The 72089-nt window shown below is 45.1% G+C and overlaps 1 protein-coding gene and 1 non-coding gene across 4 annotated transcripts; one reads left to right on the plus strand and one right to left on the minus strand.

Moving 5' to 3' along the window:
- Positions 1-22046: 22046 nt before the first annotated feature.
- Positions 22047-44006, minus strand: RPLP0 (ribosomal protein lateral stalk subunit P0). 3 transcript variants are annotated; one of them, XM_069619735.1, is made up of 8 exons: positions 43895-44006; positions 40530-40637; positions 27262-27437; positions 26058-26145; positions 25782-25928; positions 25245-25430; positions 22893-23033; positions 22047-22251 (listed from the first exon to the last, which is right to left on the minus strand). In XM_069619735.1, exons 2-8 carry the CDS (start codon positions 40581-40583, stop codon positions 22099-22101), a joined length of 945 nt encoding a protein of 314 aa, XP_069475836.1. In that variant the 5' UTR covers positions 40584-40637; positions 43895-44006; the 3' UTR covers positions 22047-22098. The 3 variants fall into 3 exon arrangements, with proteins under 3 accessions (XP_069475836.1, XP_069475837.1, XP_069475838.1); XM_069619736.1 differs by having other exon boundaries at positions 43839-43913; XM_069619737.1 differs by lacking the exon at positions 43895-44006 and adding an exon at positions 41517-41620.
- An 839-nt stretch (positions 44007-44845) lies between these two features.
- Positions 44846-44985, plus strand: LOC138496262 (U4 spliceosomal RNA). Its single transcript, XR_011277790.1, has one exon. It is a non-coding gene; the product is annotated as a U4 spliceosomal RNA (small nuclear RNA).
- Positions 44986-72089: the final 27104 nt, after the last annotated feature.

Genomic DNA, 72089 nt, shown 5'->3' on the forward strand with positions numbered 1-72089 from the left:
GAATACTGTTGGCAGAATAGCAAAACAATGAGCTCCTCCAAAATGTTTTTTTATAGAATGGCAGAACCAAAGGTCTTTTTCATAGGACACTTTTCTCAGGTTGGCAAAACAAATGTCTCTTTCATAGAACACTTTTTAATAAAGATCATGCTTCTCCTTTGCACAATTGCTCCTTTCCTGGTATACTTCCCTGCCAGGCATTTATCATCTTCTTTAACTGCAAAATCCTTCAACTCCTGGGTTAAGCTCCTTCCAGAAATATCTCCTTTTTCACTCATATAGATCCCATGGTATACACTCCTGCCAGGTATCACTTTCCAAAAAGATCAATACCTGATTTTCTCATCAGGTCTTTCTGCAATCTTCCTTCCACTTTAGATATCACACAATCATACTTCTCAATAACTCAACTTGTTAACTTCAGTGATTACTTGTACCAATTTACCCCATGCAGACATTTCACATATGAGGGTTTGTTCAAAATCTGTCTGTCAACCATCCTTTAATCTCTCTTGGCTCTTGGCAATGCTTGTCATAGTTTTCCCCCAACTGACATCTCATGTCAGGAGAACTGCACAACTCTTGCCTTCTTATTTCTCTTAAGAGTGTCGCTTGATATATGGCAATGTGGTTTCCAGGTTTCCGCCAACTGACATCCCATGTCAGGACAATTGCACCATGTTTGCTTCTTTATTTTACTCCCAAAGTCTTTTGGTTTATGGCAATGTGGTTTCTAGCTTTTCCCCAACAGACATCTCATGTCAGGAGAATTGTACCATATTTGCCTCTATATTTCACTCCCAAAGTATTTTAGCTTAGGGCAATTGTGAGAAACTTGAAGGTGCTCTCACATCTACTCCCCAGGGATCTTTTGTTCAGGTGGCCAGGGAAGGGCCATCACTTTTGGATCCCGACCCTGCGGGTGGACAAGCAAGGGAGGATCACCTGGCTGGAGGGTCCTTAGGGATTGGAGAGAGGGTACCTGAAGGCGAGACATGGTATCCTCCTCTTCACTAACACTGAACTACCCAACCCCCCCCCCATAGTATTTATGGGATATAGTCAGTCCTTTCCCGTTTTCCCCTGTACACTCCCACCAAGTACTGAGAAGAGGAAGAGGCAACTAATGCACACTTCCTATGGCAAACGCCCCTCTGGTACTGGGATGAAAAAGAGTGGCCTGGATCTTCTAGTAATGAAGATGAGGCATGTCACACTAACAGGCTTAAACACGGACAGGCAATTGAGTCTAACCCCTTTCACCAGCAGCCTGTTAATAATGGTAATGATTATAAAAGGTGGAGCCTCAAAGTGAACACCAGCCATGAGAGAGGAGAGAGACTGCTAGAAAGCAGACATACCGGCATGGATTTCCAGAGACCTGCCAGAGGGACTTTGCAGGACCGGGAACCCTCTCATTTGAAGGCGGGCAACAGGCACTGCCATGTAGCAGGAGAGAGAGAAGAGCTGTCTGCACCCAAGCCCAGGTGAAGCTGGAGCTACTGAAGACACTGTGGACGCGGACTGCGTGTGGAGACGGAGCAGAGGGGCTGGGTCCGATGTGCCTGGTAATCTGACGGGTGCTTTCCTGCTCGGGGAGAGCCGCTCAGAGGAGGTGCAAAAGCCGGTAAGTGTCAGAAGACCCTGAGGTGACCGGAGCACTGCGAATGAACATTGAAACAAGTAACGATCCCTGCATTTGAGCAAATGCTACCCATATTGAATACTTAACTGAAAGAAAGCCGCTAATTAAGCAAATGCTACCCTTATTGATTACCAAACTGAAAGAAAGCCGCTAATTGAGCAAACCCAAGTAAATGCTACCCTTATTGTTTACCGAACTGAAAGAAAGCCGCTAATTGAGCAAACCCAAGTAAATGCTACCCATATTGAATACCGAACTGAAAGGAAATTGCCATTTAAGTGATCACCAGAAAATGCTACCTATAATGAATGCCAACTGAAAGAAAGCTGCAAATTGAGTGACCTATGATATGCTGAATGAACACTTTAATAGACATGTCACCAGCATTACTAAAAAAAAAAGAGCAGTGTGTACAGAATTAAAGGCATATGAAGGATTGAAGAGTTGGGGTGAGCATTATATGTATAAAGGCAAGAAAGGTTGTCAATTAGAACTGCAAGCACGTGAAAGAGTCATGAGTATATTACAAGCCAAGAACTGGTATCAAAGGGTATTACAAGCAATACAAATGTGGAAAGTTAAAGTCCAATGCAGAATAGTCTACAAGGAGCCCAGCAGCTTTAGGGAGACGTATGGTTTGTGTGACCTGTGATGGGTGGGCTGTGACGTCCGACAACTGCACCTAGACCAGGAAACCCTTAACGGTGAATAAGCTGTAACGAACTGTGAAACAATTGATGAAGCAAACCTGAAGGAGGGTCAAACATACCCAGTGTTTTCTTTTTGAACTTTGAGCAAGTGAAACCAACGTCAATGTTATGTGAAAGTCTTGGGGAAGGAGAACCTGAGAGACAAACAACCGAAGATTGCTATCTTGGGGAAGGGAGCCCTATGACTTGTGTTTTGTGTGAACTGTGCTACGTTTGAACTTCGGGAAGTAGTAGCCCCAAACCTTTATTTTGTGTAAATGGTGTTACATTTGAACATGGAAAAGGTAATTTCAGAACTTGACCAAACACTATTTGACTTGAACCTTTATTGGAACTGTGTTGAACTTGAAACAGGGAACCCAAGAAAAACACAAGCTGAAAGTAGCTCAGTCTTTACTTTTGAACACTTATATTTTGTTGAGACGATTCCCACAATGTTTTTTATAGTTGTGAGGACAAGCATAGGTTTTGACACCAACAGACTTTCATTTTTGACTTAGACAAAGACTTCCCTTAAGTTTCTTTAGTCAGGGAAAATCCTATTATAATCTAGGGCAAGTTAGGCATTACACCATCCTGAACATTAATAATTAGAGTAGATTAGACCAGGTTTCCTCACTTCCTCCAAATTTTGTTCTGTTTGTCTTGTTTCGTTTTTTGTGCGCTTTGAGGTCCATGGGCGAGTAGCGCGTTATAAAAATTAAAAATAAATGTTTTGTTTAGAATTACACTTCTGTTGTCTGCATCATCTCTCTTGATACCATGCCTGTCTCACAGAATGTGGTTTCCAACTTCCCCCAACTGACCTCATGCCAGGAGAATTGTACCATATTTGCCTTACCGTTATAACTTTTCTCTCAGGCTGATTCACTGGTAAACCGTGCCGCTACTGCAAGCGTCCTTCCTGGGGCAGCCTTCCCCCTCGGTGCAAAGGGTCCGTTCAGTTCTCGCATCAACATCGACTGCCTTCTTTGCCAGAACTGGCACAGCTGTGCAGGGCCTCTCTCTTTCACCCCACTGCTCATCATTCTCCCTCGCCTCACTTGATCTTCTCTCCGGCTCAGAATGCTGCTGCCCTGCTGTAGGCAGCAGCTCAACGCTCTCCTCGCAGCTCTTGTTCTGGGAGCTACCTTTGTCACTGGTCTCACTTCCCGTACTGCATACACTGCAGCTTCACTTCCTTTCCTTAATCACACAGCTGCAGATAACCTTCAGGTTTAAATGTCCTGTGCAGCTGATTCCACCTTGAACAACTAGAACGCACTTCTTACTTAATGTCACATTTCCTCCCCATTGACTCCGTGGGGTGAAATCGAATGCCCCAAACCAATGGAACTGAAGGGCCATGTGAAAAAAGGCCTACCTGGCATTACCCAAAGGAAAAGCAGCATTTTAATTTGCAGAGGGAGAAGAAATTCAAAGGTCCCTTTCACATGAAAAACGGGATTTTTAAACACTGACACCAAAACGGCTTTGCATATGTGTTTGCAAGTTAAGGCAAGATATGAGAAAAATGTTCCCCTGCCAACAAAGATGGGAGGAAAAAGACGGTGTGTGTGTTGACGCAAAATACCAGAAAACATTTAAAAAGAAAATCCCACTTTGTTGCAATGAAAAGTTCCTGTAGGCCCGAGGCAGATTATGTGGATGTCTTTCTGCAGTGGAAATCCTAAGGAAGTTAAAACAAAAATGTAATCCAAGTCCATATTGGAAAAGCACATCACATTACTGTCTGAGAACTAAATGTAGCATTTTCACTGAAACTGACACCCATGAAAAGGTGGTGCACTGTGACAATTGAGACCCACTTTGCAGCAGAAAAACAAACATTAATTAAAAGTGTATTTTGTTAATGACTGGCTGTCATGGCCACTGGACTGGAACCCCAGTCCTCATCCCCTAAGGGGTCTAGCTGGACCCAGTCCTGGCGCCAGGCTCATAAAGTGCGCTCTGCAGACCTTTTTCCCTGGGCACATGCTATTCATTTCATCTCAGCCACTCCCATCTGGGCCCGGCGTGGCCATAGGAATCCAAGAGGCTGCACGTGCAGAAGCATTTGGGTGTGGCAGGGTGGAACCATCTAGCAGAGCAAGGGGGTATGGCCTAGACCAGGCTATTTAAGCCTGCCCCGCCTGCAGGCCTAGGCTTTGCGTTATTCTGCCCAAGCAGCGTAACGCTCATCGCCCGAGAAGCACCTTACCTATGTTACTGTGCAACCCACCCGGCGAAGCATTCATCCTGTTCTTCAACGACCCATCTCGGAGGAACCACTTACCTGCCGTAAGGCAAAACCATCCCGAAGAAGCATCTTACCTGCAGAAACAGCGAAACCATCGCAGAGATGCACATACCTGTTTTTTCTCCATCATAACCAGCCGAATCATCGCTGAAGCGCCTCTTGCCTGCTTGCAGTGACTCCATCCTTGACCAGCCTGAGCGCACTTACCTGACTCTCGACTCGAGCACCAACGTACCGGTCAGCTTCATCGCGGTCAGACTTTTCATCGCCATCAGGTCCGCGCTCTGCAACTCTTCTCAGGACGCCGCCAGACCATCCCTGGTGGATATGGACATTTAAGGTTGCGCGCCATCGCACCTCGTGCTTACCTTAAGATCCCAACTTGTCATCCTCTTGGGGAACACGTCAAAGTCCTGCACCGGCGTAACAGCTCCGCTGGGTCGCCGTCACCTGTAGAAGAGAAAGAGACATTAGAGAACAAACTTAAATCATGTTACATGGAATGAATACTCATATGAACAATAATCAACATGAAAACTCTTACCTTCAAAGTGGTTCGGTCACAGTCGGTCTGGGCCACCACATCAATGGACCAGTGAAGCAACTGGGTCATCAGGAAGCACCCCTGTTGATGAGCAGGACGGAGAGCTCACCCTCACTAAATACCAGGTGAGCCTATATGGGTAAACGCTTACTCACCTAATTTTGGCACGAAAGATCCAGAGGGAGTCACGATACCTCCACCCCCTTCTTATTACCTCTCGTGTTCCCGCAGGGGCAGTATCAGCATCCAGAGCAGTGTACTGGGCAGCAGCAGGGGGCGAGAATCGAACCAGGGGAACAAACCCAGGGAGGGCGCCAACCGTGCCCCAACATTCCCACAGAGACCAGGTGAGCGTAACACTGAAAGAAACAGCTCTGGACTTTCAGCGCAAAAGCAACATAAACTCTGATCAGTAAAACACATGGTGTTTCAAAGAATAAAGGCGGTTAGAAAATTCAGTATGCAAGTTCATTTGAGCCAAGGCAAAATTCACAAATGGCTTCCCCACAGCCAGCCTGGATTGTGCATCCCAATTGTTTACAACTGCAATAAAATGTGTCCGACTTGAAGGGTGTTGGAAAACAAACTTTCTTTAGACTTGCTGGCTCAAAAAGCTTGGCTCTCTGCAGGACAATTGGCCTTGGCTGGTACATGACAGGAATGGGTATCCCTACATATTACCCCCACCAAAAATATCGCCATACATATGGTCGTTTGTCATAAGGTAGTTTGTCTCGCCATAGGTGCTAGTTTTGGGGGGGATAATTTGTGGGAGCAGGGGTTGCAGGGTGTCTCCCGCACATTTAAAAATAATGCAGAGGTTGCGGGGGTGTCCACCACAGGGTCCACGGCTCAATATTGGCACAAAAATATGGTGATATTTTTGTATCGCGATATTTTTGCAGGGACATTAACACATGGAACTCAGGAATGTAGGGGGGAGATGTGAAAATAGGGTCTGCAATCAAGGTGAAACTCAAAGAAATTGAAACTGTTCGGATCCAAATAGTGGTCCCCTCCAGATAAACTGTCCAAATGCCATGTCTGCAGTGGGGATCTCTTTGTTGGCCAGTGCATCCCAGGTATTTACGATCTGCAAACTTCAAACAACAAAAACACTAATAAAAATACTGGCCAAGAGTGACAAATTGCCTGGAGGAAGAGAAACTCAAATTTGCCCATATGTAGATTCCCCCTTAAGTTTAAATGGGCTATCACAAGTGTAGGCCTTTTTCTCAGCAACCAAAGTTGTACTGCCTTGCTATGTGTAATTTTAAAGATAATTACCAGGCGATTTTGTCAAAATAAAAATCATCCACCTGTGACTTGGGGGAATTGTAATGGCCAGCTAAAAGCTGTTCCTGGATGAACATCTCCCAGATTTAAGAGTTGGTGAACTAGTAGGAGGGGTGGGGGGAGTGAAATTAGGTATGTGGAAAATAAACCATGTCCCTAATGATTATGCTTTTTGTAAAAACGGCAGAAAATTACCAAATGGCATTGCAACATGGTGCAGACCCGGCTGTTTTAATAAATTCCCCATGATTAACTGAAGCAGAATATATATATATATATATATATATATATATATATATATATATATATAATGTCAGTTACTAGTACAATTATGACGTTTTGCCACATAACTAGTTTTTGCCAAAAAGTTGACATGAGAACAAATGGGGATTGCAAAAGGGAATTTCCATATGTCTGCTCCAGACCCCTAGACCAATCCTTAGAGAGGGGCTGGATTTGGGAGGAGGGAGACAGATAACTGTCCAATCCTAATTGAGAGAACTCTTGCCGGGTACTGTCCAAGATTGTTATCCTGAGGGTGTCATCACCCTCAGGATAATGGGTGATGACCCACTAGTATATCAATTACCATCAGAGAGGGCTGCTAAAATGTACCATGTGACAGCTGCAAGAAAACACCGGAGGAGATTGGTGAACTTGCATCTGGGTGGAGCTGTCCATTGCTGGGCAGGCCTAAACAAGCTGAGTGGGCCCAATGGTGATGAGTGGGGTACCATTCTTGAGAGTGGGGTGAACAAACCCCTGCACTGTCCTCCAAGAGGTTCCTGAAATACAGCTGGCTTTCCTGGACTTTAAACAGAGGTTTTCAATGGGAGTAGAAAGGAGCCAATTAAAACCAAATGTTGGGGTATCTGCTTGCCTTAAATACTTTCCCTTTATAGTGGGTGGGGAGCAGAACTGGGTAGATCCCCAGTCTTTTTAACTAAATAAATTCATGTAATTAATTCCCCTTGGTGGAACACCACAGGGAGATTTTTGTTAAAATTCAAAATTAACAAAACTCATTACCAGTGTGCGCTGAAAACTATAGTCTAATTTAATTGGTCAATCTTTCTGTTCATCTTCCCCAACACAGGCCTTTAAGTGGAGGGAGGTCTGAATTCCCAAATACTCAAATCATCCCAATTTTTACCATCCAGCTTCCCTAACACAGGACTTTAAGAGGAGTGGGTCTGAAATCCAACATTCCTAAACCATCCCAATTTTTCTGTCTGATTTCCCCCAACACAGAACAAAGTAGTGGGTCTGAAAGTTTTGCCACTGCTAAATCAACCTGTGTTTTACTGCTAGCCTTTAAAGCGCGCAGGAAAACCAAAATTGTAGAGCATTGCAAATGTAAAGTGATGTTATTCAGGGATCAGTGTTGATGATCATCTATTTTGAAACTTGTATAAAGAAACTTTTGTGATTTAAATGTTCCCAACCAAATTGTGTGGGTTATTTATGTAGAGAGAATTGTATAGTGTTGTGCCACAGATAAAGCGGTGTGGACATTTTAGTGCGATTTTCTATTTACCCATCATCCAAACAAAAAGCAATATAGTTCCTGTAAACCAGCCTGGTTCTTGGCTCATTGGTAGCTCAGGGGGAAGGATCTGAGGGGTATGATATGTATCAAAAACAGGGCATAACTGACAAACCATTTATTGTGTGACACCTAGATTGGGGAAGGAAGGAACTCCCTGTGTTGAGGGTGGCCTCTCAATACACTATTACAAATTGGGGCTAATCCAGGATTTGGCTGGCTATTTTTGACTCATGACAAAAGCATTGTGACAGATGTAATTATGCATTAAAGTGGAGGGAAATTCATCTTTGCCTTATTAAAGTGCCGCGAGGACTTGACCCCTGAGTTCCAGGGAGGTGTATAGGTGAAAAATTAAGATTGAGTAAAAAGTGATTTTGATTTGGCACTGTGAGTGATAATTATGCAGTAATAGGGTGATTTTTAGGCAAAGGAAATTCTATAAAAAATTGCAAAACTGCAGTTTTTACAAAATGAATATGATTGAATTAGATGATGCCAGGAGACACTTCCTTACTAAGCTGTTCATTTGTGGTGAGTAAACAGAGGCAGATGAAGGAAGCTGGCAAGCTAAAATGATGCAAGATGTTACATCAAAAGGAATTGACATTTGGTGTATTAAAGAATTTATAGTAGCGCAGGGTAAGCAGCGCACTCACACGGCATCCCGTACTCTGGGCACTTGGTACCTCCAACATGCAAACAATCATCCTGAACAGCATGCCATGGAGATAGGAAAGATAGACCCATTACAACAAAGCATTAATTGTGGCACAATGAAATCAAGGACCACTTTATGTGCTATGGTCAAACATGGTTTACAGTGATATAATTGAAAGCATTTTTTATGACGTATTTTTCTCGAAATGGGGGGTCCCCCCCCCCCCCAACTCCCCTTTTTGTTTTACCCATTTTTTCTTTATTCCCAGACCCCAAAATAAATATATAATTAAAAAAGGAGGAATGCGACTTTTTTTCCGACATTTATTTTTCGACATTTTTGTCTTTCGACCTTTTTTTTCTCGATATTTTGACTGCACACCATCAAACATTTCTAAAGTGTACACAAGCTTTTAGGCACAAGGATTTTGTCAAGTGACCGAGGACACCGAGATAGAATGTCTTGTGATGATCTTAACAGAGACAAGGGCAGAAAAAAACATGCTATAACTGCAACTTGCGAAAAGCAAAATACATAGTCCAAAATGGATGCTTATTCTACTCTAAATGCTTTTTGGAGGCTTTTGTCTGCATTGTGAATTTGAAGTGTTTAAGAACAGACTAAATCAGTGACTTACCCCCTGAAGCGTGCCTGAAATAAACCTTTAATGAGTCTGGCAATTATTGTATAGAATTCCAGAAAGACATTTTGTTATTCCTATTCTTTCTAATTTAAGGTCACTGCTCAAAGTGTTACACTTGTGGAACCCCCTGTTTAAGAAGCCTGAACAAGAAATCCAGCCACTCTAGAAACATGACACACTGGTCCCCAGATGGTGTAAAGGAAGAGCGCCTTGAGGCTGATGTTGGTTGTGAGTCTTATTTGCTGCCTTAGATATGTTACCACAGATTTCTTTTAAAATATCTTATAAACAGTAAATATGATAGTTTGGCTATGAATAAGAGGGAGGTATTTTCCCCTCATGCTACAGCCCATCTACACCACTTGTGTCCGATCACAGTTCCAAATCCTGCAAGTCAGACTCATCCTTTCAGTTCATTGTGGCAGATAAAGCAGATTATACACATAAATTAAAGTATTGACAGCAGTGATTTGAAAAACACCTAGGTACATGCATCTGTGGGTTTTGCCAGTGTGGCGCTGTGGGGAGTGTGTAACATAGGAGTCTATTTAAGAACCAAAGTATTGAAATATAAGTTCTCTGTAGCAGCAGCAGATGGGGCTAATGCCGCACCTGGTTTACCCAGAATACATTGTGAACTAGGGTTCATATTCAGCAAAACCATACAAATCAAACTAACATGACAAAGAATTGCCCAACATTTGAAGAAAAGAAATTTACTTATTGCAGATCTTTGAGTAAAGACAAACCTTTCGTGTGTTGCAGTTTTGCAGAAGACAATGTTTATCTTGCACAGAATGGACAAGCATAAATCAAAATTGTTTGAATGTGAACCGCCTTGGACTCAATCACCAAACCAAGGTCTTCCTGTAGACAATAAAATCAGTAAAAACAAAAGCCACTAGAGAATCGAGTTTACGTAGACAACTGCAAAATGTAACCGATTTAACCCTGCATGGACACAGTAAACTAGGGTAATTTATCTTTTTCTAACCTGTGCAGTGATAAACTGAAAACAAACTACTGTTATCGACTGCTTTATTTCTTTGAGAAATATAATTAGTAAAATGTTCCCATAACGAAGTGCAAAACGCTGTGCTGTTGAGCTTTGCAGATGAGTCTTCCATCTTTCTATAGTGACAAATGATTATGGAAAGTTGTTGAATACTTTGTCTTTGCCTGCTGCATGTATTAACAGTCCCAGTACTAAGCAGGTATACCAATGATTCATCAAGAAACAGCAGGACGGGGTACATTCTTCATATACTTTATTAGTGCAAGAAAAATACACTAATTGTATTCCCATCAGCCCATACGGCTGGTTAATATGTTCAACATTAATCTTCCTGTGTTAGGTGGATCAGCATTAAACCAAAGCACCACCATGGGCTAGCCAAGAATGTTTAAATCCAATCCAGATTTGTATAACGTATTGATGGATCCTCCAATTTTTGCCTATAAAATATAACAATTTGATGAATGGTATGATCTACTACTAGAGCTACTACAAACTCACATTGACATAACACAATTCTAGGAATTGCTGCTCACAGAACCAGCAAACCGGGGTTTCATGGAATAAGGTAAGAAAAACAGTATCAAAAGAGCTACAGTGTAAAAAGAAGTGTTAAAAAAGGTTAAAAGGCATCTGGTGCAAAGAGGTGGGCAGCACAGTGTCTTATGTGGCCTTGCTTCACTTTGGAGGAGCGTTTCCATACAAAAGCAGTTTAGTGCCAAAAGTAGAAAATTAACGTTCCACGAGAAAACGCTGGTTTCCGACAGCCTCACACAGGTTGAATTCAGCTGGATGTAACTACATCGGATATTGTAATAGCACACCAAGAAGTGGAAGTACTGATTTGCACAGCCTTAGGACACTGAAATCAGAGGTCATGGATTCGATGAGAAGATCTTGAATCACCTTACTGTCCAGAACCGAGGCTGTGGGTAATGGTCGGCAGAGTCCGAGGAGCGCACTGCTGCAGAAGACTTCAATCTGTGGTCCTATCAATGCAACACCTTTTGAAGAGGGAGCTGTGATCCTGACAACATCCCCCCAACCCCTGCCACCACTAAATTCATGACAAGACGAAAAACCAGGAAACTCTGCAATCATCCATTCTATTTTGGAAGAAATCCTAATGGACCAATGATTGATAGATACGTGGCGGTATCCCCACAGACAGCCATACAGACCAAGAGGGGTACAGATCTATCCATGTGTGGATGAAGAGCCGCAGGCCATGGTCAGAGACACCTATATGGACAGCCAGAACTAGAGCACGAAGAAGCCATGTTGCTGACTTTGATAGACACCCCACAACATAGCAGCATTAGACATGAAGCACACGTGCCATCCGCACTTTGGGGCACAAACACTTGAATACATGAACACGAGCATACAGATCTACCACCAAATCCTGAACCAGAATTCTTACAACAGCACAATGGCGGTAAATTTCCATGCACATTACTAATGGGTTGGTCATCATGTTCCTGTATCATGTCTACAGTGCACCTTAGTGTAGTCGAGAGCGAGAAGTACTGCAACGGAAATGGTACATTTGGCGCTTTAAGTGATTTGCAGCTTCTTCTGAGGATTTCTTTCCATTGGAGGCGGAATGCCGTTATTACTTCAAAGGGTTGAAAAACCCCATTGCCACATGGCGTGGACAAGTATTGCTTTAAGTGCTCACCATTGCAGCAGTCAGCCACGGTATGCATTGCCGCAAACATTTGGGTGCCACAAGTACTTGAAATGGGTATGTTAGTGAAAAAGTGCTTTTGGGTTAAATACTGAGAACTAAAGCCATCGGTATATTATAATTGAGATTTTAGCAAGTTGGGGAACAATCCTCAATTGACTAAACATCAAGCAAAAAGTGAATAGCCAGCAGCACATTGTGCATGATTATGACCCCTGCAGGAAAACTATCAATTACGCAGTACAATGCAGGCAGATTGCAGCCAGACACTGGGATTTGAATCTTATAAGTAAAAAGGATGCAAGCTGCTGGGAAAAGCAGCAGCAGCTGGCATTATCACAAGTTAACTAAAAGAGCGGGCTACAAGACAACAGGCAGAAGAAAATAACTGCATACTGTTAAAGTGCATGTACATAACACAGAGCGCGAGGCAAACAATGAAGAGGGACGAAGGTAATATAATAATGGGGACACCAACTTGATAACTTATTATTGAACCTATGTTTAAACTTTCAGACAATCTACAAGCACGCCTCATTTACAAATGTGAACACAACATGCAGATGGGTTGGGAAGAAATACTCCCAAGGTAACCGCCAAACTTGGAAACATTTAGTGTGGATCATAGAAAGTGTACATGACTAATGAGGGAAATTACTACATTGCGACCCCAAGGACATCAAAACATTAAAGGAGACATGGAAAAGCTAAGGAAATGTCCACAAACGCTAAGAAAGCGATCGCCACGAAAAAACAGCGTTTTCACGATCCTCGGAATCTCTGGTGGCTACTGCATCGATTGAGGTGGTTTGTCAGGAAACCACCGCCCATTTTGAGATTATCCCAGCTGAGTGTGTTCGTCAAAGGGATGCCAAAACAAACAGGCAACTATATTAGTGTCTTCACTAGGGGAAAAATTGTCACAGACTCATCTGAAAACATTTCTGGCAGAAAGACAAGGAACACTTACTGCAGATGCAATGTAGAGGGAAGAAATGGAATATCAAGTTGATTAGGAGGTATGCTTTGGACTTGGGCGTCATGGGTTTTGAGAGAAAAGAGGCAGCCGTTAATAGGAAGCAGAGTAAACTCTATAACCCAGTAGAGACACTGCCCAATCTGTCGCCGGTGGATAAGGGCACTCTTGCACAAAAAGTCTTGGCTGCAATGAGTAAGGACTGCCACCTTAACCAGATATATTAGTGAATATGATTTAAACGATTTGGATATGGTTGCATGATACTATCCTAAGAGGGCCTTTTAGATGGATTTAGAGTTGTAAATGGATCTCATGGAAAACTAGGGTTTTTAGTTAATGTACACGAAACAGGTTTTAGGACACGTTTTGGCAGCCAATCTATACCTGCCGCAGGAAACCCAGAGGACCGATGCATACTATTTGGATGGTTACCATATTAAACAAAGTGGTGCACAGCAGAATAGATTGGGAAGACCTTCTGGTGGCTTTATAATTGGCATTAAGAGTCAGATACAGTTATTGGAATTCAAGAACATACTCGAAACAGTATATGTAGGCTGTGGTAAAAACCTCTTGCCAGAACATATTGATTTTCCATTTGCTTAATCCCCCAGTTAATTTCACAGATTAAAAATAACAGGTAATTTTAGACCATTGGTTATATGGTAACCCTGAGGGATGTTATATCATAACAGGGGATTTGAATTACCAACGATTTTCTGGGGGGAGAAATCTCCAAGTACACAACTTTTCTATACATTCCCAGCCATATGGTCTTATTCCATTGACAATGTAGAGCTGCCAATAGTGGTAAACCCAAGCTAAGGGACCATAGTGTCCGCTGGCAATATAGAGTTGCACAGCAATTCAATGGGATAATTGAATCGAAGTTTGAGGAAAATATGCCCTCACTATGTTTCCCCCCCATAGTACATTGATCCCACTGTTTTTTCAACTCTGGGGATTCTATGCACTGCAAGGTCTCTGGCAAAAGGCGTATGCTCGGATGGCCTCACCCACACTTGATAGTGCAGTAAGGCTCTGCAAAAAAAGATGTGGTGCAACATAAGGGGCTGAACAAAAATAGCCACTCCTTTTTTGCTGAAAGGCGTGCCCTAAAGACTAAATTTCAAAACTAGATTCGAGGCCAGTTTTTGGAGGTTAATAAATGACGCAGAAATTTGTTTAGGATGCTTGTCAGGGTCCAACCCGGTCAATTTCTGGCAGCTCATTAAGTCAAACGGGATTGACCCGTTCTTGCAGGCGCAATCTATCTCGAAGTCAAGCTGGGACTTCAAAAACTATACAAGGCTGACAAAGAAGGGTGTAGAGCTTACTACAAGGTATAGTGGCAGGGTGCACTCATCTGGGACCTGGATGACTTGATGTTCCTTATTAGCTCTAGTAAGAGCTTGAATGCTCCAGGCACAGGTGGCTTGTCAGTTATGACATTAAAGTCTGACCTGAGACTGGGCAAATATTTCAGCCCGGTTCTCGAATGTGCCGAGTGCAAGATCCCTCAACCCTTGAAATTAGCAACATTGGCGGTGACTTAAAAAGGAGGGGACAGATGCTCACCCCCGAACTACAGGCAGATATCCCTACTGGACACAAGCTGTAAAATATTCTTGAAGCTGATACTATGGGATTTGATTGGGCTTGAAATCTAGGCAAGCTTGACCTCTCCCAATCTGGGTTCAAATAAACGAGTGGGGACGGGTCCAAACAGCTTTCTGGTAAACTTACTAGATGCCCAGGCACGGGACCAAAAGCAGGCTCTATACTTGCCATTCCTGGACGTAAAGCGTAGACTGTAAACCGGGAGCTTTTATGGGCAAAAATATCAAAGCACGGCTGCCAGAGTGCACTAATAGATATCCTTTTATCATTACACAGGGACAAAGATCAGGGTCACACCTGACGCCAATGGGCCCTGTACTGCCTGAATCTCCACAAACAGGAGATTGCGTCAAGTGTGTGTTGTGGCGCCTTTTTCTTTAATTTTTACATAATGGACATGGGCCTTTGCTAGGAAATTGTCTGCACAAATCCCCTCTTAGGTCAGACCAAGATCCAGCACTTAAACTATGCGGACAATGGCAACATTTTTGACAAAACTCTGATAGGACTACAACAGGCATTGGACAAATTAAACCTCTATTTCAAAAGTCTGGATCTCAAACTAAAGGGTGCTAAATCAAAGGTCCTGATCTTAAATGAATTAAAATCCAAATGGAAATCTCATACATGGATGGTCCAGGGGTGTGCTTTGGAAGTAGTAAAGGAGTTTAAATATTTGGGCAGTGTAGTATCAAACAAACGTAAAGCTGAAATCTATATGCAATGTAGAATATCCTTTTTGGCTCCGGCATCTCAGCTGCGACTAACAAATTTGGCTGCTTTTCAACGCTGCCCATGCTGAAATTTTACAGGCAAAAAATCTTGCAATTTTTGGTGTGAAAAACGTGGGAGTTGCCATAGACTGGTCTTCACTAGAGGCTCTTCTCTGGCGAAGGGCCCTGCACCAGCCCAATGCACTTCCCCTGGTAGGATTAAGGCATGAAATAGGTCTGCTTTAATATTGGCTCCTCCATATTCATCTTTGTACATAATATTGGGTCAAGAACTCTCCAAAGCTATTTGTAAACCATTAGTGGCCTGGAAGGTAAATTGAGAGCCGATACCAACAAGGATTGATTCTTCAGCTGCAGAACTCAGTAACCCTGATAAGATGAAATGTAAGCTATATACTAATAAATGGTTAAAAACAGGATGATTCAGATGAATTACCGATGTTTCAATGACCACTTTGAACACAATATAAAAAGCTTTAAAATCCTATCTTCTTACCTGAGAACACACCCGTCCAGGGACTTCCGAATGAAACCCATGAGACTAAGATTTAATTTGTACTTGACAAAGGAGGTCCAAGGTTCACGAAAAAGCCGGGCTCCCAGTTTGAGATTATGCAGTTTCTGTAACAAGGTACAGGAATCATTAAAACGTGTGGAATGCCCCAAGATCGCCCAACTCCAAAATGAGAAGTTAGGTAGATGTATCTACAACCTCAGGGTTATAGCCGAGGACCACTTATGGATCCACATTTTAAATCTGAATGAAACAAGTCTTTATTGCAATTTTTCGAATTATTTGAAACAAATGTCCCTTGACTGTTGAATTAAATTGACATTTTTACCCTGCATGTATAGCAGAATAGATTGGGAAGACCTATTGGCATAAAGAGCCATATAGCTGGTGGAATTCAAGCAATATACAGGCTGTGAATATTTCACTTGAGGCAAAAACCTCTTGCCAGAGGGCATTGGTTTTCAATGTGCATAATCCCCTAGATATTTTCAGAGATAACAGGTAATTTTAGACCATTGCTTGCATGGTAACCCTGAATGTTACGTTATCACAGGGGATTTGAATTGCCAACCATTTTCTGTAGGAGACATCCCTAAGTAATCAACAAAACATTTCTATAAACGCACAGTGCAATTATGCCCCGCGAAGATGAATTTGAGCATAATCCTGCACATTTGTTGTCCTTTATTATGGCATATGACCATGGCCAGCTAATTAACCAGCCAGGAAATGCTCATGTTTTGCCTTATACATGGTTCAATGAAGAAACTCTTGGATTGACTAGGTTAGGATTCTTAAGAGGATGCACAAGTAGATTTGTGAATTTCAGCCAATCCACACTTGTCTTGGGTGATCATGCAGTTTGCTTTCTTGTATATGGATGTAAGGGATCACATTAGATTGGATGGAAAATAAAAAATATTTATTTGGCAGGCAACTGAGGGATTAGGTCTGAACAAAAATTCTTGCTTTTAAGGATTACATTTTAAGCAAATTAATGCAGTTACTAATTTAAAAAAAAGGAATTTGAGGCCGTTGTAGATACAGCCTTAACCTTTGGTAAAATGCAGATGAAAACCTACTATAAAGAATGATTTAAGAATTAACCATGTGGCAATAGTGGGGGGACAAACTAAAGGATGTTAAGGAAATTAAGTCGATCTTTTTAGACACGTATAACTCAACTAAAGATATATAATTGGATCAGAAATTATAAAGGTTCTATAGCGTGGCCCAGTGGCAGATTGTTTAAAGCTCTTCTGAAAGCAAGAAATTTTGGGCTATATTTAAGTGTGATCTGAAAATTCACACTGGCACCAAAGGTCAAACAAACTGGGTATAACCGCTTACTAAGTGCACTCTGATCCTCTAGTGTATGTTGTGGCTTACTGCATGACTGGTGTGATGCGGTTATACCCTTACCCTCATATTGAAGGGGTCATAATGAAATTGAGACCTTCCAGATCACTGGCCCAGACGGCCTTGCAAATGTGAAGATTAAGGACCTTATGAGATGGTCATTAATTTTACATAACTTTTAATATGACCACGGGAAGGGTCCCTATTAGTTGGGCTAAAACTATTCTTATCCCTTTAATTAAAAGAGGATCCTGGAAATCCAGTAACTGTCCCCCACTTGCAATGAGATTCCATTGCAAAGGTCTTTCTAGTCTTGATTAGAATGAATTGAAGGATTAAAAAAATATATACTTTGTAACCAGCAAACTGGATTTAGGAAGGTGGACTTGTGTCAGCTTGTGGACTGTGATCTATCATTAGAAAAACAACCTCTAGGGGGGCTTCACTGTAGATTGCATGTGTGGACGAGAGTGCGCATTCAATATGGTAAATCATCTCGTTTGGAGAAAATGAGCACATGGGGACTTTATCTTGTGCAATACCTTATTAAATCGCTCTAGTCAGATACAAAAGTTCAACTTCAGTGTTAAATCAAGGGCTCCTTCGTACCATTTTTCATACAAACTGGGCTGAAACAAACCTGGTCACCAACTATTCAACTTGTGTTACAGATTTCAAGACCAATTTAACTCCTCCCCCCTCAAGTTGGTTTTCACCCGATAGGTTGATGGACGCAGCTGACCGTCTTATTGGATTTGAATAGGGTTGCAAATGAGTGTTGGCATTACATGGGCATGCTGAAAAACTGATAAGGTATTTGGCAGTTAGTATTATGGACTCGCTTGCAACCAAGGTTATAGCTGAGGTTCGTAGGAAATTTGGAGCAGTCAAAAATTTGTCAGGTAGAGGTGGTCATTCTACCGAAGGCCTCCTACAAATGTATAGAGCCAGTATAACCTGAGTGCCCTTTATGACATGGAAACATACAAAAAACATTGGGTCCCAAAGTGCGGTGCCCAACCATAGGCCTTTCTAATTCTACCCCCATTGAGGCAATTTGCGAATTGGGCCTGTCTTTATTGACTAATAAAATATTTGTGGCCTTTTTTCAAAGATTTTAGAAAAATAAAGTTCTAGGTACTTTTACAAATGTTCATTTTAGCTCCCCGTCTAAAGCCTTAAGCACTTGGTTGCAATCGTTCTACCCCCATTAATTTAGGTTGTGCAACTAGGGAAATCAAGCAAAAGGCACTAATATGGGATAGAAGTTATAACACTTCAAATTTAAGAAAAGTACTTACATAGACTGTCAGAGCTTTGCACTGAATGTCACGTTTAATTTTGTCAAAGTCAACATTTCAAAAGGGAAGATTTTACAGCTTTGTTTGGAACTACCCACATTCGAACAGATGGAAGCTTGGACAAATGAGAGGCGACTGGTATATGTAAAGGGATTTAGATACATGAAAAAGGTTATGAAGGTGCTATGGATGTTAACAGTGATCAAGCATGACATAGGTTTCACATTTTTTTTATATCTGGCAAGAACTGATTAAAATGATTGATCTGTAAACCAGCAGGAAGCATTTTGAGATATATTCCTTTTAGAGATTAGACAAGAGATGACCTAGATTTGATGAATTTTTAAAGTCATGACTACCGACTTATTTGTGGAGAATCTGATAGTCATGTATTTTAATGTAGTTATCCTGACCAGACGGTATTAAGTAATGCAAATAGTTGCAATTTTTGAACTATATAGTATTTTTTCACTTGGATTATATTGTATAGATTATTGTGCATTTTCTTATGCCAGTTATATAGTTTAAAATGTGTGTATGTAACCATGAACACTAAAAGACAATTAACTTGTTGCAGGAGTACAGATTACATCAACTTTTCAAATTCTAAAATATTTCCAACAGCAGCCATTATGATTTGATTTCATTCCAACTTCAAACCGGGCAGGCACATTTTTGTAGCCATAAATCCTGCAGCAAATGTGGCAGGGCAACCCCAAATATTTAAAATAGGTTTTTAGATTGCAGCTCACACAAGTCAGTGTCCAACTTTCTAAAGTAGCATTGTGAAGATTAGCCAACAGCTAGGGCATTGCCTATTGTATAGTATCTTCAGCTCTAGAACCTTGTGCCTAAACTGCAGTTCAGTTAAGGAGAGAAGTGCTCTACAAATGCTTAAAGATAAACGGGATATCGATTAAATTGCCCAAGTGTGCTTTTACCTTTTCAACTTCAGAAACTATCTTTAAACAATGTTACAAGGCACTGATCTAACACTTAGGATAGGCTTTCAATAAGCTTAACATTGATTTTAGAGGGGCAATCTTATCAAGGTTCGAGTAGTTATCTAACATTTGATCCCCCACACAAGCACATGTACTGGGCTATTCTGGGAGGATAGGTCAGGGGCAATGAATTTGTTTTGTAGGCAACCACAGAGCAACAGGTGTGAAACCTGGTCCCATGCCTAAAGACTGTTCTCCAGTATTAAGTGTTATATAAAACATTATTCCAGAAGTCTGGGAGACGATGGTATGGAGACTGTTGAATTCACCTTTGTGGAGGCATGCTGTGCAATTCACTTGTGCAGACCATTTTTCCTCATCAGGGGCAGTGATTGCACACTACTACATTGAACAGTCACAGTAAAAAGACTTAAGATCACTGGTCAATATCAAAACACAAATAAGGCCCATAGAACTAGTAAATCCCTCAATACTGAAGAGCGCCAGTTAGGGGGTTCGTACAGCATCTTTAAGCATAGACATTTACTTCCGTTGACTGTAGTTGTACTAGGTATATGTCTCATTAACTTGCATATTCTGGCATTTTCAGGTAAAGCAATCACAGGTGGGTATGGTCATTGCCACAGATTACCTCATGAAAAATGTACAGACCACAACTAGTCTCAACATACCCTAGACCAAACTTCCTATCAAGGATTTTGTTTCAGCCTCAGCCACTTAGGTGCTGACATTTAACTAAGACAAGACCCTAAAGTCACAAGTTACAGTATTGCAAAACGGATACTAGGATCAGATGTTAAACTGCGACAGATGAGGACTTTTGAACATAGCATGAATGTTTGCCTGTGTGATCTTAGATCCTTCTAGACTCTATTGCACCACTAACAAGCAATTTAATTCAACTCAAATTTAACAAGACTACCATAGTAACTGCATTTTACTGCTTTGTTAGTAAAGATTTCCATTTCTGGGTAATTTTCCCTCCAGTTGTGAACCACCCAACTTTTTGCTTTGATCGGACCATCCTAGCCCGACTTACCAGTGGAGCCCAGCCTTCTGCTGTATCCCGCTGGGCTTTTGCTCATCTTAAGGGGCAATGACATGCCCTTCAGACTTTGTTTCCCTTAGTTTCACTTTGTTGCCATTCCTTGGCAACATTTTAGCAGTGCACAATGTACCCTCCAGTACAGTGCGCTGGGGTCCCCTTTTCATTTTTAAGGCCTTAGACAGCCTCAAAGGATTTTTGGTGAATGTACAAGTGTGTCTAGGACCGAGCTGGTGGCAGCAGTTACTTTTAAGCATTTGACTCTTCAATGGTCCTAACCACATTTGGCCCAGGACAGTGGTCAGTGCTTAAAAAGGCCATTTTGTCCCTTTTCCTTCCCCAGGCCGAGCAGACCTAGGAAATTCCTTATTTGGCCATGCAGACCCCCACGCAAACCCGAAGCTGTAGTCGTGTCACCTGCTGTGTTGACAAGCTGCAGTGGAACTGGCCCGATCCCTTCCCCAGAAGCAGAGAAAACACCCCTGCCCTGCCACAGACTGAGGCCTCAGAGCACAGCCCCTGAAAGCCAGAGGTACGTGTAACTGCTGCACTCAAACCTGCAAGCAAACAGGACATAACTGGCGAAGTCTGGTCCGGACTGCGTTAAAGGTCAGTGAATACTTGCAACACGGTGGCCCCTGGCGCATCTAAAGACTTACGCACGATTGTCCCAAGGGCCACTCACCTTTGTAGGGACAGTCTGAATTACCATCCTATTCCAGATTTCAGGAAATGGCTCTGCACCCTTGTGGAGACCGTCCTTAAATAGTGGAACTCTATTCATAGTACCCCCATTCCTGAGACATTACAGCCCCTTGAAACAACCAGTTTTTGCACAACGCACGATTGAGTTCTGCCATGCTGGATGTACTTTTGAGCACATGACTCCACACTTCGTAGGGATTGGACTGTCTATTAGTTAGGGTTGGGACTCTTGAATTTCCTAAAGTATATTTTCACTGTCTGACCCACTTCTGTTACATGTGGATCTTAACCTGTTGAATATTCCTTTGGTCAATAGCTACTGTATACATGTTCCAGAGTATAGTGTTGTGCTAGTAGTAATATTGCTGTGGTTTTATCTTGTGTTTGACTTAAAAGGCTTTTAATAAATGTATATGTATTTTTGATATATACACCCAATAGTAATTTGTGGTGTTTACGGTGTCCTCATTGTTCACCTTCGATCAACCGCACCCCTCCTGCCAATGCTATCTTGAATGGTCTGGCTTGTCAAGGTTACCCTGTTCCAGGAAACTAGGCTGGCCTGAAACTGCCCAACAGGTTAGAGTTCAGAAATCCATCTTAGCACTTCTTTGGAATCATTCCTTTTTGAATCGGCAACAGTGGGTTTAAGAATTCAAGGATATAGTAAAATAAGGGCAAATGGATAAAAAAACAAGGTACATCATGGACACATTTCCTATATCTCCTAAAGCTTATCCTTCTGGTACCAGGTTGTGTGCATCTATCTTCTACAGTCAAACATCAAAGTTGCAGAGCCAAAAAGATGAAATATCAAAAGCAATTCTAGACAGGCTAAGGTTCGTTTTTTATTTATTTCACTGGTTAGACAACATTCGATACTCTGATTAATCGAAAAGACCAAATCCCATATCGTCGTCTGATTCCTCAGATTCTTCCACTTTCTTCTCCTCCTTAACAGCTGCAGCTGGAGCTGCAGCAACAGCAGCGACAGGAGCAGCAACCACAAAAGCAGAGGGGTCAGCCAAGAAAGCCTTGACCTGGAAGTAAACATGAAGTTTGTTTTTAAAATTCAAAATTGCAATAGTAGCGTGCAAACTAAAAATCTCTGTTAAGCAAAACATCAATGTATTAATTGTGACGCAACTAAAACTGGCGCTAGTCGATAAATTATAAAACGCCCAAAAGTGTTTCCATTTCACAATGCATGTTGAACTCCGTTCTTTGTACAACGAGAGTTTCAAAATGATCTCCCCCGCCCAGTCCCATTTTCCCCCAAACCATTTGAGGATCTTCCTGTAGACCCCGACCTCTGTATCCACTCCACCCCACCCCCCTGCAACTCTCTTCGATTATCTGGTGATACCCACAGTACTCCCACCATTCTTTCCATTCATTCAAAGCAGTTTGCAGCAGCAGACGCCACACAGCTTTGGTGTTCAGTACCACACACATTATGTTCCTAAAGTCCACTGTGCAGCGAAGAAAGCACACTGACATGTTATGTCAGGCAAACAAGCAACATGTTAAAATGATTGGCTTGATGTTAACACTTACAAGCCATAGAAAATCTGGTAACTGTTCCCAATAAAGTCAAACCAAACTACAAATTCCCGTACCTAGTCATTCTGCGAGGTAGCTGCCAAATTATGAACCTAGCCAAAACCTGTACAGAACTTACCTTATCTGCCAGTGGAAAGCTGTAGTTTGTCTCCACAGCTACAGCCAGAACTCTCTTGTACCCATTGATGACTGAATGAGGCACAGAAGCAATGGTGGGATAACCAATCTGCAGGCAGATACTTGCAACATTGCGGACACCCTTTAGGAACAAAAACAAACATTAAAATACATGCAGAGCAGGTACAACGCCATGGTGCACCATGCATAACATTTCTGTGTATAAGCAAACATGATTTTGAAAGCACAATCCTTCATAGCTAATACTGTGATAACGCAATTGCAGCATCAAAGTGATGCAAATAAAATGAATATGGACCAACTTCACTACTCCATAATCTATCACATTAGACAAATTATTCTGCAGAGGATAACGCAAACTCAGATTACAAAAAGGGAGATAATGCAAGAAAGGAGGTTGGCCACGTGACAAAAGATAGGCATTTGACTGAATTCACAGCAAAACTAGCCCAGCTGCACTTAAGGCTTCATATCTTTGTAGCATAAACCGTAAACTGTTTACCCAAGTCACTGCATGCCACTCAAGATCCAGCATGCGTGCTCTTGCTTTTTAAATTAGAAACAATGAATTTGCATCTGTGCAACTTGTTTGAGAGGGTGTGTTGAAAGGACTACAGCTCTTAAGCGCCTACTCAGCCCCTCCACTACTAAAGCCCATCAAGTACACCTCCTTTGCGTCTCTAATGCAGCCAGACAGGCTATTCACTCATGGTGTAAGATGGGACAAAATAGTACAGTGGCACCAAAATATCAAATCAATTTTTTTTTTTAGATATTTAAACAAAAATCAGCACAAACAAGTCCCCACTGGCCTACCCTGTAAAGGAAAACAGTGAGCCAACTATTCTAAAGAGCCACTCTGGGCTTTTAGACAGAGGCACTAAAGCAAAGATTACAGCAGCAAAGTGTCAGTTAACGAAGAGGTCTTCAAAAACGTTGAGCAGGTAGCTTTACATTTCTATGGTCCGTCAAGGAAGACAAGGGCCACGTCAAATACCTCCAAGTTCTCTTCTTTCAGGGCTCAACCGTAAGCTAAGCTTTGACACTGAACCGAGAGTATAATCCAAGCACAGGTCAAGAGGGGAATGACTGCAATGGGTTCTAACTTTTAGCAGAAGCACCTGCTTGCAGATCAGATGCTGGAAGACTGGGTGGCTTTGTGTGCAGAAAATGTCTCAGTGGCTCAACATAGCATCTGGGTACTGACGCTATGATGAGCTTGGAGCGTGAATAATCTGGTAACCAGGCTATAATGTTTACTGCGGGGTCGCTAAAAGACAGCGGGTCTTCGATGCAGAGACTGGAACTTAAGCATCAGGCTAAGCAGATGGAGGCAGTCTAAAGTGGAGGATTGCAGCCGTTTCCTTGCAGCAGCTTGGAGGGTGTATAAGGAACAAACGGGTGCCCTACGAGTGTTGTCTGCAGGAAGTGGGGGGGATAGGATATTTGGGAGACCTAGCAAAATCCAAGATGGAGAACCCTCCGGAATGAAGCTCCCCAAGCTACACTAACTCCGCCCTTTGGTCTGCCGACATCAAGAGGACTCCAATTGGCACCCTGGTGTGAGGCACCCATTATCATGACGAGATGGTCTTTGAAGCACTGGTTCCCAGGGGACATAACAGTGAGGATTCCTCTCCCCTGGTGCAAGGAGTGATCAAAGTGACATCCTCTGATACATGGCCATTTGTTGGTACAATGGGCAAGACAGCCAAACCAAATCAGCTCCAGTCATGAATGAGCCACCAAGCTGAAAATATGACACCCAATGATTGTGGCTGAATAACTAATCTCAGTAGCTACCATGTCAAACAGACACGGCTTATAGGTCTTCAACCACCACCAGGCGGTGTAGGCACAATGTTTTGCATTAGAGGTGCATACAATTAAAAAGCAGCCTCTGTCTGTTGGAACTGTGTGCTTGTAACCCTTGAACCTGCCCTGCTGTCACTGCAGGGCAACTGCTAGGGATGCCATAGTCACAGCAAGGTACAAGCATGCTTGTTATTTGGCATTCAGAATGATTAAAGTATGGTCCGATTAGCAGATCTTACTCAGAAAAATCACCTGCATCATTTTAGTAAAAAGTGGCAGCTATTTAACCCATGCAAATTACATTCTGTCAAAGAGCTTCACACTTACAGCTTCCTCAATTGCACTTTACTGCAACTGTCTGAACTATCCCCCACCAAGCTTTTTGTCCTCATACTGACTATCTCAGACTATTTTAGGAATGCTCTTAAACTCCACTCCCTTCCTACCAACAGGGCAGGGACACCCATGTAAACTAGACCGGCTACTATGATGTCAAATAATTGCTGTGGTCGGGTACCTCCAAAAAGCGGACATGCAAGGCTTCCTCAGTGATGTCTAGCACTTCAGGATTGTAGATGCTGCCATTATCATACACTTGTTGGATGATTAGCCCGAAAGAAAATGGAGAGATGTTCAGCATGTTTAGGAGTGTGGCTTCACTGGCACCCACTTTGTCACCAGTCTTGATGAGCTGTACATCACTCTGCGAGAAAAAAAACACATTTGAACTTTTAGGTGCACATTTGTAATGCAACTTAAAGACATTCAACCTTCAGTTAACCATTACAAGACTCCTATTCAACTCGTTAAAGATCAACTGGGGCATAAAGACAAGGACTTGCGGCATAGCAACCAAGTCTGTGCCACAGCAATGTATCCATTGTGTCACTGCAGCATAGTGTTTGGACAGATTAATTGCTGCTAAGATGTACTTTTATTTACATTGTCTAATCCACTTGAGTGAAATCGAGACAAGTGCCACAAGACCATAATCTTTAGATTGCAGGCAAATGTTCTCCTGCACGTTACCCCAAGACAACCCATCTGCACTCACCAAGATTTCAATGGTTCCTCTGGAGATTTTGGTGGTGATACCCAAAGCCTGGAAGAAAGACGTCTTTTCAGGTCCCAGCCCGGTGTTTTGAGCAGGTACAGTCACTTCACAGGGCGCAGTTGCACCTGCACGAGCTGAAGCAGGCACCTAAAGGGCAGTAGAAAATTCAAGACCATGCAGGTATTTCTACATCCCATTTAATCTCACAGATACCATATAAAAGACCCTTGCATCAACTCCCACACCCGAACCCAAATCCAGCCTGTGCATCTTTACCTTATTGGCCAGCAGCATGTCCCTGATTTCTGTCAGATCTTCCTTGGTGAACACAAAACCAACGTTCCCTCGAATATGATTCAGAAGCCTGCAGATAGGATCAAGACAATGTAAAACATTACCAAATCGAATGCAGCTTAATTACAATCTGATGTGTACATCATTCACAGAGCAGGCCAACATGTCAGCCCTCTTGCTTGAAGCTAACATGCTGACTTGGATGACTGCCAGGGGAAGAAACTCCCCAAGATGTAGCAGTGCGTTTAAGATAATCAGCCCAGCAGCACGTGTTTCATGCCAAGGTTTAACACAGAAAAGGATATATTTGTGTCATGTTAACACCTTAGTACCAATGTCCAAACAGCAGCAAGGGTTACATGAAGGCAAGCATCTGCCTTTGGCTGTAAAAATGCAAGTTGAAAGGAACTGGCCATCAAAACATTTGTGACTTGGATAACCTGCAAATATCCTGTAAATAATCAATATCGGGCAAATGTTGAGATCACAAAATGGCCTCAAATCAGCAAGTTAGAATCATTGGTGCGGGGTGGAAAGGCTAAATAAACAGTATGCGCTAGACAAGGTGTAAAAATTTCAAGTTACTTGAAACCATTCACTTAATGATCAGGTTGGAAAAATTCTGCAGAAACAATGCAAGGAAAATAAACAAGTTGCCAATTAGCGACAAAAAGCATCAAGCAGACCTGAATAAAATGCAACAGTTAAATGGAGACACTTATGCAACATGATCCACCAATTTCAGAAGGCACCTCGACACCACATGGCAACTGGGTGGCAGAGGATTGTTAGTACCATTTTTCAAAGAAGCTTTCCCAATACAGTTAAGTCCTGGTAATCCCAGCTAAAATAACCACTTAAATCATGAATTTGATACTAAAAGATTCAATGGAATGGCAGGCTCCTACTCTCCCTTATATACCAGTATCCAAGCACACTACGTATGTCTGATATTCCCCTCGCCCCAATGCACAACACTTTGACAAAAGCCATAAACGTTTGATATCCACAAAACTTTCCGGCCCAGGTCTGGTTGCAGAGAAAATCCCATTAAACTACTCGACCAAAGCACATGCAGGTATTCTATAACAGCCACTTCGGCACCGCAGTCTCTCCTTGCCAAGAGAGACAGGGCAAGATAAGTTCAGAAATGCATGGCATGTGTGATGTCTAGCTTCAAACTTACTTCTCTAGGGCTGGGTTGTTCTCCAAGTGCCCACGGATGGCCTTCCTCATCATGGTGTTCTTCCCCATAAGCACCACAGCCTTTCCCCGCAGGGACATGCGGATCTGCTGCATTTGCTTGGAGCCAACATTGTCTGCTCCCACGATGAAGCATTTTGGAAAATCATCCAATAGTTGCTAAACAAAAAAACAATGTTACCATGATGCTGTGGGGGACTGCCACCACCTTGTATAATTTAAAACATTGCAAACTCACAGCACATTAACTAATCTCTCCTGTGCATCAAATTGTAAATTGCAATAGGGCAGGTGTAAAATGCGACCCTCTGCCATGGATTACCTTGTTTCCCTCTAGAATAGGACGAGCATGATCATCTTGCCTGTCAACCATGGGGTCTAAATCTGCAGCTCTGCAGAAGTTTTGGATGAATCCCAAGATCTTGAACGACAACTAGGCTGAGGTCTAATGGGAGTTTTAGGCTAAGTCATCAAGATCCCAAGGCTGCACATCCTTTGCTTTACCCTCCACACCCTCCCAAATGACTGCTGGGTTGTTTCAGAACATTTTATTTTATAGCATATTTATAAGGCACCTACACACAATGTTTCCAGGAACCACAAGACAAAATGGAAGGTTCGGGGAGGACAAGGATAATCAAAACTATATTATTCCTAGTAGGCCCTGTGACATTCGGATCGGGCAAGTGCAGCAGCAAGAAGTGCTGGGGGCGTGCCCAGGGTTGGGCAAGCGCCAAGGAGGGCAAGTGCCAGGGTCTCACCATCACGTGCAGGGATGGGGCGGACCAGACTCCCAGAGGGTGCCAACCCTCCGGCTGGTCAGGGAGGGGGTGCCCTGTAAGACTCAAAGGACCAGGCATCCAGTGTCAGCAGACAGACTGGGGAATTAGCAAGGGAGGGCGAGGGGGAATTAAGTAGAGAAGTAGGGTCTTGAGGCGCTTCCGGCATCCCGGCGCAAGTCTGAGGCAGGAAGGCTATTCCAAAGGAAAGCTCCTGCTGAAAGTAGAGATCAACCCTCCCCACCCCCAACTCTGCTTGGAGAAATGTCGAGTCTGCAGAGTTGGAGCTAGAGGACCTAAGTGCTATAGCCGGGAGGTCTTTAGGGAGCGCTGGGTGCAGCAGGCCCCAGAAAGATTGAGGATGATGCAGAGGGTCTTTCATTAGATCATTGTTGCCATCGGGAGCCAATTGAGCGATTAGGGCGGGAGAGATGTAGTCCCCTTGGACAGATTGAGGAAGAGTCTGGTGCAGCAGTCTATCTTAAGGCGTTACAATGAGAAGGATCTTGGTTTTACGGACATTAAGGCACAGATCAATAGCCATGCACCATGCCTGAAAGCAGTCAGATATGAGGTGGTAGAGGAGGGAAGCTTGAAGGAGAGCTGTGTGCCATCAGCATAACACGAAGTGAGGAGATAAAGTGAGTGGGACAAAGGGGCAAGGTAGATATTGAAGAACCACAGCGATAGGATAGAGCCCTGAGGGACCCTGCAGGTGGAGGGCGAGTGTAGGCAAGGAAAGGGCCCAGTTGAACCTGGGAAAGTTGGTTGGATACGAAGGAGGTCAGCCAAGACAGTGCCAGGTCTGATGCCAAGAGTATCAGACGAGTACGAGGGTGGCATGATTGACTGTCAAAGGCACAGGAAAGAGGCTGAGCAGTCCGGTAGCACATCAAGTAGAGCGCTCGCTTTGACATTGCACAGCCTGCTGATGCAGGTTTGAATCCCGGCGGGGCCAAACTCAGCCTTTCATCGTTCCGAGGTCAATAAATGAGCACCACACACTGAGTAATAAGCAGCGCTCAGATGCCTGAGGGTTCGTAGCGCTATATAAATGCTAAATTATTATGACAACGGAGGGAGAGTTGGAATCAAGATTTGAGAGGTCTTTACAGGTGTTCAGGAGAGCAGTTTCCATGCCTTTGGATATTCTGAAGCCAGACTGGTGGTCGTGGAGAGAACCAACAGATTCAGTGTGGTGGATCAGTTGGGGGCAACCGACTTTTCCAGGAGTTTGCCCAGGAAAAGGGTGATGGCGATGGGGGCGATAGATAGCTGGGCAGAAAGGGCCAGCAGACTGCATTTTTAGGAGAGGATAACAAGGGAATGCTTGAGGGATAGAGGGAAAGCCAGTGGCAAAGGAGTGGTTACAGAAATCAGCCAAGGCAGGGGCGAGAGAGATGTCCTTGAAAGTTCTGGAATAGCAGGGGAGCACCTGTTTGGAGGAGACTTTCATAAGGCAGACTACTAGAGATCTCATCCAGTGCAATGGAGAGGAAAGTATGGGGGAGGTAGAAAGTGGGGCCAAGGGAGGCAAGAGAGGTGGGGAGGCGAGTAACGGAGTGAGGAACAAATGTCCTGGGTTTTGGTAGTGAAGTAATACGCCAGTACGGTACAGAGGGTGTGGGAGGAGGAAAGAGTAATTGAAACTACAGTAGGATCGGCAAGTTCATTAGATTTTGAAAAGTTCTGCCGTGTTACAGGTGGTCTGCAGAGATGCAGGCTTGGACATGAGCCCTTTTCTTTGAGCGGATGGAGTCTGTATTGCCTTTGGAGCAGGCAGCACCCCAGTTTGCCAGGATGTGCTTGAGGCCTGCCACTTCCGCTCAAACTCTGCACTTGCTTTTCAGAGCGGCCAGGTCCGAGTCATACCAAGAGTTGCGTTTGGAGGCAGGTTTCATGTGGATCCTTGTGACAGGGGCAAGGATGTCCAGGGTGTTGGAGATGGAGAGATGAAAGGTTAGCAAGAGCTGAGTTGATATGAGAGCCAAAAGAAGGGGTGGGAGGAGGAACGAAGGTGGTGGCAAATGCAGTGACTGACACTTGCTTCATCGGTCGAATGACAGGAGACTGGCAGTGCAGGCAGAGGCATAGCCGGGGGCCCAGAGCTCCAAGTGGTAGGAGAGCATGGTCAGACCAGGATAGCGCTGTAGTGAGAGGGTTGGAGATAGGGATGTCTGCGGAGATGAGCGCATCCAAGGTGTGTCCGGCTGAGTGGGTTCAACCAGATGGAAGAATTGTGAGGCAAAGAGTCAGATCGTGGAAGAGTACAATAGCCACATCAGGAGACCAGATGAATGTTGAAGTCTTGCAAGGACAAGCTTGGAGGAGGTCAGCCCATTTTGAGACGAAAGGGGAGATTAGTACAGGGGGCCCCATAAACAGTTGTGAGGGAGAGGTAGGAGAGACACCAAGCCTACAGACATGGCATTCAAAGAAAGTAGAATTGAGTGGGTATGACAGTAGCAGAGAGCCATTCAGGGAAAATCAGGGCCTCTCCGCCGTTCGGAGAGGATCTTGTAGCCTTTAGGGAGAAGAGTGTCAAACGCAGTGACAGAGCTGACCTTGAACCATGTCTCAGTGAGAGCGAGGATGTCAATGTCTTCAAGGAGGTGGCAGATGTCAGTGACAGCAGAGCAGGAACTGAGGGTAGCTAGCTGAATGCCGCCTTTGAAGGTCTCCCGAGGAGGGGTACAACCCTCAGACGGGGAAAAGAGGCCGGGGGGGAGAAGGAGGAGTAGCAGGAGAAAGGAGGGAGTTAATGAGAGACTCCTATACAGAAGGAGGGGATTGGGCTGAGAGCCCTGTGCCATTACAGTGCCATTCTGGTAGACATTGATACTAGAGGATTAATGGGCAAAGAGGGGAAAGGACAGACTATATGGGGAGCCCATAGGTCCGGAGAGGGGGTGACAAAGGATGTCAGTGATAGTCTGTGTCAACAATGGGCTTGGGTTGGAGGCCAGGAGTCCCTTTAACTTTTTCCTTCCAGGCTTCGAGAGAGAGCGAGGATAGGTGATAGAGTAGCAGTTAATAGATAGGGGAGAAGAGTATCACGGAAGGAGGGGGCAGAGGCACCAAGGGAAGAGAGGGGAGAAGCTGCACAATGCACAAACACTCACCCGGCAGCCTAGCAGCAAAAACAGGCGTGAAGACTCAGCAGAATGTTAAACCCACAGCATCACCAAAACTACAAATCCAAGATGGGAAAGGCCAAAAAAAACTACTATAATAAAATAATCCTAAACTTCTGCAGCAGAAGTAAAGCGCCCCACAGGATCTCAGAATTCGTGAAACCCTCTTGCGCCACTGCCCCTACCACACCCACGCAAGTGCTCTGCAACTCCCTCTCCCATCACTTCTAAATAACGGCACTGGACAGGACGGCCACCCTTAATGCTAAACTCTCCAACCTCACCCCCTGCCGGCCAAGATCCCACCGCCCTGCAGCGCAGACTTTCAACTCCTTCAAGCCGATATATCGAGTGAGGAATTCCTCAAACTACTTTCCAGTAGCAGACCCGCTGGATCCTAACATTGACTCGCCTCCCTGAAAAATCTCCACCTGTGCAGGATAACAGGCTAGGTCCATACTCAATGACTCACCTCTGGCTACTTCCCAGAACCCTTCAAACTATTGCACGTCAAGCCCCTGCTGAAAAAGGCAGGCCCCCAACCCCCCTTGTGTCATCCAATTAAAGGCCCATCGTCAACACGCACCTCAATGCCCTTGGGCTGTAGTGCGCTTTAGCAATCCAAAAACAAAACCAGATTCCTGTCAAAACTAATCGGCCGCTCTGCCTACTCTCAGCGCAATCTTTTAGTTGAATCCACCACCCACTGCACACCACCATGGGAGAACTGGAGCCCATCCCAGTCTGCTTCAGGAGAAGTGTGACCGTCCCACTTGCTATTCATTAAATTGGCCGGCTGGTAAGACTCTGCAGTCCTTCAACCACAGTATTACAGTATTTCACGTGTTGCTGCATGCATAGCCAATTAGATGATTTAAATTTGTATGACCTCTGCTATATTGCGACCGACTATCTCCAACTTGTGAAGGCATCATTTTTAAATTCACCACCTTGCTCGACTACTAAACCATTCAAAAATGGCTGCTGCTGTGTCGGGCCCACGTTGCCTGGCAACTCCTACATGTAAAATGCTAGAAATCAGGATGGGAGATCCGTAGACAGTTGTCTTGTTTTGAAGCTATTTTATTTTGCCTTCAAAACGATTTTCAATTATCGAGAGAATTTCCACATTGGTACACAAGTATACAATACAGATAGGTAGTGACAGAACTTGTGCAGGGTGTGACCGAGGACTGTAGTAGGTCCGGGGGTATTCAACAAAATAGTGTACACTACACTAACCAACACATATATACAAAGGTTGCGCCACAAAACCTGTTTTGTTGAATACCCCACTGTGGAAATTGTCTTGATAATTGAAAAGGGACTATACTCACCTGTATTCCCCTTAAGAAAAAACGCCTGTCCATACTTTCGTGCTCATCGAAATTCCTGTTAATGTTCAATTCTATTTATCTGTGCAAAATCGTTCTGAAGGCAAAATACAATAGCTTCAAAACAAGACCGCTGTCTACGGATCTCCCATCCTGATTTCTAGCATTTTACATACAGGTATCCTCCTGGGCATATCAGGACTCTGCCAGGCACCCTTTATTGAATCTTGGCAACTCCTACAGCCACCGCCTGATTGGCCCCACATCGACATTTCTACCAAACAGATCTGGCCTCACACCAGAAGGCCCACAACAAAAGGCCACAGAACCTGTCTGTTCAGCCAGGACCCTGGTGACCCCTCCGGATACGATTACCAAGCGCCCTTCATACATATTCGCACTGGAGCGGCCAGTCTACATTACCGCCCAAAACACTTAAGAAAAGCCTGCTACCCTATTGACTCCCCCAACTCATTTTCAGTAAAGAATGCACATACCAATAATACCTGCCAAGATTTGACTATTCACCGGCACCAACTTCTTAAGCTTCTACAACTCCAATACCTTGAGGTACTAGCATGAACTTACTTTACAGCTTGTACTAACGTTGCAATTGGATCTACCTGCTCTACACTGCCTCTGTTAACCGTAGTGCAGGCATTTTTGCAACGTAGTACTGCTCTGACTGCTGTTTGCATGAGACACCTGCATCTTATTACAAAGTGTACCAGTCCTAGGTTATTACGGTCTGGTAGTTACCGAGCTCCCCTCTAGTAACCAGTGTCTTTTAAATGCTCATGCCTCTATCTTCTCTCTTCTGCCAGTCTTACTAAATGCCTGCTTTTGTTTGCACTACCTATCAACTGATACAGATGTTATCAGTTACCATGTATTTACAAATCTGGGAATAATCCGAAGTAATTCTTCCTAATGTACACTGTCCTTACAGTACACATTGTCTTGTAGCAGTAACCTTAGCCTTGCAGTACTACACGTGCTCGGCTACAACTTTTGTTACATCGGTTACTCTGCCTTGATACTGACATGTTGATTACACCCTCTCCAATTAACTAGTATCTCAGCAACCTCCCATCTTCTACACACTATTCAACCTGCATCTTACTGATAGCAAGCTACTCTCCACCCAGACTATAGGACAAACCTGCAGGCGGTCATTCTCACCATGGCCACATCATTACCCCTCAACTCTGCTGCACCTATGAAACGCCTGTCTCCGTCCATTCTTAGCCAAGTACAGACAGAACACTAGACTCAGAGCAGCAATCACACCCTCACTACGAGTCAATGGCTAGCACACTATACTACAGGGCCCATCCCCAATATGCTATGCTCCACCAACATGAGACTTGGCTCCCGTGCCTCCATTAAGAACACCCTTCGCCACAAGAATCCCGTGATTAAACATAACAGTCAACACCACCCCTCTACACAAATATAAAATGGACCAGTACAGGTTTCTAATCCTACCATCTTACCATCCCCGTCTGCTGAGGCTCACCATATCAAAGGAGCACTCAACACAAGGTCCTCCACTGCACATGCACTTGATATAGCAGACCTCATCCTAGTGAACCAACTAGATTTTTTAGCAGTTACTGAAACGTGGCTACATCCAGCATCTGTCATACTAGGAGTTCCAGAACATTATTCTATTATCAGGGCCTACAGAACTACCAGTAGAGGTGGAGTCGCGATTATCTCTAAAAATACATTGGGCATAAGCAAAATTCGATAGTCATCCAATCCCATCTGGAGAACTTCTCTCCGTCAAACTTTTCCTTTCAGCTGCACAAACGCTTCTCATCCACAGTTATTACAGACCCCGGGCCCTACCTCCTTCGAGGAAGGCATCAACCACCTCCTCGCCCAGAACACCAAACCTAGCACCCAAATCATGCTCTTGGGCGATCTGAATTTAGGTCTACATTACCAATTCGATGCAAATGCTATTGCCTTAGAAAATGATATCACAAAACTGGGTTTCTCACAGCGTATCTCTGATCCAACTAATTGCAAGGGCAGAATCCTGGATTGGGTTGCCGGTCTAAAATGCAACACTACAATCATCTCAAACTCACCATGCGTCTGGTCTGACCATAACATTAACTTTGAAATCCAAGACTTCTGTCTACTACATGACCGTCAAGCCCCTCCTGCCTTAAGGAGAAACAACCGCCTAATCACTTTGGAGAGTTTACTACCGCTACTTCAACCCATCACTACCCCTCAGAAGAATTTAGAGACAGATCCTACCAAACTGGTGGAACTAAATAATCTGAACCTACGCACTGCCCTTGATCTAGCCCCGCTTAAACTGAGAAAAGCTAAGCCTACCTTAACAAATGGTTCACATTTGAGCTTAAAGCCTAACAAAATCAAAAGATGCTCAGGAGCCACCTGGAGAAAAACCTTCAGCTCAGAATAAGGAAAACTTCACTGCTGTTTCCAACGCCTATAAAGTCGCTATCCTGAAAACTAAAAGCGACACCTACAATAAGAGAATCCACAACACCAAATCTTCTCCAGAGTTGGAGTCACCCATCTCCCCACCAGATTGTTGTAATAAAGACATCCCCTTGTGTACTAAAATACAAAAGGCTCTTTTAGACAAAAAGCCACATTGCAAGCCAAAATTGCACATCCAACCAAACCAAGCAAGCCTTACTCCACACCTTCTATAGGCAGCAACCCCCCCCTCAACCACTAATACATGCACTCCTTTTGAATACCAGCCACACCGAGAGAGGTTGAAGCCATCATCGCAAGCCTCAAGGCGACATCTGCCCTGCCACTATCATAAAAGGGACAAAGGATCTCGCTCCTTTCATCACCTTCAATAACTCCCTTTGCCCTGTGCACTGTCCCCAAAAATCTTAAAGATGCTTGGGGCATGCCTCAAAAAAACCTAACCTTGACCCCAGCATTCCTACCAATTATAGACATAACAACCGTACCCTTCCTCCTGAAAATACTAGATAAAGCAGCCTACACCCAGCTACAAAATCACCTCGAAACCAATAATCTTCTGGAGCTTCGGCAATCTGGGTTTAGACCCAGACATGGCACCGCGACAGCCTTCTGGATTTAAAAATTCAGCTGGACATGGTCAAAGAATGGAAAAAAGCTTTACTCCTAGTCGACTTATCGGCAGTGTTCGATTTAGTTTACCACAATATATCAACCACTTATCTTACTACAGCAGCAGCCTCCTCCAAAGCCACTGCCTTGGTCCACTCATTTCTCTCAGAACCATGAGTGTGTTTTCCCCCATCGCAGCGGACGATACGCAAATTCTTATCACACTTCGAGGAACACATGACAAAAGATTCACTACTTCTAAATGAAATTTACAGCATGATTCAAGCTTGGATGGCCAAGCATGGTCTGTCTAAATGACAACTAGACAGAGCTACTGCTAATCGGCTCCAGGCAGAGACTCGAGCTCGGCCCCCAATATATACCCAATATCGATGGAAATAATATCAAAGTAGATAAGGACGCCAAGATGCCCAAACGCTTGGTGTTTATCTGGACTCCACCTCATCTCTTTCCAGACAAATAAAGGCAACAGCATTATCAATGACAAACGTCCAAATTTACACGATGCAGACCCTTCCTGACCACTAACAACTGCATCACATTGGCTAGGGCACTCACTCTAAATTGGACTATTGCAATACCCTATATTTAGGCACTAGCCAACGAAATGTAAACAAATTACAAGTGTTGCAAAACAATGCCCTTCGAGCAGCCCTAAACATTCCTCGTTCCAACCATATTCCACAAATTAGACGGAACACCAACTGGCCCCCAAGCCAAGACCACATTCAGAACCCTACTGATCACCCAACAAATGTCCGACAAACTCTGCACCCAAGTACCTGGTCGACAAATTCTCAAAAAAGGTGCCGTACAGACCTACCAGAGCCAATTATGCCCATTGTCAACATCCCCGAATTCAAACCGATTAACGCTGGTGGTGCTAGCTTCCCAGTGCTGGCAGCCAAGACTTGGAATGCTATGCCCCCCGCACTAAGAGCAGAACCTCCCTTCCTGTCCTTTAGGAACAAGGTAAAATCCTGGCTTTTCTCCCAGAGTAACTAATGTTCCATCACTGACACTAAAAGCTCTTTAGGCTAGATGCACAATATGTGACTATCCTTTGAGGTCCTATGCAGAACCCCTGTTATCGCATAGTACCTTATAAACATCAGTCCACTAAGTCTTATTGTAAAATATAACCTGTACGGAAAATTCTATGGAAATTGTAAATATGCAACTTGATCTGTAACAAGTCTGGTGTCCTTCTAGCTATGCACTGCACTCTGTCTACTCTTGTCTAACTTTCATGTCTTATCCTGGTAATTCTACCAGCCTTTGCATACATGTATACTCATGTAAAAGCATCCAGATACCTCCGGGTTCGGTGTGCTATACAAGCAAATAAACTAAACCTACTAGACCCCGCTCAGTGACTTCAGGCCTCACCATGGAACCAAAACCACATTGATCTCCATCGGGGACGACCTCAAAGTCACGGCAGACTTAAGGATGTGCTGCTCTGGTTCTCCTTGATCTCTCAGCAGCCTTTGATACCATTAACCACCCAATCCTTGACCGGCTGCACTACCCTGGAATTCGAGACTTGGATTGCATCTTTCCTTAACAGTAAACCAACCATTCTCCTACTCCCCTACCCCCTTATACCATAACCTCTCAGCTCGCCCAGTGAACACCAAAGTACCCCAGGGCGCTTGCCTCGCCCTTTTCAACCTCTACCTGACCCCACGGGCAGGGTTCATCCGTTCGCACAACCTCACCTGCTAGTTATGCTGACACCCAAATGATCCTGAGAATCCCCAAGACGAGCACTGATCACCCCGACCTAGCAACCTGCCTCATTGCTATAGACCAATGGATGACTAGAAAGCACCTCCTTCTCAACTCATAGAAAATAGATCATGGTATGTGGCAACAGCTCTACTCCCGCAACCACTCCCATGGCCTGCCTCCCTCCCCCAGCGCAACCCCTACCCCACCGTCAAAAACCTTGGCTGCACATTGGACTTGGGCCTAACCCTGCCCCACCAGATCAATAATGTATCCAAATCCTGTCACTACCACCTCAGACAGCTGAGATGCATCTTCCCGAATATCTCCTTCCCCAACAGATTGACTTCTACAATGCCAATTGTCATGTCCAGACTGGACTATGCAAACTCCATGTACCTGGGTGCCCCGGCATACCAACTTAAACCCCAAAGAGTGCAAACCGCAGCAGCTAAACCACTTGCACTGGGACAAAGAGGCCACTTCTCGCCTGCTCTCCGCACCCTCCACTGGCTACCCATTGGACTAAGCTACTTTCAAAAACCTGTGCATCACCCACCGATCATTGCACAAGGTAGGCCCGACATACCTCCAAGAGAAGACTATGCTCTACCACCCACCACGCACCCTAAGGTCAAGCATGGCCCTCCTAATGAACCCAGCCTCCAATTCAGCCAGACTTGGGTGGGTCAGCCTATTTGACCTTGGCACCAACTCTATAGAATGTGCTACCTCCCGTATTCGACAATCAGGACATGGCCTTCCGTAGAGCTGTAAAAAATGCTCTTCCCAAATTCATGAAATGGTCAGCCCAAGGCCATAACACCCCCCCCCCCTCACCCCCCCATGATCAACTCCTGTGAGAATCAGCATTAAACTGAAACAGAAGCGCCATGGAAAATGGCTGACCATTTACTTCTCCCCGGAAAAGCATAATAATCAGTCGGGGCACGGAAGTCGGCCCACTGACCAAAGACTGCTGGCCGATGCAGCTGCAAGCCGCTCAAACCCCAAAGTATAGCTGGTGCTATATGATCAAAAGAGGCAACCCCTGCCTACCTAGAAATAACTTGCAACCCTAGACCAGTGGCACGAATGCAATTATGCGTGCCTACAACCCGCTGGATAATCACAACAAAAGCGACACCCAACAACCCAGCTTAAAATTCCTCCACGGAAAATGGGCCCCCAATGTCTGGAAAAGGACAGCCCAACCAAGATAAAAACATAGCCCGCCAACCAGTTTACCCCTCTGAAATCCACTGTCACGAAGTACCGGGGAAGACACGGCTGGCGCACTTACCTTCAAAAGCATCCCAAGTAAGGGGGCCACTCACAGGTAACCGCGCACTCATTCCTACCAATATGCTCACCTGCCGCTTTACAACAGAATGCAGCTACACCCCTCGAATTCGGCCTAGCTGCACAAATACCTACATCGCTCATAAAACACCTCAACAGCATGGTAGAACGCAGCAATTCAGCACTGAAATCCTTTTTTTTTTAAATCGGCCAAGGTGCTCAATCTTACACATGCTCACGGCAGCCAGAATGCAGGCTCGGAAACCACCCTCTTTGCTGCACACATTACACCGATCGCTGACATCCATTGCACCAAACAGCTTTAGAAAAACCAATGGCTGATCCCATACCAAGAGCACCCAAGCACCATATGCTACAATACTGATACGGACCACAGTCCCTGAGGGCGTGCAACCCACAGCGCTTTGAGATGACACCAATGGTACACTATAGAATCCTCAAATCCAGGTGTAGCCTCCATCTATGTCTATCATACGCAGAAACCCACTTACTGTGGAACCAGTGCCTTTGCCCACTGTACAGCACTCTAAATTTCAGGTATAGTTTCCATCTTGTCTATTGTATGGTGAAATGTAGTGTATTGCGAGACCTGGGCCTCTGCTACAGGATTCTTAACCCTAGGCATTCAGCCAAAATGCAAAGGTCAGCTGCGAGACATAACCCACTAACCAAAAAGCTAAAAAATGATGTATACCTAACCCATACAAAACCACCTCTAGCACAGCAAGGCGCACACACTTCACCACACTGCAACAAACAAGCTGCACCAACAGCACACGAGGCCAGACATCGGATACTCCCACCAAAGCTCAGCGCATGTGCATACCGAACTGAAGCCGCCAACAGGACACCACTTCTCTCCACATCCTACTCCCTCTTCACCTTACTAACCCACCCCGCCTTCACATTTATGGATCCACCTGGGGACCAACTCCACTGGTGACTGTGCGATACAAATTCCTTTACCATGAGGAATTATACAAATGCACTATAACCCAACAAGACCAAGGGAGGAAGAATCACAGTCATCTGCTGATGCGTGGAATGAAGGGTGCCTGCTGTCAGTAGGGATTGTAGGTGGCCTAGCAGCAGACATGAAAATACAGGAGCAGACAGTGGGCCTCATTACAAGTATGGTCCTGGAATGGGGGATTTAGGTCCAGCGTCAGCCCCCGCTTTCCACCAAAAATAGGTGGAATTACTGCAGCAGTAATTACGCCCAAAATGCCCCAGAGGCAAATAAACTAAAAATGCGGATTAATGCTGCCACTGGTAATTCCGTTGGGCAGTATTCCAGCCAGAATACCGCCCAACTTGCAATGAGGCCAAGTGTCTTTTCCACTCTTCAAGCGCAAAAGGCACCATGCAGGCCCCTCTCGGTAACACCAAACTCTGATCCTGGGCAAGTCCCATCTCCCACTGCATAGGATCAGTCAACCAGCGCCTTGGTGTCTTCTCCAGAATACATGTCAGTTCAAAACTCAATTCTGTCACCGGTTTATCCCAAACATCTGTCGAACTCACTTTACATTAAGCTGCTGCATCGAAATATAGATTTGTACCTTTGAGAACTATCCTTATGCCTCAACAGCATTGTAGACGCACTCATCTGAGTTTGCTTCCCTTCATTTAACCTAGTGAACTATGTGACTACTGAAGACTTTGAATTTCTACTCATCTTTCTCTCCACCTTTCAGGTTACAAAGGGAATAAGCAGTAACAGCCAAGGAAACTGGCGTTTGATGCATTAAGCCACTACTGTAGTTGCATCCCTGGTGGAAATCACCCAACACTTCTGCCACACACATTAAAAGCTTCCAAGATACTTACGATGATTTTGGTGAAGTAGTTGGCCTTCCACGTAGCCCTGTCTTCCCTGGGCATCTCGATGGTGCAGCCAAGGATTGCCACAAAAAGGGTTTAAAGACGAGGTGTAACCTACACAAAAATGGAAGACAGGCCATCAATGAATAAAGCGTTCCCCACATGCTCATTATGCCCCACTATTTGCGTGGCGTTTCACTTCAAAGCGGCAGTTGAAGTACAGCGCATGCAATATAAGCATTCGCTGCGAGGATACGATGTGGATACCCACATCCAGTGGATAAGATATGGTTTGTGCAAAACTTGACAGGAATGTCCTTTGCATGGCTACGGTGGTATTTGTGCATCTTTCTTTGAAATAGCATTAAACTAATCAATAGCACCAATATTCGCAATATAGGTTAATTAGCCCCAAGTCCCGCAGGCAAGCCATTTCAGAAAGAATCTCTGCAAACTCATACGGATGACTAAAATCCTGACATTGTTCACCTTAGGCATCTAAGTAAACAGGACCACGCTGTACCGAATGAGACAATGTAACCATTGCATTGCATTTGTCTACGTGTATGGCAGCGTGCACGCACAGGACCGTGTGCAACAAGTGTCCATGCTCCATCCGTGTTGTGTTTAGTTGCAGGGGACAGCACACGTGCACCGCTATGCGTACGGGAGGGCCACAGGTATACACCCACTCACTGCACACACATGTAACCCATCTCCCCCACAAGAGCACATCTCTCCTTGGCACCCCTGAGGTTACATCGACAGGCGTAGCTTATATTTGTACATGTAGTTCAACGATATTGTTCAGTGCCATGGATTACTGCAAAGCTTTTAACACTTTATTCACAATCGGGGAAGCCAGTCACCAATGACCAGACACCCCCTCTTGATACCCTCCACTTGTAGAACCCGCTTGGACCAATTGTAATCAACTTTTTTCTCAAATAAACCAAAGATAAAACTTCAAGTACATTACCCCATCCCCTCTACCTAAGGTAACCGCAGATCCAGGCTCCAGTTAAGAATATACACCAAATGTATAGTTTTGACTTCCAATTCTTATAGAGTAACTGCTCCAGCAAGGACATCCTGAGCGTTTCTGCAATCCAAGCATCCATCTGTTACTGTTCCAAAGTTGATGTTAAAGGCCAACCCAATACTAGACAGTCGGATTAGGACATTTTCACTGAGGCCCAATTTGGCACAAGGGAAGTTTGCTGTAGCAATTAAACGGAATATACAACGACACGCTGTCTACACTGCAACAGCAATTAACACCCATTAAAGCAAAGTGCACCAGATACTAACTTCGAATGGGAAAGGACAGGATGATGGCCTAGGCAAGTCTGAGAAGTTAACTCACTTGCTCTTATGCGACTCGAGATACTCGTATCACATTGAAAGTGCAGTAATCTAGAAGAATCCCCAATAATCGAAAAGGAAGAAATCCAAATCTACATCCAATGAAAGGTAACTCCTCCCCACCCCCCAAGAATTATGGTAATTGCTCCAAGCAAATAAAATCTGGACCCGCCAGTGAAAACCAACCCAACGCCATTTAAAACAGGGTGGCAATAGACGCAGACCTTGCTGCAGTAGTCTTCAAACTGGGAAGCAGGCCCCTTGGAGGGGGAAGGAGGCAGACTAAACATGTATTAAAAGTAGTGTGGAGTATAACGGAAACGGCTTTTTAATAGAAAAAAACAGTACGTAATTTGCATGTATTTTAAAGAGAACCCCGCCCAACATATTTGAGGTCGATTACGGAGGCCCCACCCCTATGCAGGGGCCCCAGAAACATTTTTACTCGGGGTCGATATGAAGGTTGAATACCATGGCTTTCTGTGTCAGACAGGGGTCGAAGTGGGAGGGAGCGCTGCTCCTATACTTTTAATTTTAGGTTTCACTGTTCCCTTAAACAGCAGGTGCTTGTGTTTGGGGGGTTTGTGTGTGGGAGGGGCGCAGTGATGGGGTTTGTGGAGAGCTGGGGCAGGCCAGCAGGGAACATAGTTCCACTACTTTTCGTACACTTCGACCGCTGGTGTCAAGACCAGTCAACTGAACAGATGACAAAAGCCAGAAACTGCTGTGACAATTACCAGGGTGTTGTGGCCTTATTCGACACATTCACAGAAGGTAAAAAGATTTTTAAACGGGGGCCACAAATACATAGAAAGCTTGAAACATTCTAGAAAACCAACACCACCTCTAGACATATTATTGGCAACGAATATATTTCTATATCCAGCATTGCCAGGCTTTGAAACGGCCAACATCTTGGACGTGGGAAATCATTCGCGCTTTGTGTGGAGAGTACAATCATAACCATCCCTTGGGCTACTAAATCTTCCAGGGGCTCCAACTACCCCGCTGCCACCTGCCCTCCCTCCCTGCCAAGTGTGGCACTACCCCAATTGCCCTCAGGCATAGTAATCGTAGCCGCCTGCCTTCTTCCCTCCCTTTTAACGTTCGTTAGCACTTACTCCCATCATTGTCCATGACCTTTGCTAGCAGCCTGCCTGTGGCCCCCTCCTTCCCTCTGTCTTCAGCTCACCCACCCCAGCACTTTTCTGAATTGTCAACCGACCTAGTAAGAATCATTTGTTTCGTTCCTCTCCTTCCCCTTCCCTCTTGTATACGCATGCAGTACATCAATTGTCGTCAGGCATAGTGATGTTAATGCTTGTTTGGTCTCATTTTTCCCTTCATCTTTCCTCCTTAATTGTTCCTTGCCCTATCGGAAATGTCACCAGGCTGATAGTTATTTCACATTCTGATTTGTTTCAAGGACTTGTAAGGATGTAACTATTGTCCCATGCGCCCTCCCTCATTGAAGCGCTTTGAAACACCTTATAGGCGCTATACAAATAAACAATTCATTCAATACCCGGTAAGCCTGAACAGATTACAAAGTATGTATCCGTTGGCGAGTGACTCGTGCCTTCCTAGTAGGGCAAACATCCTCCATAGCCAGCAAGGCAACCGCCAACTATAAGGCATTTCAGCGAACCACAGTCCCTGTGGGCCCTACAAAGACCACCCACGACCGCCAAGAAGCGACACTACCACTAAACCCAGGAAGAGCGCGCCTCCATCAACGTCCTAGGGAATACCCTGTGGAGAACACAGGCGTTACAGGGAAGCAGGCATGCGTATAGAGGTGATGGGGGGGGGGGGGGTTCCGTGAGAGAAGGGCAGCACTCCGGAGACTATCCGTCCCTTAGCCATAGATAGAACCCCGACTCCACGGTGATGCCGGGCTAGATAACCGCAGCGGAAAGGTGCCGTCTCCCGCACAGCAAGCACGGGCACCTGCAGCAGCACGGAAAGCCACAATGGCGCACACAATCAATCGGCCTCCAACGAACCTCACACGAGGACTGCGTGAAGAAAGAGGGCGGCGGCGCCCAACACGGCTCTTTTATACCAGGGGACGTCAGCCAATCACGGAGCAGCATACTGCAAACGTCACGATTCAAAGACCGGTTTTCGAAACTGTCAATCAATTATAGGAGAAGAAGATTGGGTAAAACAAACGCCAGTCAATGGCGTATTAAGAAACGCTCCCTCCTCTTAAAGGCACAGTAAATAGGGATGTTCAACTTCGGGGCACGCGATAGACACGTGGTGCGTACGTCATGGGACGATGGAAATAAAGAAAAGAACATGCAGGATGATTGGAGAAAACAGAATAGAAAGACTAGAGTCCTGGGAAAAACGGGAGGAGAGACTTTCGTAGTTATCCATCTTCTGTCAAGACAAGGTAGCAAGCTGATTGAACAGCAAGTGTTGACAGCTCTAACTTGATTATTGCAGGTTTCGACTGTCTGCTTTCTTCTGTAATAATTATACGATTATTTGAGTAGATGTGCGTTAATTTAAACGGGGAAAGGATTACAAATCTGGTTGACTTTATCTGTAAAAATAATTGAATTTAGGCTCCCAGAAGTAAATCTACGAATTGCGCTTTCATTTTGTACTTGAACTCCGTGGATCCAGTACTCGGGAGAAGGTAGTGCTCCTACTGTTACCATGAAAGAAACTCACGTGAAAGAACACGTGGTGGATGGTTGGGCGCAGATAGCGGAGCAAAATTCAAATATGGTCGTACTAATTAGCATACATTTTCCCACAATGCTCTGCTTTTGGTGAATATTTCGCGTGCATTCCTGACGGTAAACGTTGTAACAATAATGCTATTTTAGGGTTAGATCTGGCTACGAGAATCTGCTACTTTTGCATTTGTGTACATTTCTGACACACAGTAAGAGACAAGTGTAGAGGTTCTGCTGGCTTGCCCAAATTACTGGTCGTTATTTAGCTTTGCGCAGTGGCAGTATCGTAGCCAATGAGGTTTAACCGAGGCGCGATTATTGCTTATTGAAAACTTTACCCAATACCCCGCCAAGATGACTTGAAATATAGTCGTGTTGGTAATTTTTGACAGTCTCCACGGAGACTGAACTTTGTTGTTTAAAGGAAGCTTATTAGTTCTGTTTCATTGAAGCCTGCAACACGAGTGGCAATTCACCAAAGTGCCAGGAGTAGTGGAAATCACACGACCTCTGATTACATCACTATTTGCACACCCTAAGTGACGTTACTGGAAAGGATGGAACCTGACCTTTCACCCCTTAACAAAACAGGAACGAGCATCACATAGCATTGTACCTAAGTACAGTATGACAAATATGGATACAACTCATACAAGAATGACCCCCATATATATCATTAATATCAGTGTGTATAGACCCATATTACCAAATTAGTGTGAATTCAAGCAGACGTCCAAGGCCAAATGATAATGATGTGTTATTATATAGCCCTTTACGCGTAAGTGCTTTATATAGAACAAATATACATACAATATCACCAACCTGTGTTGGAACTCATTTATTGACCTCAGAAGGATGAAAGGCTGAGCCGAGGTGTTCAAGAACAGACTCAATCAGTGACTCGCCCCCTGAGGTATGCCTGAAATAAACCTTTAATGAGTCTAGCAATTATTGTATAGATTTCCAGAAATACAAATTATTTGTTATTCCTATTCTTTCTTATTTAGGGTCACTGCTCAAAGTGCTGCACTTGTGGAACCCCCTGAACAAGAAAGCCAGCCACTCCAAAAATAGAGTCACATGGCGCTGGCCACAGCCCAGGAACTTACACTTTAAAAAAAAAAAAAGTTGAATTCTTTTTTTTGGGGGATAGCAAGGGAGACCTCAGGGGTCATAACTGTGACCCCCAAATGACATCCCTGCCCTCCAAATAATTTGGGGTTGTAAATATGTAAGTTGAGATGCCCTATAATAAAGAAGTGTGGTGTGAACACCGGTAAGTATTTATACCCGCGGAGCCTAGGATGGATAACCACCAGAATGTCCCTGCTTATAAAATCAACATTACTTCCACGCCCCTCATCCCCGTCCCAGTATTTACCCTCGAGTATGCTCATGCTCACTGGAACTCTATTTCTAGCTGGCCTCCTCTGGACCCTCCCCTCCCAGGGGGTATAACCTCCCACTGGCCCAGTACACAGCAGTACTCTTGTTCCTGCCGGAACTGTCGGATCCTCTTGGTGCAGGGCTCTCAAGGGGCAACGGCTGGTGTCCCACGCCCGGTAGCTCCTCTGCAGGGCTTGGTCGGTGCTGATGTTCCCGCGGGCCTCCTGCAGTGCCCGGCGGTGGCTTATTACAGTTTCCTCAGGCAATCGGGGTGTGCACGTTGGTTTCTGGTGCTGTGCTTCCGGTTGCGGTGAGTGTCTACAACGGGCCGGGGGGGGTTCTGTGCCCCACCCGGTGTGTCAGGTGAGTGTGCTGAGTGTCAGGGGGAGGCAGTTGCAGGACCCCTGTTCCCCTTTGCTTCCTGGTTGTAGTTGGTTGCGGAGGGCAGCCTGCTAACATGCAGTGAGGGGGCTGTGACCAGTGGCCTTGGGCTGTGGACTCCCGCCACCCCCTGGGCCATGGTTGGTGGCGTGCTGCTCCAGTTGCGGAGGGCAGCCTGCTAGCATGCAGTGCGGGGGCCGCCGGTTCCCGCCACTCTTACTTCCTGTTCAGAGGCCAGCAGTGGGTGGCTTAGTGTCTGCGCTTTCAGATACCTGCTGTTGTGGTCCAGGTGGCGGGGGCCCTCTTTTCACTGTTACACTCGTTCATCCATGCTGGGTCTTCCATTGATCTCTGTCATTTGGGCCAGGATCCTTCGTTTGTGGGCCAGATTGGAATGGTTCTCCATGCCCTGTTTCGTGGCAGTGCTGACCCCCTCTGGGGTGCGGTGGTCCGTCTGCCTCCTGTGGTGGGCGTTGATGACGTTCTGGCCAGCCTTGTGGGCCGTTCATCCATGTCTGCTGGGGTGGCTGCGGTCAGGGTCTCGGGGGTCCGCAATGTGGTTTCTGCCTTCAGGGAGTCTGGCATGGGGTCGCATCTGGCTTTACGGGCCTGCCCTTATGGGTCTTCTGCCACTGTTACAGTGTTGGCTGGCTTTCGTGGTCGGCGGGGGTCTTGGCGGGTGGCCGTGGCTGTTTCCAGCTCCCATCTGACATGCTGCGCCAGGCCATGTTTTGGTGGTCCTTTCCATCATCCCGGGTCCCCGTCCCAAGCCTTGCAAGTCCTGGCACCCTGTATTGGCCGACGGGGGTGGGGGGGGGGGCATTTGTCTCGCTTTTCATGGGTCTGGGTCTGATTGGCCTCCAACCCATGGGCTCAGTCCCCGGTTCACCTGGGATGCCGACTGGAGTTTGTCCCCCACCCGTCCCCGCAGTCCGGTCTCCTGCTGGCTCCCCTTCCAAAGGCTTTCCACTGTCCTGGGCCTTCTCTGCTTGCGGGCAGTGGTACCGGTGCCGTCGGGCCAGTTGGGGTCCAGCTTTTATTACTGTGTGTTTCTGGTCCCCAAGCCTCAGGGGTCTCTCCTTCCATCTCGTCATCGGCCTGCGGCAGCTGGCTTCCTTGGTTTGGTCTTGGTGCTTCAGGGTGGAGACTCTCCTGCCTGTCTTTCTAGCGGTGTTGTGGGGGGTTTGGTTGGCTTCCCTTGTCCTACGGGACATGTGCCGCCTTGTACTGACGGCCCAGGCATAGAGGTAAATAGCTCAGGAGGAGGGCACAGGAAGGGGGCACCCGGCTGGCTGCTTTCTGTTGACTTGTAGATGAATGTGATGCGTTCGGAATATGCAAACAAAGGAATGCATGTTCCAAACACAGCATGTGAGATACTCTGAAGTGACACACCCTTTGCCCCTCATTCTTTGTGTTGACAGCCTTTCAAGTGGGGCAATTTATAAGTAATGGCTATTGTGTGAACCCAGTATGGGCTTAACATTGAAGTGTTAAGACCTGAACATGGGGCATTTTTATTCAGAAGGCCAGAACACGTATGTTAGCTGACCAAACCTATGCATTCTGTAAAGAGAATTAACGTGCCACACAGAGACACTTTTAAACTATTTTTTTTTTTTCATGTCTCTTTATTTGACAACCAAAGGTTTTTTTTGTGTATATTTCTTTTTAGTTACATATGGCCCGTGCCAGGGAGTGTTAATGGTCATGCTCTTGCTTAAGTATTCTAGTAGCTGCTGTGGGACATGGACTAAATGCATTCGCTCAGCATCAAAGGTCTTAATATGTTAAGCAAGCCAACCACTTCCTAGCACGCACACCAGATGGCACCTCAATGTGACTTGGCACCTTGATTAGGAAAGCAGGGTTCATTGTGTGCCACGGTAGTCTATGGCAAATCAATGCAGTGATGTGTGCAGCAATGGTTTGTGCGGTGCACACGTCACCATCCTGTTGGTTAATGGCATCTATGTGGCGCTCCCATATGTAGCAGCACATATGCCTGGAACGTTTTGTGTACGTGGCTTTGACGAGTATGCCATACTGTGCCCACACTTAAACACATAAAGGAACCAAAGAGGTTGCCTCAAAATGTACATCCACTAGGCCAAACAACCTTTTTACACTGACACACCATGATTTTCACTAGCTGCAGGCCAGCACTAATAAGAGCTGCTAATGCCAGCTCTGTTAGATAAAGCATAGGGCTGCTTTTTTTTGCAGAAATAACCCCTGAGGCCTGCGTAATATTGAGGAGGTAGTGGCTGAGGAACTGTGGACCCTTTACCATGCATTGGAAGCCGGTTTTGTTTAAAAAGCTTCATCAGCTTATTACTGGTCAGGCTAAAGGTTATGAGAGGTAAAATCCTTCTATGTATTGTTTATGGGGTGTCTTTTGCAGGGTGTCCTTTCCTGTCTATAGCTATAATTCCCTAAAGAGGTTTCTGTATTGGGGGCTGGGCATGCTCACACTGAGACCCAGTCCTTCTTCATCTAAAATTCTCCAGAAACAAGAAGCATAAGAGGCTTTTGTACCCTCCACTTGAATGGCTGATGTTTCAGCAAAGTTATACTCCCCTCCAAAAACTTAAGCTGTTTGAATAAGTATGTATGGTTACAAACATTTTAATGTTAGGGTGAGTGTTGTGAGCCGTGATGTCAGCACCAAGCCATCTATCTGTTATGAATTTAGAGATTCACACATAACAATCCTTTTATCACTGACTTGTTAATCAAATATAGAGATCTCTGATCCCTGTTATATTCCTGAAATGCTCTGTGATTTAATGCAAAGCATACAGGAATCCTCATTGGTGCTATTTGTCCCCTTTCCCACTCTCATAGAGGTATTTTGAAAGAGTACAATAAGAGTGTACCAGACTGTACATCTTGGAGTGATAACCTTCTATCAGAGAATAATTCACATGATTAGTCTAGTATTGCCCCTTGAGAAATACAAGTGAGGTGGTACGAACAGACCACTTGCAACACGTGGCCAGTGGGCCCTCAGACGCCGGCAGGCTGGTCACACCGCAGTGTGCCAGTACAAACAGTTTGAAACTGCATTCAGGCAAGGCCTTCACTAAAAGATGATGACAGAAAACATGTACTTGGGCAGCAACAGCTATGTTTTTACATCAGCTTTATTCTGTAAAGTACTTGAATCACAATGTAATGAAACCAGCTTTGTTTATATAGCAATGATTTATTGATATTGACAAGGTTTGTTGCAGGACACAGAGGTGTATTTTGGGAGTAACGTGCGCCAGTCGGGGCGGGGGGCGCATTCTAGTGTTCCGCCCTGGGCACCAAGTGGCTCGAAACTGTCCTGGTGCGCCATCAAGTGACCCCTCAATTCCATATACTCCAACCCTGGTTCAAACCACGCCCAGTAATTACCAACTACTTGCGTTGTGCAGCCCCCCTGAATGCACAGAATGGTTACTTGGCTGATCTCTGGCAGGAATAATAAGGCGATATTTACTCTTAAGTATATACTCTTAAGTATAATGGGCTACAGTCCACGACCAAGGTCATCAGTAACTGCCACCCGTTACCCGATAACCAACCCTGGCAGGTGCACTCTCCTCTGAGTTTCAATCTGTTCTTCGAGGCTTGTTAACCTTGAAAGAGGCACAGTTGCCCCCCCCGCCCACCCTTTACATTTGTTAATATAAACAAAGCCTCCATCACAGACACTCTTGGAAACGGAGGGCCCATTTCGCCTGTTTTTATTTTCTCCTCACAACGGAGGAATCTTTATGCGAGCGAACTAATCAGAGCCTCCTTGTAAGAACATGTCAGAATAGAAGCATTCCCTTTTCATTTTTTTTTATTTTTATCACAGATGCAATATCCCGGTCTTTGACAGACCCAGGCTATATGAGGGGTTACACATAGATGTTCTCGTAAGAAAGCAGATATCAGGGTAAACAGAAAATAGGCTATTCTATCCCAAGACCGCAGGCTCTTATTATGATTTCTCTTGACTTCTTCTTCACAAACTCGAGAAACAAACACAATCAATAAAGTTATAACCAACAAACTCGATACAAAAAACAAGCATTGGCAATGCCAACAGTTTGGGCTTTTGTGTAGGCATGGGAAAGGCACTTGGCCAGGCACTGCCATGGTGGTATTAACGAACTATTGATGGTAACAGGTGCAAAATGGTACGTGCACCTGGGCATCTAATAGCAGTGCCTGGCAAATGCCTAATACTTATACACAAGCCAAAATGGTTGGCTTTGCCATTGCTTGTTTTTAACAAGACGTCAGTGATGGATACATCGAGTGGCTGAAGGCAGACCTGGTTTAGGCATTATAATTGCAGCAGGTTCACAACTCCAATAATGTCATTAACCTAGAAGGCTGCATGAAAAAAACACTGGCAGGCTTGAAAAAACACTGGCAGGCACTTTGAGTACAACGTTCGATGGTAAGGCTTGTTTAAAGCGAGTTCAAAGAGTTCCTGTGAGGCGGTGTTTTGGGCAGGGAGGGGTAGGAACTGGTTGGCAATGGCCATGGGCAGTTAACTGGTGGGTAAACAACCAAACAACACCCACAGAATGTATGTGCATGTGCTCCCTATCTGTACTCACAATAGTTTCAGTTTATAGCCCAAGCTAATAAAAATAAGCAAGGGAAAAGGTAGGGGTAATAATTACAATACAGAATTTATACCACCACCACATTTGTATCCGATGTTATACCAAGGCAATACAAGCCGCTTTTTGTCCAGCTCTTGTCCAGCTTCTACCTCAAATGGCGTGTGAGGACATCTGTATGTTGTCGGTGGAACTGCACTCTTAAATCTCCCTAATGGTTTGTGGGGACATCTAGATGTTGTAGGTGGAATAGCAGCCTTTACTCTCCATAATTGTTTACAAAAAAACGCTGTATCCTAGGACAACTCTGTCCCCTGGACACCTTTGTGCTGTAACAACAGCGAATACGTGTTATACAGTTGTAAACAAGTGCACGTGAAGGTCATTTGAACATAAATAGTGCACACAGTAAGCTTGAAGATCTTGTGTGTGTGTTATGCAAAGCTCTACGCGTTTTGGGGTGGAAAACCCTTCCACAGGAGCAGTGACAGCTGCAAACACAAACAGACAACATCTCGCTAAGTTTCTAGTAATTCCAAATAGAAAAGTCGGATCAAATTGAATTACAGCAGTGTATACACTTATGGGGATTCTCCCCGTACGCCAGATTCATTGTCCACCCCTCGTGTTGAAAAAAGAGAGAGAAGTAGCCCAAAAGGCCCCAAAGTGCATCAGAAAGTATCACCCACTGTGTGTTTAAAGACACCTCGTATGTGTGGAGTAGACCGCTGTCCTGACTGTTAATGAATCCGATAATTAGAAAGAACAGAAACAGAATAAAGTCCCTTCATCCAAGGGTTCCTCTTTGTATATGGAGTGTCATATCTAAGTGCCCAGCATAACTATAAATCTTGTTATTGTATGTGTCAAAATTCTGAAGGCTAAAAGCGCATATTTCACGTATGATCAAGACACTGGAAATGTCTACATTGGACCCCCAATTATTGATATTATTTCCCAAGCCACCTAGGAGAGCATACAAAAGAGGTGGGAATCTACAGGACAGGTTAGTGTGGGGCAACTCCCAGTGATCAGACCAAGAAAATATAACCAGCTAGGGAAAAAGGCTAGGTGCACCCTTTTTCAAGAAAGACAAGAGTTTTGTTTTGCATACAAAAGTAAAAGCCAACATGGTATTACAAATCCACTGCCAAAGAGCTCTCTGACGCCTTTTGTCCAAAATTCAGATTATAAACGCACAAATCGTCACTCATGGTGCACTCGATATACAGTGTTTATCCCCCACCCTCATTGGCTGCCGCCTATAAACATGCTAATTGATTACATAGAGCCCATTCTGCGATTGGTTCCGCTGTCTTCTCGCTCCTCTTCACCACACGTGAGTAACATCCTTGTCCATTATGAAATACTAAAAGCAATTAGTTAACATCAATTAGCATCACCCTATCTTAGATCCTAACCACTGACCACTGACATGCACCTGGTTATCAGCGTGAACTCAGTGGGCAACTTTGAGATCAGCCTGGCCCTTGTGAACAAAGCAGCCCTTTTCTCATTCCAGACACGTTGGCGCCCCAAACATGCCCTCCCCACTGTATGGGCATCATTCTTAGCTCTCCTTGGCACAAAACATAGATGATGTCAATCTCCACTTTCCCCTTTATCAGTTCCCCTCCCCAAGGGTGAACCTAGTGTCCCACTAATCAATCAAGTTCACAAAGGATTTAGAGCTCATTCTCTGCACATCTGGTAGTTCAAATAGAGTGACCATCGTTCTGCGGGGCACTAGTGTCTTAAATCTTGGTTCATGTTTTGACATCCCAAGACCTCTGCCTTCGCTCCCAAGAATAAGACCTTGGTGCTAGGCCATAGCCCTTCACTTCTTCGGCTGCACACATTCCTACCTAATTAGTTCAAAGGCCTAGCTGATGTGGGGGCATATGCGTGTTCCTTTGTCGCACCTGGGAATCAAGAGGCAATGGTGAGGCGAGGGATAAGGCCTTGTTGTTCTGTGTTTCTGTGAAAACATGGCCTGTGAGGATTCAGGCCTACTCATAAACGCAGTGTTAGTTCAGGTCCTGACCGTCATATATATTTGTATACTACACCCTACATAATTCAATCGCAACACTACTGAATAACTTTCCCCTGTATGATTTCCCACTTCCGCCAATTATCCCCACTCATAACACTGCCCTGCACTGTCCCGTGTTCATGTCAATATGTTAATATATTTTTTGCACTCTAAATCATTTAGGATGGGAGGTGATCTGAACGTGCATCCCAACATTCCCCCCATTTAGTTAATCCTTCATTAACTAACTTACCTCTTTCTCTCTGTTGGTCCGCTTCATCCTTAGAGACCCATGCCCAACACACGTGATGCAAACTGCCCCCATCTCGTGCATACTTCTCTGGGGTACACGTAAGATATATACAATCCCCATCACCCGCCAAATCTACCCAGTGCTTTAGTTCTCAGGATCTGGTGGGGCTGATGTTAGTGTCCCTGTGGCGTGGAGGGGGCGTTCAATTTTAACCATGTGTGGCTTATTCAAATCCTCAATTTGGGCTTGCCCTTCTATTGTGCCCAGGAGAGCTATCCTTTCCCCAATAGTAACCATCATTTTTGCACTGCCTGGGTTAGTCTTGACACAATATTGGAGCATCATCTGGCACATGCAAAACACCACCAACAGGAACACCATGATCGAAGCAAGAATCTTCACCAGTGTCCCAAGTCAAAATGGCGCCCACGAGAACAAAGTGTCGAACCAATCTTCAGATTGCACACCTGCTTCATTTTCCATTTCAGTCTTCAATTTATGCAAGGCCCCTATGGTATGCGTCCGGGACCCGTTCTCAGTGTCATTTTGGGGTATGTAAGACCAACATGACAATCTTCTTGCACACATACCCCCTTCTATTGCTATTAGGTGATCCAAAACATACGTGTTTTGGAGTGTCATCAACCGGATCGCTCTCAGCTCACTATTGATTGCATTGAGACCTTGTTCAGTATCATTCGCCAACTGAATCGCCTCCCAACGAACAATCTGCAACCACTTGGCATTCACAGCAGCCTGAATTCCTGGGGTGATCAGGGACGCGAAAAGTCCTTCTGTTTTGGTGCACAATCGATATTTATCTGGGATGGCTTTAAGCAACTTGGATGATTCTTCCGACATATAGTTCGACCTCTTCCTTCTCAACTTCAACGACTGCTTGTTTTTTTCACTTGGGGGGGTTGGATGGATGATGTAACAGCTTTTAACCCCTCACGTTCGGATGTTATTGTTAAGTGCACTTCTGGCACCACCAGGATACCTGAGTTCAGTGTTGTCAATGCACAGGTGCCTCACCAGAAAGGTGGAAGATGCAGGTATGCTTGTTGACCGCATACCCGATACATGTCCATTAATGCAGCTGTTCCTTTTGCAAGATCTGAGATGAACAATGTCTTATTGCACTTAGTGTCTACTGGAACAGTTACATGCCCTCATAAACAAAACGGACGTAGAGAGGCAGATGTACACATCATCTCTAGGGCCCGCCCCCTCACCTCCGTCATATTGGAAGAACAGCAAGAGAGCATTGCGTGTGACATCAGGTATCATCCCAATACTGCATCGAAGATACAAGAGACGTTATGCACTCAGACAACCGTGTTGAATGTACCTTCACACTGACTTCACAGACCGTAATTGACAAAGGTGTGTTTATGGTAGATTGATTAATTTGTGAACTGCTGGAGTTTAACACTTGTGAGCAAGAATCAGCATGTTTTTACTTGATTTAAAGCACACAATGAAAACTTTGTTTCGATTCTTTTTATTTTTCTGCAACACATATACAAGCTGCAGGTTAGCTTTTTGTAAAATCAAAACACATTCTACATTTATTGTATGGAACAGAAAATGGAATGGTTAGGTTTAAATGTCATATCATTTTGTTTATATGTGTTACAGACTGTTTATTATGCTGTGTTCCATTCATGCATACACATTCCGAGAATTCCTGCACCCTAGGAATCTCTCGGAATGTGTATGTACAGCATGCTTTGAACTGGCAGACAGTTTGCCTTGAGTATCTTAAGCTGAAGGTGCATCTGCTGCCTGTGCATAGTTTAACTTAAATAAAGCCTTTTGTTAAACTCCTTACGGCGTCGGTCCTATCTCAACACTGGCAACGAGGACGAGTCCTGCTTACACTCAGCTGTTCCCCGCCCGCAGCTGAGAAGGAAAGAAAAGGAAGGATAAAGGCAGCAGCACTTCCCTACTGAAGACTGCAGCACCCCGCTGTGCCCTACGAGCGCCGCTCCTCCCTGCATGGGAGTTCAGAGCGGCGCACTCTCAGCATTTTGAGCCGGTGCACCAGGCAGCAGGCGCTGCCCCACATTCCAGGTCAGAGGGGGGGTGCCCAAAAATAGGGGGTGGAGCCCACATCAGCATTGGAAAAGACTCCATACTCACGTTCATGATGGAGTGTGTATGTTTTCTCGTATGAGAACCACACAAGAGGTTTTATATATTTTGGGAAATGCTAAGGAAATCTCAAGTCCTCTAAGGGAAGTTTCCACCTGAAACAAATTCAAAGACTGCAAGTGGTTGCCCAGCAACTGGCACAGGCTTCTAGTCCAGGACAGAGTTTTGACATTCCATTTAATTATTGTGATGCAACAAATGGTCTTTTGCTGAACACCCTTTTCAGAGCCCTCAGGCAGGTCATACCCTCCGCTGATGTCCATTGTGATGTCATAATTGACTGTGTTCTTATTGGAATCATCACACTAGAGGTTCCCTGCACTGATGCCCATTGTGATGTCATAATTGACTGTGCTCATCACATCAAGCTCTTGGATTTTGTCAGGCTTTCCAGCTCATCGTATTCTGCCATTGTTCAGTGTTACACTGCAAGACCAAGAGCTCACCCCTGACTTTGACATAATGGCAGCGGCAATTCCTCCGTCTGCTCCATTCCTCCCCCAACCTGGGAGGCCCCCAGTCAGATGGGACAGATGGGTCAAGATGTTCAAAAATTACATTGTTGCTATTGGGGGCGATAGGTATAGCTCTGCCAGGAAGAAGGCACTTCTTTTATACAATTTGGGTCCAGAAGGGCGCATTGTATTCGATGGCCTCACACGTGTGGTGGAGGACAGATCTGGAGACGCTGATGTGTATGTAATTGCTTTGAAAAAGATGGGAGATCACTTTGAACCCAGGAAGAATGTGACATTTGAAAGACACAAGTTCTTTCAACGGGCACAGGACAGTGCAGAAAATGTGGAATCTTATGTGGCTTCATTGAGGACATTGAGCCACAAGTGTGACTTTGGGGACCTCACAGACTCCCCTCATAAGGGACCAACTAGTGCGCTGCACCAACAGTCCCAGGGTACAAGAAAAGTTGCTTGCCAAGGATGTGTCGTTAGAGCAGGCGGTGGAGTTGACACGCTGCATTGAGCAAACCTCTCAATACATGAGGGCAATGGAACAAGGGGTATGTGCAGTCATGCCAAAGAGGAAAGGGAATACTAAGAAGGAGTGGTGGAATCAGAGGTGCTCTAGATGTGGAAGTACCAGGCATTCATCAAATTTTCCATCCTGTGCCGCAAGAGTTGCAGAATGCTACAAGTGCAAGTGCAAGGGTCAATTTGCGAATATGTGTAAAGATGCTTCAGTGAATTGTCTTGAACAAAGAGACACAGAATACCAATCTTCCACACAGCCCCTGCTAAGAATGCCAGATGAGCCGCCTGTCCAGGAGAGAAATGCTAGGCAGGTGTTCCAGATTGATGCTGTATCAGGTGATGCCAAGGGACCAGTTGACCATTTCATGATTGATGGGAGCCACATCAAGATGAAGGTGGATTCGTGTTCGCCTTAGGCCATAATTTCAGAAGATACCTTCAAGAATATTCTAGGCAAGACTCCCGATCTTCTTCTTCCCGCTGAAATACAACCCTGTGGTTATGGAGATTCAAACATTGCTATCCCTGGCGAGTTTCATGGCACAGTATCTCACAAAGGGAGAGAATGTTCAGCAAAAATTCTGGTTGCAAAGAAAGGAGCATCATTACTGGGTTGGGAAGAGCAAAGGGTATTAGGTGTCTGTATACAAGCAAGTGCATCAGAACCTGTAACAATTGCAGACATTGAGAACAGGTGGTCCAAAGAGTTTCCTGAGGTTTTCACGTCCAGCCTAGGAAGTTTGAATGACTTTGAGCACAACATAAGGCTCAAGTCTAATGCACAGCCAGTGGTGCATAAAGTGAGGCCTGTTCCACTTAAACTTCGACAACAACTCCGTGAGGAACTTCAGAGTTTGATTCAAAAAGGTGTGACTGAGCGCATCAATGGAACAGAATGGCTCTCCCCTGTGGTCCTAGTAACGAAAAACAATGGTAGCCTGAGACTATGTGTCGACCTCAGGGACCTTAACAAGAACATTTTTGTTGAAAGGCACCCTCTACCCATAATTTCTGAGACTCTGGCTACACTTGGCGAACCTAGTTGGTTCTCAGTAATAGATCTCTCTGCAGCGTATCACCAGGTGCCGCTATCGGACAAATGTCAACATGTAACTGCTTTTGTCACTCCGGAGGGCACGTTCAAGTATTTGCGCATGCCTTTCGGACTAGCATCAGCTGCTTCCGTGTTTCAACGAGTCATGGCGGAAGTACTTAAAGGTCTGTAGAATGTTACTGTGTTTCAAGACGACATTTTGGTCTTTGCTAATTCAGAGGGTGAACATGATGTGGCATTGAGGAATGTTCTTCAAAGGTTGAAATCTTCAGGGCTGACGGTACAAAGAGAAAAATGTCGAATTGGTCTCAGGGAGGTTGAGTACCTGGGACACACAGTGTCAGGTCATGGTATATCGCCTAAAACCAATCTTGTGAAGAATATATGTGAAGTACCTCCACCTATCGATAAAGATCAACTGAGATCATTTATGGGTATGGCGGAGTTCTATCATAGGTATGTGGAAAAATTTGCCACTGTCTCAGCACCCCCAAGGTAACTTATTGAAAAAAGGAGTGAGTTTCAAATGGGCTCCTGAGTGTCAGGAAGCGTTTGCTGCTATAAAGGAAGGGATATCAGGAGCACCATCTCTTGGTGGTTTTGTAAGCAGTAGGAAAACTGTGCTCACGGTCGATGCGAGTTTGATTGGGTTAGGAGCCTCATTTTACCAAGTGGACTCAGGGAAAGAATGTCAGGTGATTGCTTTTGCTTCCAGGCCTCTGAGGGGGGGCTGAATGTAATTATTCAGTAATAGAAAGAGAAGCATTAGCGGTGTACTGGTCCATTGTACATTTTAAGTTTTTTTTTGTGGGGGCAAGAATTTTTAGTGAAGTCTGACCATAAACCGCTGGTTCAACTTTTAAGTAGCTGTGATTGGGCGAAAGGCTCTCCCAGGATTGCTAGATGGATTGTGGGATTGCAAGGATACAATTTTAAGATTGTTCATATTCCAGGTAACGAAAATGTGGTGGCTGATTGCCTGTCTAGAATGCCAGTGAAACACACGGAGGGCACATCAGAAATAGGCATGGAAGAAGATATAACTATTTCAGACATGTCAGCAGTTGCAGTGGGGAAAGATGAATGGCTAGAAGCAGATGCATGTGACACATCTATCACCAGGGTGAAAGAGTGGACAATTAGTGGATGGCCCAGAATTTCGATCGTATGTATGAGGTGAAACAAGAGCTAAATCTGTCTGAAGATGGAATCAAACTCAGGAGAGGGTCCAAGATTATCCCTCCCTCCGGTATTAGGCCCCGCTTTAGTAGATCTGTCTCATCAAGGTCATCTCGGAATAAACAGTACCAAAAGATTGTTAAGACAATCGTATTGGTGGCCAGGCATGGACAGCATGGTGGAAAAAAAGGTGAGGGGTTGTCATGAATGTGAAAAAGCGGATAAAGGAAAAGTAGTCAGAGAAGTGCCGCTTAACCTGTTCAAGTTCCATGTGAGCCATGGAAAAAATTAGCTGTGTATATAACTGGCCCGATACAAGCTTTGGGCGATGGCTTTAGGTTTATGGTAGTACTTGTAGACTATCACACCGAGTGGGTTGAGTGGAAGGCTCTAAGAGAGGCCACTACGAATGAAATGGTCTCATTCTTTGAAGAGGTGTTCCATAGAGAGGGCTTTCCCACAGAGATCATAACAGACAACAGGGTGCAGTTCTGTTCTCAGAGAATTAATGAATTCCTGGTCAGGTATGGTATCACACATTTGAGAACTGCCCTATACCACCCTAGAGCGAATAGTTTGGTGGAGAGGGCTAATAGATTCATTAAAGGGGGTATTCAGCTAGCTCTCAACTCAGGTCTTGAATGGTCAGAAGTGTTGTAAGAATTGGTGTGGAATTATCGTGTTATTCCACATTCAGTAACCAAGGTGTCACCCTTTGTCTCATTGAAAGATAGGCAGCCAGCTACCAGGTTATGTCCTGGATGGCTAGAGGCATCAGGATGTGCGAATGTAGATAGACAGACAGTAATGAATTTGATTCATGATGCGCAGAATGAATACAAACAGAGATTCAACTCTAATTTCAATGTAAAAGAGATGATGTTGTCGGTGGGAGATTATGTGTTAATCAAAAACCCATGTTTTGGTTCGAAGTGTACAGAAAGCAAATTCCTAGGTCCCAAGAGAGTTGAAACTATTAGAAGTAGCGTGGTCATTCTTGAAGGGGGTGAGTGTTGGTCGAAGTCTAAATTAGTCAAATGTGCACCAAATGTGAACAGAGAAAATATAATGAGAGGCAATGTCAATGATGAGAGTCAAGAGGAACCAGGAGGTGAAGGAGTTGCATATCAATCCCCTACAAACATTAGTGAGCAAGTGGAGGATGAATCCAATGCTGGAGACAACTGCAAAAGAACAAAGAGACTGCCTGATCGTTTTAAAGACTATTACCTTGAATAGTTTAGCTAAAATTCTTCCACATTAAGGGAGGGAGATGTGTTAGGTTTAAATGTCATATCAATTTGTTTATATGTGTTACAGACCTTTGGAGTGTTTATTATGCTGTGTTCCATTCATGCATACACATTCCGAGAATTCCTGCACCCTAGGAATCTCTCGGAATGTGTATGTACTGCATGCTTTGGACTGGCAGACAGTTTGCCTTGAGTACCTTAAGCTGAAAGTGCGTCTGCTGCCTGTGCATAGTTTAACCTCAATAAAGCCTTTTGTTAAACTCCTTACGGCGTCGGTCCTATCTCAACAGGAATCTCTCTTACATTAGACCAGGCAAGAGACAAGATGGTAAAGGAGATGTCAGTATGTGGCCGTCTATCATAAGGGATAAAATACCCCATACTGTACGTAAAAAGGATATTTTCAAGTCACCTCCGAGTTCCGTAACCTAATAAAGGAACGTGGCCTTCATCCTCCTTCTTCTATTTGGCCACGGAACCTCTCAGCGAATTGCAATATCCTTATAACATACAGTAGGGAGTACGTTATCCCAAATATAAAGCTTGCAGAAGTCGGAGAGAAATAACAGAAGATGTGGTACTCTCGCCTGTTACCAGGGATCGCTAGTCTTCAGAGAAAGGGAGCAGTCCATTTTGTGTGGGACCAAAGTCTCCAGCGATCCAGAAATTAACACCTGCTATTGGCTCCCACTGTAAGGAGGACAGAGAAAGGTAAAATAGGAAAGTCTACATATTAGTAGCAGGATGCATGAAGGGAGATGGTCTCACACTGAGTGTACAATCTGAGGTTAGCCTTGATTGGCCCTGGCTTCAGTCCAAATAGCAAGTGATACATTTTAGAATACAGGGCAGCCTGCAGTATTGGTATAAGGCTTGTAAATAGTTTCCTTATTTCAATGTTGATGGGAAGTTTCTCCTGTAATAACTTATTACAGTTGGTTGTGACATGACAATGCCTGCTGCTTGAGCAAGCACAGTTCAGAATTCCAGCTGCCACTGGATCACTTCAGTAAAGCTCTTCAGATTCTTTCTACCTAAATTACTGTGAGACATTGACAGCCATTAATGAAGAATGAACTGTTTGCGTTATTATGTCTATTTTGTATACGTCTGAGGTTTAATAAAAAGGAGAACAAGAAACTAGATGTATTTTATCACTTATTTTTCAAAAAAAGTATTTTCATTAGCATTTTAGATAAAACAACAGTATCCCCTCCTGCCAATTCCCCCCACCCCCCGCCTGAAGTTGTGTTACCATAGCTTTCCACCTCTCGGGCCGTCAATGGGATGTTATTCTATTTACATAATATTCAATATTCTTAACTTGTGAGGGCACCACTGCCGCACATAGTCTCCTTTGAGAAAATCCCAAACCATTGCCCAGTCTTGTTGGAATCTCAATGTCCCCTTGCAGGTTATATGTCATCCACTCCATTTCCACAAACCCCCACAGTTTAAACAACCAGTCCCTTATCGTTGGTGGCTGCTTCTGTTTCCAGCGTTTCGCTATCACCAGCCATGCCGCTGTTAACATAAAGGTTTGCTATGTGCCATAGTAGGCAGGCGGATCTCTGGGTCAAACAAAGCACACATCCATTCACTGGGTGTCAAATTTACATCGGGGGGGGGTTACCATTGTCTTTATCTGAGTTGTGACCTCTTTCCAAAATTCCCCCATGTTCGGACACTCCCACCAGATATGTCTCCATTCTCCTTTCATGCCCCATCCCCTCTGTCATGAACCACCGGACGCGTCCTTTCTGGACTTCCTGTTCCCTGACCCATAGGGGCTTGCACTCAGCAGTACTCCCAACATGGCCACCGAACGTGGCCCACGGTTTACCAGTTTCCGCGCCGTACGCATTACGTTCTATAAAGTGGACACGCCCCTGCGGCCCTGCACGTCTCAATGCTACCGCTTGCCATGGCTAGACGTGTGCTGCCGTAGTTTGCTTGTGCTTATCCTTTGATTACTGGTTCCCGGTTCCCCTATATTCCTCCTCCTTCATTCCCCCTCATTTTGTCCTCTATTGCATCCCGGATCTCCGTGCACTCGTCTTCCGTGTGCACTCTTCGCTGTTTTCCTGGATTTCCTCAGACTTCCCCGGACATCTGAACGTTCCCACGAGTCGGAACGCTGAACGCACGCTGGAACCTGAGGACCTACACACATGGTTATACAAGACCCGAACTGTGCGAAAGAAGACTCCATCGAAGAACTCCAACAAACAACATAGACAAGTGAGAAGGGGGGATACCTGTGACACCCTCCAGCACTTCTCCATGGTTGACAGAAACATTTTGTGCAATCTCTATGGGGTATAGTGCCATTGGACCATTATTTCATACCACATTTCTATGACTTGGATCGACCTCGTCAGTTTAGGGATATTAACTGCTAGATGCTCCCAGTGCTCCCTTGGGAGACCCATCTCCAATGTCTTCCCATCTACGCATGTATCCCCAAACCTGACCTGACTCCACTTCCATCAAATTCGAATAATGTAGCTTTGACACCATTTGTCTGTTACCTGTGTGTGTGTGGGAATACATTTTTCAAACGCAGCAAGCTCTCTCCTCGCTGCTGCTTTCTCCTGTGAGCTGGCTATCCAATGTCTCATTTGATAGTACTCCAATCTATCCTTTTCAGAAAGACCCACAAGCGGTTTACATTCCCCAAACGTACAAATATCGATTGCCTGCACCATATCTCGCAGCTTTGTACACCCCAGTTTCCGCCACTGCATAAACGCTCGCTGTATTGTCCCTGGCCGAAACTGCTGGTTCCCAAATAGCAGAATAAACGGGGATGGGCGCATAGATAACTTCCCTTTTCAAGTAATTGGACCCATACATCACACACCACTGCCAAAACCTGGCTAATCTGTGTTTTCTGGGGCCTATCTTTTCTGTGTAGCCAAAGGACCCCCTCCAATGGAAACCCCGCCACCGCCCTATCCATTCTTGCCCAGTGTTTCAAGCTATCTCCCATGAACCATTCTCGGAGTACACGCAACTGTGCAGCTTCATAATATTTTATCAAATTTGGAAGGCCCACCCTCCCCCTCTATCTCTGGGTACCATTAAAGTACATAGTGCTACTCTCGGGTTTATTGTGCCATAGAAATCTCAAAACCACTGTATTCAGTGCCACAAAGAATGGACGTGGGACCGTTATCGGGAGGGCCTGGAAATGGTAAAGTACCCTCGGGAGTGTTACCATCTTAATGGTGGTGACCCTTCCTAACCATGAAATACGAAGTGGAGTCCACCTCCCCAGACCCTCCTTCACCTGTTGGAGCACACGTGGATAGTTGCTATCATACATCTGCAAAACCGCCTTAGCTATATTAACCCCTAGGTTCCTAATACAGCTGTCTGCCACCACAAATGGGAGAATAGGGAAAATCAATCTACATATGCTGTCAAGTTTTAAATGCATATCTCAATCTATGAACATAAGCGCAAGTTCATGAAATTATTAAAAATAGACATCTTAATATCCAGATTTCATCAAATCACCATCTCTTCTCTATCTTTACCAGTTTAATCTGATTCCAAACTCGTATTGAATACATTTCCTCCATCCATGATTCTGTTGTGGGGAATACAGTCGATTTCCAATTACGTAGAATTATCTGTTTCGCAGCCAAAGAACCCTTCAAAATCCATGTTACATTTTGACACAGTAGGTCCTATAGATCAGTATCTTCACCCAGAATTAAAGTGTAAAAGTTAAACTCCCTCTCTTCAGTCAGAACTTTATTAATCACCTTGGTAATTCCTTTCCAAAATGCTCTCACTCTGTAGCAGCCCCAAAGCATATGTTCAAGAGAGCCTCGTAAAAGTCCACATCCCCAGCATGCATATATTGAACTCAAACCATGCTTGTTCATAACTCTGCAGTGTCCAAAATACTCCATTCAGTAATTGCACTTTTTGCGCTGTTTCACCAATGTTCAAAGACATTCTTGGAATGTTTTTACACAGGGCCTCCAAATGCAGCTTTGTCATTTCGTCTTGTAGGCAATGCGACCAGGAGGTCAAGAGCTCGTCATTCCCTCCTGATTTTCTGCTCGGGAGATTATAAATCTTTGGTGCTATATGGTCCTGGCCTCCTATGATCTTAATAGTAACCATTAAATCTGACGACTCAAGTGCTGACAAGTTCACTGCACCTCTTATCTTCCGATATTCACCATAAGTGCATTCAACTAGACCAGATTTTGCTCTCAGATCTCAAAAAGATAGCCATTTTCCTTCTTCAAATAAGTCATCAACCTTCCTTAACCCTGCCAGAAACCAATCAGACCAAAAACATTTTTATTCTCATTTCTGACATTGGGATTCAACCATATTGAGGAAGCACTCATTAGGCCTGGGACCATATCTAGGGTTGTGGCCAAGGCCCGGGACCATAACTAGGGTTGTGGCCATGTCCCTCCATGTTGATCTCAGAAACTCAGTCAATGCAGACCTCTCAGCCCAATCTTTGTTTGTGGTTGATAGGACTGCCAAAGTATTTAACAGGCCTACCATACTTGCTTTAGCAATGGCCCAGTCATCCAAATTCTCAGATATGAATGGTAGGAAGTGTCTTGTTGTGAAAGCATGATATCTTTCAAAATTCGGGATATTCAATCCCCCTTTTTCTTATTCGAGTTGCAATTTCCAAAACTTTAATTTAGGTTTTTTCTTTTCCCATAGAAAAGGCTGGATCATACTATCTGGTTGTTTCAGTAGAGATTTTGTGGCAGGAAGTGCAATCATGCTCATGACATTATTTTTGGAGCTGTTGTCATCTTGATGGCATTTACTTTCCCTCCTAATGATAGTTTAAGAGATCCCCAGCATTCAAATTCTGCCGATATCTTCTTCATTGTTAATTTCAAGTTTACATCCATCATTTCACTCATGTCTCTTGCAAGCCATATTCCCAGGTATTTCATCCTTTGAGGGCACCACTTGAAGCCTAGGTTTTGTAACATCGATCCATTACTCAAATGTGTTCAAGGCAAAGCCCCAGAGGTAGATCAGTTGATTTTATAATTTGAAATAGAACTGAATGCTTCAATCGAACCCATCAATGCAGGGATAGACGATGTTAAGTCCTGTACAATGAGAAGAACATCTGCATAAAGCCATAGCTTCTGTGTAATTCCATAAAAGTTAATACGAGCAATTCTGTTATCAGATCTGATTGCTGCTGCCAACGGTTCTATTGAGACTACAAAAAGCATGGGTGCCAGCAGGCAACCCTGGCGAGCCCCGCGATGCAAGTCAAACTTTTATGACTTTTTGCCATTAGTGGGCACCTCCGCCGTAGGGTTTGTATTGAGCAATTTTACCCAGCTCAAGAATTCAGGACCAAAATTCATTCTCTCCATTGTTGAATAGAAACTCCCATGGAACACGGTCATAGGCCTTCTCTGCGTCTCGTGATAGCGCCACCGGCTCGACTTTCAACTTGTTCGTTTCCGTCAGTGCTAACAAAGGTTTCCGCTTATTTGTCGCCGAAACTCTCCCTTTTATAAATCCGGCTTGATTTGGATGAATTAGTTTCGGCAACACCTTCTCCAATCTGCCCGCCAGTATCTTAGATAGTATTTTACAATCACAATTGATTAGACTGATTGCTTTATAATTGCCAGGATCTGGAGGAGGCCTACTGGTTGCAGGAGTAATGATATTGTGGCGTGCCTAAGTGTGGGTGGTAACCTATCCTTGTCCTTACAAAGAGTAAAGGTATCCCTGAGTAAATTTAGAACCTCTTCAGGCATTGCTCTGTAAAATTTGCAGGCAATCCCTCAGGACCTGCACACATTCCTACATTTAAGTCACATATTGCTTTCCTAATCTCGTCCAGTGTTATTTCACTTTCCAAACTCATTTATTCCCCACCCGTAAGAAATTCTAAGGACTGATTCTCCAACAAATTGTCTATCTGGGCTGAGTCAACTGACTGTATAGTTTTTCATAAAAGCCTCTAAATTCTTCATTCATTTCTTGTGGGTCATAAATCACACCACCTTCCCCCTTTTTTTCCACACAGATCACTTTGCTCGCAGGCCTCACACGCAAACGATCGTTCTGCCTTTTCACTTAGGTTTTATTCAAGTCATAATTCATTTTCAAGAGCTTCAATTTTTTTCTCAATTAACCGATCATGTCTTTTCCCAACTCTTTACAGACGCACTCAGTCACCAATGCTTTGTCCTTTTCTTTCCTCTTAATTCCACAAAGCCTTTTTTCTCTCTATTCTTTTCTTTTATTCTATCCTCTTGTCCTCACTCCATCTAACCTTCTCTGTTTTAGAGCACATTAAAGGTATGGAGGGGGAGAGTTACCGTTCGTTATTCAATGTATAGTATTTGTTAAAAATAGGATGTTTAACTGAAATGTATTCTCATATCTATTTGTATTGTGGTACATTGAATAAACTAGTTTAAAAAAAAAAGATTCAACAAACTGAGAATAGGAAGGCAGAGCTTAGCTCTGATTTGGAGAGAGCCCCACGTCTAACAGCTCTGACATCTCCATATTACCTTGAGACCCGCCACGTGCTCTTTTTCTGTCAATTCCGCCACCAGTGCCGGAATCAACAGCTCCAGGTGTATTAATGTTATTAGCATGTCATCCGCGAAAGCTACTATCTTATACTCCTCCCCCTCCCAAATGGATGCTCTGTATCACCGACCTCTATCTAAGTTTAACCAAAAATGGCTCCCAATATATTGCATACAGAAGCGGTGACAAAGAGCATCCCTGCCTTGTTCCGCGGCCTATTTCTATATTTCGGAACATTGCCGCCATTTCACAGCGGATTCACTTGCCTTCTTTATGTGTCTCCTGTAGCATAATGACATCCACACTTTCCTTTCTCATTAGGGATTCCACCTTTTTACGCTTCGCAGGGGAGTTTAAACCCATCACGTTATATGACATTACTTTGAACGTGTAGTATAGCGACACTGTTTATTGCCACGTTTATATTGATGCCTGACCCCCAACTATCCGACATCTCTGCAAGGCCCTGTTCAGTAACATCCACCCTCTCCCCCATAACTTTCACTTCCCCTTTGACTTAAGTTAAGGAGTTCCTCAGTTCATCCTGCAGTGAAGTAAACTGTTCCTGGAAAGTATTTGTGATTCTCCCTTCCATGTCGTTGAGGCATTGCTTAAGGTCTTCCTTACTTAGAGCCATCTCCCCTCTTTCTGGGGCGTTCCCCTTCTCCTCAAATTCCATTTCTTTTCAGCCCCTGCTTCCAACAACGCTGCAGCTGTCCTTCCTGTGCAATTTGGGGTTGCTTTCATGCCGGGGGGAGGGAGGGGCGGTGCCCTTCTCTTTAGGTTTTGGCATCTGGGTGGTGCCCCACCACCTATGTATGTTCCTCGACCGCTCGTGACAGGGGGCAGCTGCCCGTACTGTAGGAGGGCCTCTGCCCCACGTCCCAGCTTCCTGTGCTTGTGTGTTGGCTATATTATATGCACGCTGGCCCCTCAATGCCCTCTGGTTTTTCTTCTCTTTTTCACTGCTTTCACCCCCACTGGGTATCTTCAGGAGTGGGGGGCTAAACTACTTCCCATGGAGATCAGCTGCACCTTTACTCCCCCCCCCCATGTGCTTCCTTCAAGGCCCTCACCCTCCTGCCGCCTTCACACGCTAGGAAAAGGACCATTTTCCTACCGCGACGTGCGCTTCCTACACTACCTTCCTTCCCGCCCCATATTATGTATTCCGGCGGTGGCGGCGCCCGGCCTTTAGATGGCCCCCCCTCCTCCTCCTCCGGCTGTTAATCAACTAACAGGCACTGAGCAGGGACTATCCACATTCAAATTCAGTCCCAGCCTCTACCCTGATGTGGCCCTCCGCAATGCAGCTTACCTTTCCGGAGGCATTGTTCCCTTGATCACCCCTATGCCACCAGGGTCTCTACTTTAGCGATTCAGCGCCGCATCCAAGTTCGGGCCACCTCTGCACTCAACGCCCTCCTCTGACTTCCATGCCCCTGCTGCGATCATCACCCCCTTTGTCAGCTCCACGTGCCAGCATCTCGCTCGTGTCGTCATGTCTGTGAGATCCTTCCCTTTACGTTATGGGGGGGGCGTGCTATATGCTACCGTGGGTCACCGCCTCATTCCTTCTTTTTCAGGTTGTTTGCGGCGACCTGTGCTGCCTCCTGCCCCTGGACTGCACCACTTGTACCAGCGGTAGCACCCTCACCATGCCCCATGTGCGGATCAGTAGCGGCCTCCTCCTCTTCTGCACACACCACCGACCTGGATGGCTCCGCACCATCATCTGCCATCGCAAGCCCCTGTGGGGGCTCACCCGCCCCTTCCTCTGCAGCCGTAGTGGCGGATGCAGCACCAGTCCCCTCACTCCCAGATGATGGAATTTCCTGAGAGGGTGACTGGGCCTTGCGTTGCCGGCCGGTGGAGGCATCCCTGCCACTTTCCTCCACAGCGCCGTCTCTGCCCTCTTCTTCACTCGCCAGTGTGTAAAGGGAGATATTGAACACAAGCATCAGGGCACTGTACAATAGTCCCCTAGACAGGAAGCAATAGCACATGAGTGGCACTGTCAAACATCACTTCCATCATGTCCCTCCACAACACATGGGTCAGTGCAGGCAACACACATGCAGATACAGGCATGGCACATGCAACGAACATTTGCATCTATGTCCAAGGCACCGTAGAAACATCCAATGGTGGCGTGAAACTCACATGCATCATGGGACATGGTGATCACATGCACACACATCACCGGAATGTCATGCATCTGACCCTGTATACCCAAAGACACAGTGGATACCAGGATGACTAGGCTGTATCAGTGATTCTACACATCGTCACGGACATGTCTCATGCATCCATGGCGCACACACTACTCAGACACACGGACATGTACACCATGCATGTCCATGACAGCAGCACACATCTATCACACCACAAACATGCCAAAGTACGGACACAGACATGCATACATGTGTGCATTCCGCATGCTGCTCCGCATGATGCATTGTAACACATACACCATTCATGTGGGTCACGCCTGACTGGACTCACATGCAACACCATCATGTCCCTGCACACACATGCAGCCGAGTAGCTAACTACCACCACACTGCAACATGCACCGTTTTGAACGTGTATGCATGGGCACTTACCGCTCGACTCCAGATGGGCCTGCATCCTGAGGATCTGGTGGTGAAGCAATGGGAGAATGCGCTCTAGGACCCTCATCTGCTGGGTGGTAAGCTGGACCCGGCACGAGGCACCGGGCCTCCTTGAGGTTCCTGGACTTGTAGACCTCCCAGCGCTTCTGGACGTGTTTGATGTCGCGGGGTGCCACCCCCTCCACGTTGATGGTACCCACTATGTCCTTCCAGGTCCTCTTCCGTCCTTCCTTGTCGGTGCATGATGGTGTGAAGAGGGCATCATAATGCCCCAGAACTTGTTCCACCAGGATACTAACTTCCTTTTCACTGAAGCTGGTAGCCCTCTGCCTCTCTGCTGGGGGTTGCCACTGGTGCCGGATGGTGTTGCGTCGGACATGGCAACCCCGGAGGCAGGTGTGGGTGGGCAACTGGGTCCTGGGGCTGGGCTGTGGAGTGATGGAACACCAGTCGGGAGTCCTCAGTTCCAGCAGGGGTGGTCACAGCAACTGGACCCCTGCAGATGGCAGATGTGCAGGCACCAAATGGCAGGGCACGGTGGCAGCAGGCAGGCAGCAGCAGATCGCTCGTTGGAGGCTGCTCGGGGCTCTGGGGGGCAGTAATTCAGCCTTCTGGGCAGGAGTGTGGTCTTCCATGTGTAGTCGCGTGGCCAGCTTGATACGGAGTGATTTGGCATGTGAAAAAACAGCACGTCAGCATGTAATTCGAGGAAAAGCCCTTCGCACGTATGTGACGTAACATGCACAGGCGTTTCCATCGGCACGGGTTAAAGGTCCCACGTGGGTTTCCATCGCTCTGTACGTGCTCTTCGTGGAGAGCGGTGCGTGTGTTTTCCAGACAATGGAGTTCACACGCGATTACTTCACAGCGGCTACAGTGCGTACTTCTTCTTTTGGCGGGGGTGTTGCCTACATGTTCTTCTACACGCACGGCAGACGGTGAGTCGCGCACGCTATTTTTCCCACTGCAGGTGTCCCAGTTTGTCACATACCCCTTTTATTTAGGTCATACTAGCCTGCGTGTTGACCACGTATGCATATTTTGTGGTCCTGGCTGCTACAGCGTGCTGCATGTCTTTTTTTACATGCACGTGGGCTACAGGGGTCGTGTATCTCTTTTTCTTGCTATTTTGGGATGCCTGAGCATTGCGTGACCCGTGATTTTTCCTAAGGGCCCACAGGCAGCCTTGCAGGAGCACAGGGGTGCTGTTTGCATCACATTCCTTGCCCCCCACCCAAGTTGCCCAGGACAGTTGTACTAGTACCAATGGGAGGCACACACAACATCTGTGCCATGGTTAGGAGGCCACAAAAGGTGAGGAGGTGGAGGTGCATACAGTAGCTGCTCGCCAGAGCGGTCAAGGGACCAGAAGCGTGACTTGAGAACTCCAGATGTGCCCTCCACTATGGGCTATGTTGCAATATGGGCTGCGTTGTATCTTACCAGGGGTGGGGTGGTGGTGTTCCGTATTGGTGTCATCATGTGGGTGCTCAGAGGGTAGGCACTGTCCCCTGGGGAGGTGATAATGGTTGTCATTAGTTTGGTTTGGGTATTTGTCTGTGCGTGACGTGCATGCATGTGCACAGGCATTTGTACTCACCAATCAGCCATGTGTCGCCATGCTTCCTGGCTTCCAGGTCCCGGCTCAGGGCAGACATTCTGCACATGAAACTGTAATGGGTGGACCGAGGATAGTTAGCATAGACTGAGGTGATGATCCCCTGTGCATCACATACACCCTGCACGTTGATGGAATGCCAGTGCTTGCGGTTGGTGTTCTCAGTGGCCCTAGGTGGACGTAGGGCCACATGGGTGCAATCTAGGGCACTGACCACTTTGGGGCACCCTGTAAAAGTCCTGGGCCATGGCCTGCCTTTCTGCGGGTGTTCTGGGCATGTATATGTGCCTGCGGACTGAGGGTCGCCTAGTCATGATTGCCAACACCTGGTGTAGGCAGTGTGACTTTGTGGGCTGTCAGACCACCCCACCCCACTATGGCAGTGGTCCGCTGAAATGATCCATTGGCCAAGAAATGCAGAACATTGAGCACCCTTTCCAAGGGGCTCAGTGCTTGGGAGCACAAGGTGGGTGATGTTAGGTCATCATCCCACTCCTGGACCAGGTCTAGGATGATATGAGGTGGAAACCTATACCTGCCATAGACCTGGTCATCAGGCATCCCAATAAGGCTGGTCCTGGGCAAAAGAAATGCGGGGTCTGCCTATTCTCCTCATCCTGCGGTGTCCCCATGATCAGTGCTGCGAGAAATGGGACATTCATCGTAGCTGTATGTACGCGTTTGTTGTTTGCACGCAGTTTTATAATGCGCGGGGATGCTACTGTCTGCCTTCGTGTGCGCTTGCTTTTTCACGCTTGCGCCAGCTTGTGCCACGATTTTCGGCGCACATTTGTTCCATTAATCGGCCCCCCAATGTTTGGAATCACTGAAACATTTATTTAAAGGTGTGAATAAAATGACTGAAATAGAAAGGAACTCAATAGTTCGAGACAGATGAATGGATCTCAAATCTCATTAATAATTGCACTAATTCAATGTTTAATTTCAGTTCATGAGATTTTAAAGGAATCTGTTTATAAGAGTAATTAATTAATGCATTTTTCAAATGGGATCGAGAGGAATTATTTTATATTTCATATTATGGATTTTATGAATTTATCAACTGTGTTGTAGTATATGTAATTTGCCATGTGTTTTGTAGGCTAAAGTGTTTTCAAGTTTTAATAAACTATCAAACACAAAAAAGGATATTGCAAGTCACCTTGGAATTCTGTGAACCTATAAAAGGAAGCCAGCCATTGGCCTTTTTACTTTCTGGTCACACAACATCAAAGTCACTTGAAATATCCTTAAAATGCATGTATTCTATACCAATACAGCCGGCCCTGCATCTTTCGCACCTTTTTATTGAGGAGAATCTAAAGTATCATTTAGAGCCGGACTTTCAAGACCCAGTAAGCGAGTCATGGCAACCAGCTATTAGTGACCAATTTTAAATAACAGTTGTTGC

Source organism: Ambystoma mexicanum, chromosome 10, assembly GCF_040938575.1.
Source record: "Ambystoma mexicanum isolate Mex_15411 chromosome 10, UKY_AmexF1_1, whole genome shotgun sequence".
Taxonomy (NCBI): Eukaryota; Metazoa; Chordata; class Amphibia; order Caudata; family Ambystomatidae; genus Ambystoma; species Ambystoma mexicanum.

Coding starts and splice junctions, on each gene's coding strand:
- RPLP0 (XM_069619735.1), bottom strand. CDS start 40,583: ATGCCCAGGGAAGACAGGGCTACGTGGAAGGCCAACTACTTCACCAAA. Junction 26,146..27,261: donor AACAACCCAGCCCTAGAGAA/GTAAGTTTGAAG, acceptor TCCTATCTGCAG/GCTTCTGAATCATATTCGAG. Junction 25,431..25,781: donor GAGGAACCATTGAAATCTTG/GTGAGTGCAGAT, acceptor TTTTTCTCGCAG/AGTGATGTACAGCTCATCAA.